At 43.8% G+C, this 67116-nt stretch overlaps 1 protein-coding gene and 1 long non-coding RNA gene across 2 annotated transcripts; both read left to right on the top strand.

Moving 5' to 3' along the window:
* The first annotated feature begins 7268 nt into the window (after nt 1–7268).
* On the top strand, nt 7269–42055 carry LOC308583315 (calpain-14-like). The gene is made up of 21 exons (XM_081187127.1): nt 7269–8215; nt 8783–8852; nt 9652–9773; nt 10334–10470; nt 11243–11450; nt 14133–14198; nt 16369–16454; nt 17667–17741; nt 20423–20586; nt 20698–20861; nt 21896–21907; nt 25330–25532; nt 26894–26930; nt 27635–27691; nt 28203–28260; nt 32406–32470; nt 34606–34674; nt 36163–36241; nt 38971–39087; nt 39536–39591; nt 40553–42055. Exons 1-21 carry the CDS (start codon nt 7970–7972, stop codon nt 40577–40579), a joined length of 2118 nt encoding a protein of 705 aa, XP_081043253.1. The 5' UTR covers nt 7269–7969; the 3' UTR covers nt 40580–42055.
* A 12446-nt stretch (nt 42056–54501) lies between these two features.
* LOC308582944 lies at nt 54502–62727 on the top strand. The gene is made up of 3 exons (XR_014005960.1): nt 54502–54689; nt 61556–61791; nt 62130–62727. It is a non-coding gene; the product is annotated as an uncharacterized lncRNA (long non-coding RNA).
* Nucleotides 62728–67116: the final 4389 nt, after the last annotated feature.

Raw genomic sequence — 67116 nt, 5'->3', positions numbered from 1 at the left:
GCAGTTCAGAAGGACGTAACACAAAAAGTAAAAACCCTTGGATGGTTCAAATAGAGACTTAATATCGTTTTATTTTAATGATATGAACAGTTTTAGTATCATAATTTATTCAATTTATTTTAAGCTTCCTGCTGCAAACGGAATCTTACGTAAACAAACAGATCATGACAAAATATCAAACAGATACAAATACTCTAAGGGCTGACTTTTAAGGCAGCATACTTTACAGAAATACAAGATATTATTTTCTTGAACATTATAAAAGAAAATATTTGTGAAAGATAGTTCTTGGAGCACCCCACAATTGCCTAACCTTGACTCCCATAGGTTCAGGTCAGGGGTCACAAACGAGAGACTTCAGCCAGGTGATAACAGGCAAAACAGCGGCCTGTAGGCCTGATCTTTATTGTTGCAACAAGACTTTCCACTACCACAAAGACGAAGCAGCCAGAAGCCCTGATCAATCCTTACATCAGGTTTTTAAAAGTTTAGCCAATTCTTCCCATAATGCATTTCCAGAAGCATCTTCAAGATATCATAGATATGTCACAGAACAGGTGTGGTCTCAGGTAGAACCTCCCCAATTAAAATTCTTTTCTTGTTATGAGCCCTTTTCATTTTGACCGAAAGCTGGTGTAGAAATCTTTTAAAAATGCATTTATTCGACAACACCATAAATCTGGCTGTTCTATCAAACAAAAGCAAGTCCAAGAGAAAGCTTTATCCTGAGGCCTAGGGGTGCAAGAGGCAACTGAGTACTCTAATAATGTTATTTTTTTGTTTGTAGCGTATTCCCTTAACACCCAGACCTGGCTATTGTCAAGAGACAAGAATGCTGGGTGAAATGGCGCTACTGGCCTGACCATTTAAGGTTATCCTGCCTTTTGGTTTCTGGCTTCCGGGGAAGCTGCTATTGTGCCACAACAATAAATTTAGCTCATTGACAACAGCAATAAATCTGTCCCAAATTGTTTGACTTGCTTAATCAGTAGCCCAGTTTCATGAAGCTACGGTGCTGTCACACAATGTTGTATATTTGATGCAGAGTTGCCTCCCAAATAGTCAGTATTTCATTATATCCTGTGAGGCATTTTTACAGTCTGACGTCTAACTTGTTTTCATTCTATGTCACAATAAATCATGGCTCCTTGGGATTCTCTCATCTGCCACACTTCTCAACCCTCCCACTACATGGATATTTGCCCAACAGAGACATACAGTACAGCTAACATACAGTTAAAACTCTCTGTTCTCAAAAAGAAAGAAAGATTGTTTGTCACAATAATTTATTTATTTTTAAAGGAACAAGTCTTTTTATTATTTGTATTTTGTCATGTGCAAGTAACACAAAATGTTCTCATCTCACTTATCTACCTGGCTGGCTTTTATTTATTTCATTAATAATAATAATAATAATAATAATAATAATAATAATAATAATAATAATAATAATAATACTGTTATTATTTATATGCCGCCCATCTGACTGGGTTGCCCTAGCCACTCTGGGTGGCTCCCACCAAAATATTAAAAACACAAAAAACATCAACATCAATTTATACATTGTTTTTAAGATATGTCCAAGGCATTTGGATTTTAAAGCTAGAAGATAAAAATCAAATCAAATCCAGAAAACAGATTTTTAGCTGTTACAGGCAGCCCTGTATTGGGACATTTTTAATGTTTGATATTTTATTATGTTTTTCTGTGTATTGGAAGCTGCCCAGAGTGGCTGGGGCAACCCAGTCAGATGGGTGAGGTTTAAATAAAAATTATTAGAGGGATGGGAAACCCGTGACCCTCCAACTCCCATCAGTCCCAGCCAGCATGGCCAATGATCAAAGATGATGGAAGTTGTAATCCATCAATATCTGAAGGACCACGTCCCTGGGTTAAATAGTGTAATCTTATGCATATCTACAACGGACACGGGTGGTGCTGTGGGTTAAACCACAGACCCTAGGGCTTGCTGATCAGAAGGTCAGTGGTTCGAATCCCCACAACGGGGTGAGCTCCCGTTGCTCGGTCCCTGCTCCTGCCAACGTAGCAGTTCGAAAGCACGACATGCAAGTAGATAAATAGGTACCACTCCAGCGGGAAGGTAAACGGCATTTCCGTGCGTTGCTCTGGTTTGCCAGAAGCGGCTTAATCATGCTGACCACATGACCTGGAAGCTGTACGCCGGCTCCCTCGGCCAATAAAGCGAGATGAGCGCCGCAATCCCAGAGTCGGTCACGACTGGACCTAATGGTCAGGGGTCCCTTTACGTTTATGCATATCTACGCATAAGCAAGAGCTGCTGAATTCAGTTAAGCAGGTGCATGATCACAGCCAAAGTCTGAAAGTCTCCCTGGAAGAAGGACCAGGACAAAGAACCTTGCATGGCATTATTTGGATCCAGTCAAGTAATAATAATAATAATAATATGCTGCCCATCTGACTGGGTTGCTCCAGCTACTCTGGGTGACTTCCAGCAGCACAGCAAAACATCCAATATTAAAAATATCTATAGTTTTTAATGAACATCTATAGTTAGTTTCATTCTGGGCCTACAGATATGGGTTCATTAGAATGGACCAGTTTTTGTTCCCACATACAACTTGGCTTGTTTGATTAGAGATTGGCTTTGTCCCTCATTCCACATTTCAACTAGGAAATATGTGGGAACTAGGAAACCATTTTCTGGGTTAGTGGCACGGGATATGATGGCATAGTTGCTGTCACTTACCGGGCTGGGCTTGGCCAGCTTCCTTGAATCATCCTCACTGACTCCTCTATGGTTTACATTCAGTGCAGCACATTCGCAGTGTGGCACAGATGTGGCTTCCCTGAAGTTGCTCCAGTGACATTTGAATAACAGATTGCTTTTAGAATCCTATGAGCCATAATTTAATAATAATAATAATAATAATAATAATAATAATAATAATAATAATAAGGCTCAGCACTAGGTTTTGGGAAACCCTTTGTCATGTTATTGGATTGTCTTCTGCTAAAGCGGACATGGAGAACCCCAGAGTTCTTCACAGGCCACACCCCTCCTCATCGGCTCCGCTTCAAATCCTTGGCCGAAATGCATCCTTGAACTCTGGTGACTCTTGCTTGTCTGAATGGATGAGAGAGGGAGCTGTGCGAGAAATTTTGCAAAGGTAAAACATTATATTCATAACTTCAACCCTTTTTGCCTCTGGCCCCATCTACCACTGTCATGTGATCTCCAGAAGGCCCTTGGTGGCTCATACCCAACACATGTAGGCAGAGGTTCTTACGTCGAAGTAAAAAAGGGATCTTTATTCAGAGGGTGACAGTGGATAGGTTGGGCAGTGGACTCAAGAGTCACAATTCAGGAGCTCAGGGATCAGGCAAGATGTTTAGGACAGGACAGAAGCCACTAAGGTTCCTCAATAATTTTCACACCTTGCCCACCAAGCATTTAAAAACGAGGCATGAGGTAATTAACTTGTGAGATTCACTTGCTTTGCGAGAATGTTGGGATTTCAGGGCAGGTAGATTCAAAGGTGTAACAAGGTCAGGTGGTATCTGGTGCGAACTTTTTTTGTCACCCCCCCACACACATTGTAATTTTTGGGAACGTTGCCCAGAGTTTTTAAGGGAGGGTACCTAGCATCCCCGGCAGGCAGATTTTCGCGATTGGTGCAGTCGTCGTTATGACACCCGGGGCGGACCACACACCCCTTGTGATGCCCCTGGGTAGATCTGCTCCCACCTATGGAGAGCAATGTCTAGTTCTAGGAAACAAATTTGCCCCTCTCCTGAGACCAGGCCCCCCAACTGTCTCAATTTGATCAGGACATCCCACAATTACAGAAGCCATCCCGGCTCCTGATTGGATCTCAGAATGTCCCACTTTTGGGTCTGCCGTGAGTCAGCTGATTGGCTGCCGCGAGAGCTCAGGACCAAAAAAGAAGCAACCCAATTATGACCAGCAGGATGTTGGAGGGTATGTGAGACTCTGTTAGAAGGTGGTGATGGGGGTGATGGCATCCCTGCTCCCCGTTCTGAAGTGGCTGAAGTCGAGGCACACTGCAGAGAGCCTCCCTCCTCTCACCCCAGTTCCCACTGATATTTGGCATCAATGTGAAAGAGATGTGCATGTGTCCAGATGTACATGCCTGTTCAGATGTATGTGGCCCCTTTACCTTGATGCCCAATATTTAGACAACAGGGGGAAATGTAGGGGCATGTGGTCCTGTTTCCTGCGCCCATGTTCATGAATTCATACAGTCTGCATCTGTATTGGAATTGTTTTGGGATGGTTTAATTGCTTGTGTGTTTGCCACCTTGGTCTCCTTTGGGAGAAAGGGTGCGATATAAAATTTAATAGTAAGAATAGTGAGATACACTGCCCTCTGGAAGTTATTTTAAGTTGCCCATAGAATGTGAACCATTACAGGACTTTAACCCAGCCAGTGTGGTGTAGTGGTTAAGAGCGGTGGACTCGTAATCTGGTGAACCGGGTTCGCTTCCCTGCTCCTCCACATGCAGCTGCTGGATGACCTTGGGCTAGTCACACCTCTCTGAAGTCTCTCAGCCCCACTCACCTCACAGAGTGTTTGTTGTGGGGGAGGAAGGGAAAGGAGATTGTTAGCTGCTTTGAGACTCCTTCGAGTAGTGATAAAGCGGGATATCAAATCCAAACTCCTTCTTCCTTCTCTGGTCCAAGGCCAATATATTTTCTACATACCTCCTAAGTATTAAAAGGGTGATATTTACTATTAATCATAACCTTCTGTACATAATTACAGTGCCCAATAACTATCATGTATGTGACAGTTTTACAGATGCGCAAAGGGACACACTGTGATGATTATGATCAAGTCCAAACAAGAAGCACTTCTTTTTAATGAGGACTGGGTTCTTTCCAAGTGTTGTAAAATGATATACTCACCCATTAAATTTATTAGAAACATCCATTAAAAAATGGTTTTAGTCTTGATAATTTCTGGCAAAAGCCAGACTCTTCAGGTCAAAAATGAAATGGCACATAACATGACCTCTACATGTACAGCTGCTGTTAGTAATGCAAAAATCTATTTATAATGCATTTGGGGAGGGGGAAAATAATAACAATAATAATGTAGATTTCTTACCTACCCTTCACTGCTGTGGTCCCAGGCTGGGTTACAACAATTAAAATCCTTGGGATTACAACAGGATTCATAGAATCATAGAGTTGGAAGTGACCATGAGAGTCATCTAGTCCAATCTTTTTGCTCAACATGGGGCTCAAACCCACAACCCTAAGATTCTGAGTCTCGTGCTCTACCAGCTGAGCTATCCCAGGAACTGATACTTGGGATTAACATAGTCAAGAGTTTGGGGACGCCGGTGGGAGTTTGGAACTAAGTATTATAACATCCAGCAGCTAAAGTAAAAGCACCGGTCTTCTTCACTTTGCTTTTCCTTAAAAAGATTCAACTTCTTGGCTATATTTTATGGAAAAGTTAAATCTTTTTAAGGATTAGCAGTCACTTTCTATTTATTTATGATTTACAGAACTGTAATTTTTGTGGGGATGTTCTTGATTTGTGTGCAAGTTTTTGCTTGCTGTACAGATGCCCTTTACTCAGTAACAGCCACACTCCCTCCCCAAACTGACCTCTATAGGCTCCTGCCAGTTTAGGGCCGTTAGCTTGTTCTGCTCACTGCAATATAATTGTGGGGTGGGTTGGGAACTGGGCTAGTAATACCTATGATTTAACCAAACGTGATCTCAGCAGCACCTGCCAGCCAGCAGTTTAAAAGTACTCCTTGTAAAGCCTAGAATATTCTTCAGGATATCCTTATTTTATTAATGTTCAACATCATTGGAGGTACTTATTTCCCTGGCAGGGCATGGGCGGGTAATTTATCCTTACAGCAACCCAGCAGGGTAGGCGATGGTGACAGGCCCAAGATCATGCTGTGGGCTGAGTAAGAACTTGAACTGAGGTCTCCCCCCTGTCCTAGGCTGGATCTAGACACATCAAAGAAGCGTTTCGGTTAAATGTGCTGTAAACTCATACAGGGAAATCCGGTTGGGAAAGACGGGACTCCACAGTGCCATCTGGTGTCACGGTGTTATATCGCATGTAAAAAGGTAGAGAGACCCCTGACCATTAGGTCCAGTCGTGGATGTCTCTGGGGTTGCGTCACTCATCTCGCTTTATTGGCTGAGGGAGCCGGCGTACAGCTTCTGGGTCATGTGGCCAGCAGGACTAAGCCGCTTCTGGCGAACCAGAGCAGTGCACAGAAACGCCGTCTTAAAAAGGTAAAGGGTTAAAAAGGGTTAAAAAGGGTTGCGGCGCTCATCTCGCTTTATTGGCTGAGGGAGCCGGCCTTTGTCCGCAAACAGGTTCCAGGTCATGTGGCCAGCATAACTAAGCTGCTTCTGGCGAACCAGAACCGTTTACCTTCCCGCTGGAGTGGTACCTATTTATCTACTTGCACTTTGACGTGCTCTCGAACTGTTAGGTTGGCAGGAGCTGGGACTGAGCAACAGGAGCTCACCCCGTCGCAGGGATTCGAACCGCCGACCTTCTGATCGGCAAGTCATATACAATGCATATAAAACACTTTTTCTTTACCAATCTACCTGAGTCCCTAGTCCAACACTCTTAACTACTATGCTGCACTGCTTTGTTCTCTGGAAAGTAAATATACCTCTTGCTTTTTAAATTTCGCACCTAGGTTGTGATAGTTGGAAAGAGACAGTTTGCAGTTCAGACCATGATGGCTCTGCTCTGCCTCCACGGTCAGAGGCAGTAATGCTTCTGAATGCCAGTTGTTAGAAGCCTAAGGAGGGGAGAATCAGGTCCTACCTGCAGGTTTCGCACAGGCATCTGGTTGGCCACTATGAGAAAACGATGCTAGACTAGATGAGCCATTGAGATGTCTGATTTGCCCACAGTGACACAGTTACATCCCATGTGTATTACTGCAACGTACTCTACGTGGAACCGCTTTTGAAAAGTGCTCAGAAACGTTCACTGGCTCAAAGAGCAGCAGCCAGATTGTTGACCGGGGCTGGTTAGAGTGAGCTTGTTACAACAGCTATGCTAGCTAGTTTCCGGGCACAAGCCAAAGTGTTGTTTATAACCTTTTATGTCCAAGCGATCTGAAAACCCATAGTTCCAGTTACAGATAGGTAGCCGTGTTGGTATCTGAAGAAGTGTGCATGCACACGAAAGCTCATACCAAGAACTAACTTAGTTAGTTTTTAGTTGGTCTTTAAGGTGCTACTGGAAGGAATTTTTTTATTTTGAAAACCCATATTCACTCATATGAAACTCTCTGTGTTTTGAGATCTTCACGGGGGGGCCCTTCTCTCAGACCCGCCACCCTCACAGGTGAGGACATGGGAGAGGGCCTTCTCGGTGGCGGCTCCCACAATTTGGAACTCCCTCCCTTGAGAAGATAGACTGGTTCCCTCCTTGCTGTTGTTCTGCTGGCAAGGCAAAGACTTTCTTATAGCAACAGGCTTTGGAGAACTGACTGGTTTTAATGAAAGGGCTGGTGCTGTGCTATTTTTATTATAATTATCTGTATGTTTTTTAGCAGATGAGAGAGAGTGAGTTAATTCTATCAGTGTTTAATTGTTTTTTAATGGTTGCTTCCCGACCCCAGCAGTGTTTTTAGCTGTTCTTATTTTTAATCTTAATATTCTTATGATTATTCCTATGAGGATCGCTTACACTGCTAAACCACTCACTGGTTCTGTATACTTATGAATTAAGTTCATCTTTCTGCAAATCCAGCTAGCTTCTAAGACGTATCATTGAAAAATAACTTAGTTTAATCATTAATGTGCTATCCTGTACATTTTTAATTCACTTGCTGACCTTTTACATTATTTCCAATAGGTTCACATTGCATTGAGGAAGACTTTCGTCTTCAGGAGGAAGCTAGAACGAAATATCCCAGTCCTGGTAAGGACAAATCCTGTCAGGTTCCCCTGTCCACCTCTGCCATGGCTCTTTTGCCTTTCCTGCACCCATGGAGGAAGAAGAGTCGTCGTCAGTGGCCTACGTGCGAAATTGGAGCCGCTCAGAAGCCCAGCAGTCTTAGCCAGCAGAATTACCAAACTTTGCTGGAGGAATGCTTGAAGAAAGGATGCCTGTTTGAGGACGAGTTCTTTCCAGCCGATATTAGGTCCATTGGAAAGGGATCGTTGCTCCAGAAACTACCTCAGAGGTTGCTGTGGAAAAGACCACTGGTAAGTGATGGAAATTTCCGAAAAGGGTTGGTTTGGAGAGCTGCATGCCACATTCTCAGAGGGATTGGATGGATGGCCTGTGGCTCATGGGTAGAACATATGCTTTGTGCATAGAAAGCGTGAATCAGGCTGCATTTGACAACACCTAAGACACACAGGGATGGGTAAGCAAACAATAGCAATTTCTGCTCTTGTTTCTGTTGGAATTCTCTGACATCCCTACTTTGCACACAAAGGGAGCACTTTGTACAAAACTGCCATTAGGCCACAGGGTGTTATTCTCACAGTGGTTTCACAGGCCTTGTTTTCCATTGAATGGCATACCGCTGTTCAAAATTGGGATGCTCGGTTTTTGGTCCTGAGCTCTCATGGAAGGCAACTGACTCATGCAAGGGCACTGGACAAAAAATATGGGACATTTTGGCATCCAATCAGAAGCCAGGATGGCTTCTGTAATTCTGGGACAACCAGCTCAAATTGGGAAGGTTGAGGGGTATGGCATGAATGTATGAAAGCTTCTGGCTTGGCATTTCCTTATAAGACTGCTATTTTATTTTAACCTTTCAGGAACTGCATAGGACCCCAGTGTTTTACGCTTCGAACAAAAAAAGGCTTGCTCTGTGCCAAGGAGTGATAGGTAAGGACCTTTGCGTGTCACTTTGGTGCACAAGTATCTCCTGGAATCCTAAATCCTCTTACACGAAAAGATCTGCTTCCAAACAAATATGCACTGGATTACTTCTCGGGTTTTCTGCTGTATTTTGTACAATATTGCCCCATTCTCAGGCAGACCCCTCCCCCAGCCCTCCTACCTGAGACACCAGATTGAACATCAGACCTTGATCCATAAGCAGCTAGACAGAACCAGCAGAGCTAATCCAACAATACAATTTCTACATTTGTTGTTTTTTGTTTATATTTTACGCATGATGGAATAAAATGAATTTAAGGAAAAAACCCTTCACTCATGCCCTGTTGGGTTCCAGGCCAAACATTTCAACACGGATATTTGCATGGATGGAAATTGTGCGACGGCAGAATAAAATTTTAGGTACTGGCACATAATTCCAAAGTGCTCTGTTTCATGGAAGGTTTGCTCCCTAATCTAATTTTAAGTTCAATAAAGAAGTGGCAAAATCACCCTTGAATGTGAAATCAGGTCTACATAATAAGGCAGGCACCAAAACAAGCCTGTTCTAAATTATCCAGTTACATGCTAACGATATAGTTAATAAGTATTCAAACTTACATTGCTTAAGTCCTCTGAAATAGGTTTGTATTTTATTCTGGTTTTATACTTGCTTTTAATGTTTGCATAGCTATGTAAGTTGCTTTGGGTCACTCCTTATGAAATTAAAAAAGATGAATAAATGCTAATAATGATGTTAATAATGCTGTTTACATGCAGTTATTTTATGTTGTCGTGTTTTGAATAGAGGACTGCTGGTTTCTGGCTGCCGTGGAAGCGTTATCATTTCACCCAGATATCTTGTCTCGGGTCGTGCCCATGAACCAAAGCTTTGAGAGGAAGAAGTATGCTGGGATATTCCATTTCAAGGTAAGCATCACCCTCAGCAAAGCTGATACGGCAAAGGTCTCCTAAGGTGCTTTCAGGTTTCGCTGTTTTCAAGCAGGATCCAACCCATGCTGTCCAATTCGGGTTGTGTAATCACTTTCATAGGTATTCTGAGCATTCAAAGGCAAAAACCACCTTTGTGAGATGCAGCGCCTTGTGTTTGAATTTGACTATCCATTGTCATTCGATGTCATTCGATGAAGTTCAGTGCTCCTGTTTGAAGCTGATGCCCTTGCCGCGTTTCCAAACCCACACCCTCGTGGCACAGCTGGGGCTTGTATGATCCAAACTCTTCTGCTCTTGGTTTGCTCTTTTTGTCTCTGGTCTACTTCTCTCAGTCATCCATCTATCACGCTGAAGCAGTAAGTCAGAAAAATCTCCTCATGTTTTCCTAAAGCACCAGCTGATGGGTCGATGATGACTAAGCGTGAAGGCATGTCAGGGCTATAGCTGAGTCATGGCTTCAGTCCTCTCTTTAAGAATGGTCTCTTAGAAACGTGATCACCTGCTGAAGAAGATTCATGCCCTCTTTTCTTTCCCAGTTCTGGCATTTTGGCGAATGGGTTGATGTGGTAGTCGATGACCGACTGCCAGTGAACGAAGCCGGACAGCTTGTTTTTCTCAGTTCCGTTTATAAGAACCTGTACTGGGGAGCTCTTCTGGAAAAGGCTTATGCCAAGTAAGTGGGCCTTCCTGTATTCCACATTGAATCTCGCTATGAAATGGGGTCCATATACAGTGGTACCTCTGGATGCGAACAGGATCCGTTCCGGAGTCCCTTTGCATCCTGAAGCGAACGCAACCTGTGCTGGTTGCGATTCACTGCTTTCACGCATGCATGTGACGTCATTTTGAGCGTCTGCGCATGCGCGAGCGGCAAAACTCAGAAGTAATGCACTCCGTTATTTCTGGGTCACTGCGGAGCACAACCTGAAAACGCTCAACCCGTAGAACATTAACCTGTGAGGTATGACCCCCCTCTCTCTCTCTCTCTCTGTGTGTGTGTGTGTATATATATATATATAAAACCTGTTCATCCTTGTCTCATCCCTTCGTAACTTGATTGTAGGGATGGGCAACCTTTTCGAACTCGAGGACTGCATTCCTCTCTAGGCAACCTCCCAAGGGCCACAGGCATAAAGGTGGGCGGGGCCAGCATGAAAAGTGGGCAGAACAAGTAATGCGAATTTTACCTTTGTACAGTAGGCTAGTTTCCACATCCACCCATCCACCCACCCACCCACCCTCTCTATCTTCCATCCAGATAAGCAGCAAGCATGGTCAGAGTTCAAGGATGCATTCCATCCAGGCATAAACGCTCAAGGAGGGCCGCATAGGGGGCGTGGAGGGCCATACTTGGCCCCTGGGTCTAAGGTTCCCCATCTCTGCCCTATTGCAATAATCAATAGAGTGTCATATATCTATAAGGCTTGGCATATTTTTATTGACAGGCTGTGTGGCTCTTATGAAGACCTGCAGATTGGGCAAGTGTCAGAAGCTCTGGTGGACTTCACAGGTGGAGTTACTATGACGATCAAGCTGTCTGAAGCTCCGCCTGACCTCTGGGATATCATGACAAGAGCAAACTACAGCAGATCTCTGATGGGTTGCCAGACACAGCCAGCCAGGAGAGTGGCAGATAAGGAATGCAGCGTCCAGGTCAGTTTATGTGGGGAGAGGTGTTTCTGAGGTGCTGGAGCCACATAAGGCTTTTATAAATCAAAACCATTACTCTGAATTGGGCCCAGAAACTATGTGGTGGTTAATACAGTTACACCAAGATCGGTATTAAAGGTTCAGACCATCTTGCCCCAGGCAGCAACTGAGCTGCTGATATTTTCACCGGCTGCAGTTTCTGAAGTACAGTGGTACCTCAGGTTAAGTACTTACCGTATTTTTCGCCCTATAGGACGCACCGTCCCATAAGGTGCACCTAGTTTTTTTTTGGGGGGGGGGAAATAAAGGGAAAAAAATTATTTCCCCCCCAGGCGCAGGGCTGGGGCGGGGGAGGCCCGAGCTTCCCTTGACCCCAGCCCCCAAACAGGCAGCTCTCTGCAAGCCGTGGGAGCCCAGCACTGGCTCCCGCTGCTTGCGGAGAGGTCCGCGAAGCCTGGACGCGCTGATCTCAGGGCGCGCAGGCTTCGGGATGCAGGCAACTCTCCACAAGCAGCGGGAGCGCTCCCGCTGCTTGCGGAGAGGTCCATGAAGCCTGGAGAGCGAGAGGGGTCGGTGCGCACCGACCCCTCTCGCTCTCCAGGCTTCAGCGAAAGCCTGCATTCGCCCCATAGGACGCACACACATTTCCCCTTCATTTTTAGAGGGGAAAAAGTGCGTCCTATAGGGTGAAAAATATGGTAATTTTTTTCCAGAGGTCCGTACTTAACCTGAAACTGTTCTTAACCTGAAGCACCACTTTAGCTAATGGGGCCTCCTGCTGCCGCCATGCCGCCGGAGCATGATTTCTGTTCTCATCCTGAAGCAAAGTTCTTAACCTGAAGCACTATTTCAGGGTTAGTGGAGTCTGTAACCTGAAGCGTATGTAACCTGAAGCGTATGTAACCTGAAGCGTATGTAACTCGAGGTACCACTGTATCTTCAAAGGCAGCCGCATGTATAACACATTATATTAATCCAACCTAGCGTTTACCCAGTGAGCTTCTATGCCAAGCAGGGATACGAACCCATCTGTCCTGGGCCAAAATCAATGTACTACGCTGGGTTTTGTGTTGTTGATATCAAAATGGGAAACAGATTTGGCCCTTTCCCAGAAATAATTCCCTCCTATACACATTACTACTGTGATTTTCCTTGTATAAGACACCCCCATGTATAAGACACCCCCTCTTTTGGGGACTCTAAATAGAGAAAATGGGGGGAGATTGCCCAGACTTGTTGGGCTTTTGGGGGGGTTGCCAAAAATAACTCTCCTGCAGGAACGCAACAGCCAATCGAACGCACATCGGCGAAGCCACCAATCGCTTGCCAAAAGCAAGCACCGATCGCCCGCCCAATTGCCGCAGCAGCCAATAGCCAGTGGACCTTGCAGCACCCACCAATCACCCGCAAAAACGCCACGAACAATATCCTGCTTGCGGCAGCCACCAATCCCCCATCCCACCTCTCCACTATCCGTGTATAAGACGACCCCAAGTTTTTAGCACAATATTTTAATAAAATAACCTAGTCTTATACATGGAAAAATACGGTAAATCCCCCCTAATATAGAAAATGGCTCTACCGAATCTTAATTGCTATTGTTCTAATATAGTATACACAAACTCTCTTTTGCAACCATTTTTTTGTACGCCTTCTCTTAACCCAATTCAATTAGTCAGTTCTATCATATGATCAGTTCCATCATACAAGCCATATGTCACGCCATACTTAGCAGCAAATCAATGGAAGGTGGAGAAGGGCATTTCTGATTCTGGTGTATCATCAGTTTCACTGCTGTTAACGGATGGATTGCCATTTAGTATACTGAAGGTACTCCAATATCACTACTGGTCTCTGGAAATATTTTGATGAGTCTACAAAAACAGACTCCCTGAAAGCTTTCAGCACTGGGCAGTCCCACATAAGATGATAGATATTTGCTTTCGGGAATATGTCTTGCAGAAGCACCTAAAGCTATTTCACTTAAATATGCAGCTTCCCCTTTGACCCTGAGTTTTTCATGTTGGCAAAAGGAAGCGTCTCTCCATAGCAAGCACCATCTTGTAAACCTCTATTTCTGTGCCTCAACTCGATAATCTGTAGTTTTTCTTTCCTGAATACTTTTCTTTATATGGAAGGTGAGTCACCCCCTAATGTCAAAATAGATAAAGCAGGAAGTTTGCTGAGGTGTTTAGTGCAAACTGTGAGTGGCATTTACAGTAAACCCAATGGAAACTACTCCTGTTTACTCACTTTAGTTTTCTGCTCTCTCTCTCTCACCATATATTGAGTAGCATAAAAATGGTCACCAATAATGGTCACCATAATACAGTGGTACCTCGGGTTACATACGCTTCAGGTTACATACACTTCAGGTTACAGTCTCCGCTAACCCAGGAATAGTACCTTGGGTTAAGAACTTTGCTTCAGGATGAGAACAGAAATCATGCTCCGGCGGTGTGGCAGCAGCGGGAGGCCCCATTAGCTAAAGTGGTGCTTCAGGTTAAGAACAGTTTCAGGTTAAGAACGGACCTCCGGAATGAATTAAGTACTTAACCCGAGGTACCACTGTATCAGAGACTAGAGATGTGATCAAATTTCTGCAGTGTTTTGCAAATGGGCCCAACAGGGTTGGTGCTTCCTGGTTTACAGCATAGCTAAATGTTTTTATGCCCTTCGCTCCAGGAAAGAAGAGTCCTGTCAAATGGATTAGTGTCTGGCCATGCCTACACTGTGACTGGCATTCGAAAAGTAAGTTCCACCTTTTTTTGTAGTTTCAGCTATGGTTTTATAATCTTCATCATCATCATCATCATCATCAACAGCAACAACAACAACATTATTTTAGGTTGAAGCCTATTCTCCCACTGCTTCATGCCAAGGCAATGCCCATAACCAGTCCTTTTTTTCCTGGGGGTACGCATACCCCTAAACATTTTGTGAATTGAAGTTTGGCCTCATCGAGGGGCAGTATTTTAATATGAGTAGGAACATGAAAGTACTCCTAAACATATATTTTTTAGAAAACAAGCACTGCCTGTAACATTTTGCAGCCGTAGGTGAAATTGAACAATGGCACCCTGGATGGATCTGGAAACCCCTGAGTCTTGTGGCATCCTCTGATAGTCCTTCAAACTGGGCACTTTAAAGTAGGACACAGGGCCACCCTAACCACAAGGGTGGTTCTCGGTCCTCAGGAGTAGCAGGTATATGGCAGAGGTGACAGCTCAGGGTGTGTGGGGGCGGGGAGAAAGTCTGAATGGTGCAGCTGCTCTGTCTGAACATGAATGCCACTGATCTTAGATCAGCCTTCCCCAGCCAGCCCTCCAGACGATTTGGCCTCCAGCTCTCAACATCTGGAGGGCCCCAGTTGGGGCAGGCTGATCCACAGTCTCATAGTACCTTGGACAAAAGCAGGGCTGTAGGGTACATTTGACATACACTTCTGCCCTTGCATTAAATATTATCAGGCCTCATTGAAGATGATGAGCGCATCAGAATGGCTTCTTTCTCCACGAGCTGTGCTTCCTTTTAATGGCATGAATAAAACATAGAGGATAATAGCTGGGCCCATGTGTAAATCAAAGGCTGTAATTGATTCATGAGGCTCTGCTGACAGAGAGGCTCACATGTGCATGCTAAGCGGAGCCGGGTTTAAAGCTGAAAGCAGGTCTGTGGAAAGGGGAAGGTTGAGGAGCTCGGTGTTTTCTTCCATAAAATGCATCAGAAGGTGACCTGTCTCTGGTCTACGCACCTTTTAACTCTTGCCACTTGTGTGTTTAACCCCAGTTGGGGAAATGCTGATAAAATCCCCTGCTTTTAATTATCAATCATGTACAAACCAATGTTCTTTTTACGGCAGGGGTGGGGAACTTGTGGCCCCCATGCGCTGTTGAACTGTAATGCCCATCATCCCTAACCATTGTTAAATACTCCCCCCCCCCCATTAAGCAAGCCACCCCAGAGGAATAAGTCTGGCTGTGTGCATTAGCAATCATTCTGTTGCGTAGCATTGAGTTTTGTGTTGTTTTGTTGCACAGTGTCGATTTTTCACTCCACGTTGGTAGTTTGAAATGTCCAGCGTATATTGTTTCACCTTGGGCGTGCTGTTTGAGCTCTTTCGGGAGAGGGGCAGAGGGAGTAAGACCATCTTTTTATTACTCAATCTCTCAGCAGCTTTTGATAGCCTTGGCTATGGTACCCTCCTGGATTCCCTGTATGGAATAGGCATTGGAGGCACTGTATTGCAGTGGTACCTTTACTACCTGCATGGCCCAGTCCAGAAAGTAGTATTAGGGGAGTTCTCTTTGACTCCCTGGCAATTGTTCTATTTTCTCTCCAGTGCACCTCCACTGAGAACGGTCACTGGGATTTTTTGAGCAAGGCATCTCCCTATGTTCCTTTTGTCAGTGTGATTCTGACCAAAGGTCAGAAGAATACAGTAGTCCTCGCAAGATGAAATTAATCCGTTCCGCGAGTCTCTTCGTCTAGCGTGTTTTTCGTCTTGCGAAGCAACCCTATTAGCGGCTTAGCGGATTAGCACTATTAGTGGTTTAGCGGCTATTAAAGGCTTAGCGGCTAAAAGGCTATTAGCGGCTTAGAAAAAGGGGGGGGGTGAAAAAAATCGCAAGACTCGCAAGACTTTTTCGTTTTGCGAAGGAAGCCCATAGGAAAATTTGTCTTGCGAAGCGCATCGAAAAACGGAAAACCCTTTCGTCTAGCGGGTTTTTCGTCTTGCGAGGCATTCGTTTTGCGGGGCACCACTGCAGGCACTGTCTTGGAGGGACCAGGTTGCTGAGCACCTCATAGGCCAAAATTGGCTCCTTAAATTGTACCTGCAATGTTTTTATGTGTCACCAGAGCAGCTGGGAAAGGAGGTTGTAACCCCAGTTAAGGCAATCTGTTTTTTGTTTCTGTACAGGTGACTTGCAAACATGGACCCGAGAATTTAGTGAGACTGAGAAATCCCTGGGGAAAAGTTGAATGGAAAGGAGATTGGAGTGACAGGTGCGTTTCTGAGCAAAAAAAAAAAAAAAAAAAAAAGAGGTTATGGTTTATAGAGATGAACCCACAGTGCCACCTGCAGGCAGATACTGATCCCAACAACTGCATGAGATGTGAATATGGTGCTGTCACACTGAGAAGGGCAAGCCAAGTGGACAGAGTTGAGCTTCTTTATTTTATTTCGACAGTTTATTTACCACTTAATTACAGTTGCCTGTAAGACTTGTACAGGAGGCTCAATTCAATAAAATAAAAAATGAGTTAAAACTATACAAAAAAAATCCTGACTATTGAAGGGAAGCACCATAGCTTGGTAGTAGGGTGCCCGCTTTGCATGCAGAAGGTCAAAGGTTCAAATTTCGGCATCTACAGGTAGGACTGGAAATGTTCCTTGCCTGAAATCCTGGGGAACCACTGCCCTAGATGGGTAAGGTAAGGTAAACTGAGCTAGATAGACCAAGGACCTGACGCCGTATAAGACATCTTCCCACATTCTCTAGCATCATTATTTTTGGGGGTGGCGGTCACAGTTTGCACCCCCTCTCCTGCAAGAAGGGTGCCAAGTCCAGGGCATTCTGGAGGCTGCAAAATGGTTGCTGATGTTGATGATTGCGCGTCAGCAAAATAAAACTGAAAAAACGCAGGGGAGAAGAAAGCGTTGTGCAGAGGCGGAGCAAGTGGATTGGGCGCCTGGGGTGGCACGCGTGCCCTGCGCCCAGGGGCGGGGCCACCTGCCAGCGGGGTGGGGTGAGCTGGGGCAGGGCGCTTTGTGGGGCCTCTGAAGAGTCTGCCTGCCTCCTCACACTCAACCGCCCTATGGCTGGGGGGGGGGGGAGGCGGTGGGCGGACTGTTTGTGGCAGCATGGAGCCTGCGGGTACCCAAGCCACTGAGTCACTCCCAGGAGAGACGCGTGGCTCGGGCGCACTGCAGACCCCATGCTGAGTTCCACCAGGCATTTTGTCACCCCTCTCAGGGCGGACCACCCACACCACACACCCCTTCCTCTGATGGTGAGGTCCATCCCTGACCAATGGCCGGATAATTTCTTCTCCCCACTGCAGAAATTTGGTCACATCTCTAGTCCCTGATATTGGTGACCGTAATATTAAATAAATGCCCATGAAGAGCAGGCAAGGCAGAACACTGGCCTATTCTGCAACAAAGCCGAGTGGGTTCCTGTTTTAAACAAAGCTCTTTTCTTCCTGTCCCTTTAGCTCTGGGAAATGGGAGCAGCTCAGCCCAAAGGAGAAGATTTTGCTGCGGAAGAATGATGATGATGGAGAATTCTGGTACTTTAATGAAATTACCTCGTTGCTTCTCTCCCTTCTGCTCCCAGTGCAGGGTTTCTCAAATGCCTATAGAATGACTGCTCAGCAAATTGTCCCATGACCAGTGCTTTTTTTCCTGGGGGTATGCAGGGATATGCATATCCCTAAACATTTTGTGAATCAAACGGGAGAAGAAATAATTTTTTTAAAAAAACAATTAGTTTCTTCTCTAGCACAGTGAATCGTCAGTTCTGTTGCTACCCCCGATGGCAGCCTTTTGTCCATTTACTGTATTTATTTTTCCCAATTTGAACTATAAAATGGTGATTTTCTTGAGTCAAAATGAGAATACCCCTAAACATTTTTAATAGAAAAAAGCACTGCCCATGACCCTCCCTGCCTCTCCCCTGTTAGCAGGTCAGATATCCATATGGCATAGTTTTAAGCTTAAAGAGACCACTGTGGATATCTATGAGATTTTCTTCTCTGTCGTGTATTTAGGACTGGAAAAAAATACTTCTTAAAAACCTTAATTTCTGCTCGCTGAGGGAAAAAAGAGATGGCATGCCACATTCACACCAGTTTCTGGGAATTGCAGGTGGGTTGAGTTCCGCTTGTGAGATTCCCAATGGCATCTGGGAAGATGCTGGAGTAGGCGGGCCTTTGAACTGATCCAACAGGACTTTTCTCAAGTTCTTATGTTCACTGCCAGCGCATTCACTCCTTTGCGGCTAAAACACTTGCCTTTGAAAAGGGAAGCATTCTTTCCCCCCGGAATTGGCCAGTTAGTTGCTGCTCACAAGCACAACTTCTAATGATGATGTCCGCCCTGCATCATTTATCACCAGCACCTTAATATTGGAGCTATGCCCTAATCCCTTCAAACATAGACACTCCATCTGGCTATATGGCATTGTCTCTAATGAGTCCAGTTTGCTGTGATATTTTAAATAGGTATACCTCTAGTGAGCGGCTTTTTGTAATACAAGTCAGGCCTGCAACACAATGTTGCAGCATAGAGTGCTCCCTCTTCAGGATTCTCTCCCCTCTCTGATATTCTTCTTTTTATATCCTAGCAGTTATTCAGCATTTCCTGGACCCTGAACACTCTTGGTCCTCACTGCGTTTTCTTTTCTGGGGACCGGGGTTCTTAAGCTCCCAAGTTCTGCCAATATACTTAGGTGTTTTGGCTACATAAGCAATGACAATCACATCCTGTGCAACTGAAATAGAGGGAGGGAACGACAATAACAAAGGGTGTGTTTGTGTGTGAGTGAGTGCAGTGCTACTGTTTTATTCGAAACGTACACATTTTTGCATGCCGTTTTCCCTAACGTAACACATTTTTGTATGTTATTTTCACCAATATCATCATTCTTTAATGCACACTTCCCCCCTGATATGTATACATTATTGTAAACATTGGTTGCAGAAGTACGTCACAAAATTCAGATAAGTGGAAGTTTTGAGGGATAGCAGTGTTTCGCTTCACATATTGTTTCGGAAAGTGTGAATTTGATCATTCCACCTGGGACTGCAAATTGAAATTAATTTCTTCTCCAACCCTGCCTGGTATAGAATGCAGTTGGACTTGTGTTGCTTCAACCTATTCCGATTTTAAAACTCCCTCAAAAGTGAGATTAAGCTTTGTTTAAAAGGCTGCATTGTGAAGTCTGAAAATCCACATTTTCCCAAATGAGCACATGTGCACACCCACAACCGCACATCAAAGGAGGATACAAGTGATCCAGTTTCTCATGTTACACCATTTTGCCACTAGGTGACAGTGTTAACACACAGTGCCATTCCTCCTCTTTTTGGGCTCCCAAAAAACCTCTCTGCTAAGAATTATTTGCGGTTGTCTTGTCTGCTTCTCATCCTCATAGTGCTGCTGCTTATTGGTAATTACTAAACGTAAGCCAAGGCAAAACATGTATCCTCTGCAAGCGCTCTTGTCCTATAATGTGTTGTCAGCAGTCACACGCTTCGGCAAATCCAGTGTGAGAAATGGGAACCTGCGGACCTGTATACGCATGATGAGAAATGGGTGCACGTCAGAGGCAAAATGCATCCGTTCTACGGTCAGGGATATAATTTTGAAAGCAGCACTGGAGAGCCTTTCTGAGATAAAGGGCTACATTCCCTTCTGGGTCACATGCTGAGGGTGGGTGGAGCCAAAGGAAAAAGTGGGTGGAGCAGTGAGCGTGTGTTTTACAGTCGGCTGCTTTCTATATATGCTCACACACACCCTCTCCACCCAGACAAGCAGGAGGCACTATCAGAGTTCAAGGACACAGGTTAGGCCAAACGGGAAGGACAAGCGGAGCTAGTGAGTGGTGAGGTCTTGAGGAGAAGGGGTGTGGCTTGTGAAGAGTCCAGAGGGCCAGATAGACCTCAGGGGCCACATTTGGTCTCTTGTACTGAGTTTTGCCACCTCTATTCTGAAGAACAGGAGCTAGGAAACAAGGAAGCTGCCTGATACTGTGTCAGATCATGTGCCATCTAGCTCAGAACGACCAATGGCTCTCCAGTATTTTAGACAGGAGCATTATCTGGAGTTGCCAGGGATTCAACTTGGGACAGAAAACCTGACAGCAGCCTTAAGCCTTAAAGAAAAACAGAAGATGCGTTAGCTTCAATGTCAGTCCTAAGCCAGGATGGACATTTGATTCCGTGTCTTTGTTGTTGTTCTTTTCTCACAGGATGTCTCTGCAAGATTTTAAAACCCATTTTGTGGGCCTGATGATCTGTAAACTGACTCCTGATCTCCTGAGTAAGGAATTAGGGAAGAAGTGGACGTGCTCGACGCAGGTCGGCAAATGGGTCAAAGGAAGCACAGCGGGGGGCAGGATGAAGGCGCACAATGGTGAGGTGCCCCTTGGGGAACTCTACTTTTGAAAATAATTTGCTGGCATAATGAGCTAAGCACCTGCTCTTCTGAGCTAGAGGCTCACATGTTTGCATCTCTCACCTCCAGCTGCATTTTGGAGGAATCCCCAGTACTTGCTGAAAGTTCTGCAAGGCAACGGGAGCAAAACGTCCCGTTACTCCTGCAGCGTGTTGGTGTCTCTGATCCAAAAGCGCAACGACCATCACCGGAATCGGATGCCTCATCTCCACATAGGCCTCTCTGTCTATAAGGTTGGTGGAATCTTGTTGCTTTCCTGCTGAAACTGTTGGGTTAAATTGTTCTAAGCTGGGGCAGCCAATGTATGGTGCCCTCTAGATGTCATTGGACTCCATCTCCCATCACCCCCAGAAAGCACGGCTGACAGTCAGGAAATGATGGGAGTTGTAGTGTAGCAAAATCTGGAGGGCACGGCATTGACTACACCTGCCCTAAGCTGTTTCTCCAAAGCCCCTTGCAAGAAAATAAGAAGTTTCTTCCTAGCAGGTACAGATTTCTTTTGCTTAATGCGAACAGAGAGGGACCCTGACCTACCAAGGGAGGCTGTGAATCAGAAGTAGAAAACAGGGAAAAGAACTGGGCAAGTCAACATCCCATGTAGGCGCAAATGATGCCCTCCATCCTAGTTCTGAGCAAGGCTCACTTCTGCTTCAAGACTCCCCTGTGAGGAACCTGTGGCCCTACACATGGTATTGGACTATTACAGGTTCCATCACTCCTGACTGTTGGCCAAGCTGACTGGGTCTGATGGAAGTTGGAGACCAAGCACATCTGGAGAACCACAGGTTCTCCACTCCTCTACCTTCAATAGATAGATGTCTAGAACAGCCTTACTCAACCTTGGGTCCCCAGATGTTGTTGGACTACCACTCCCATCATCCCTAGCTAATCAGGGATGATGGGCATTGTAGTCCACCAACATCTGGGGAACCAATGCTGAGAAAGGCTGGTCTAGGAATATCATCAAGTGTAGCTGCTGAAGCAAGTCAGGATTTCTGCCCCCCACTCCCCTAGGGCTTTTGACATTGTCTCCACCACCACCACCTCTGAACCCCACCAGGAGTCAGAGTTCATTCTGTGGCTGTTCTGGACTTCAGCAACCTTACCTCCCCAATGTGCCTAGTATATGGGATAAGTTTTAAAATAGGGAGTTCAGTGCTTTAGTGTCTGGTGGCCCTTTTGACTGATTCAATCAACTGTAACTTTCAGTTGTAAATTTTACTTGGAATTCTCTGGCTGATACATATTCTTCTTTCTTTTTTCCTAGGTGGGCCAGGAGGTACGTATATAGTCCCGTGTTGCTTATTCCCATTTTGGCTGTGCATTCTTGCATATGCTTCCTTCCTGCACTTTTCCCTGAGACAGAGTAGGTAAAAACAGATGCAACTTCTGTGTGCTTACCATAGCCGAAATTCTGATCTGAGTGCAATCTCAGTTGGGCTGGATTTAAAATCTTTTAAGGTGGAAACAATTGGATATTTGAAATGGTGTTTGTGCCCAAATACTGAAATGTGTTGTTTGCAAGTAGCTGCATCTTCCTCTCTCTCTACACATGTTGAGACACATGCACCCATTGCTAGGAATCATATGTGTGCAGAGAGCCTTTGCATTCAGGTCCTGCTTGGAAGCTTCCCTGGGGCATCTGGATTAAATGGCTCTTTGGCTTGAACGAGCAGGGCTCTTCTTTGTCTGTTCTTATGAGGTGCTATGGGCCTTGCATTGACTTTGTGCAAGTGGGAAATGCCTGCAAGCTGCACAAAGTGTGCAGCCCTGATACATTTCACATTTTGGTGCCTTTGCGCCTTCCACCCTGGCTGGAGGTTCATGTTCAGCCATGCCAGCTTACAAGCATGGGAATCGGATTTGCACCACGATCCTAACCGTCTCTGCTGGGAAGTTACAACTGCCGAAATCCTGTGTTCAGGGTATTGGAAAATCCCAAAACCTTGATGCTTTGTATTCTGCAGAACTTGGAATTTCTGTTCATATGTGAGTGTTTGGACATGGCTTTCCAAACTCCGTTCAAAGCTAGTGTGTCCCATTTTCTTTTCCACCTATTTTAGAGAAGCTTCTTAAGGCATTAAAAAAAAAAGATTGTTAATGCCGTCGCGACTCAATGCATTTCAAGATAATGCATTTTTATGGCTTAATTAAGCATTAATGGTGGTGTGTTCCTGAGCTATGCCCAGAAGCAGTAGACAGGGCTGAGTGAGAAATGGTTTTATTATATTTCCTTTTTAAGCCCCACAAAGTATAAATCCCTAGGGGAATTCACCCACTTTTTTTCTAGCTCATTCTTTGGCATTATTTGCAGATGCCACTAAATCGATGCTATCATTTCTTTTTGTCCATTGCATACAGTTAAATGATGTTCCCAGATATTTTTGTTACACCGCCATCAAATTCAAGTAGATGTTATGTCAGGGAAAGAGCTGCCTATGAAGGCGTTTTTACCAGGACATAAAACCAAGGATTGGCAACACACTGGCTATATGATGCCGTGCACTTGAGCCATGTGATGTGCATGGAAGATGGGAACAAAGCAGTGGCATGATTAACCTGCATGGGGACTAGAGATGGGTTGATGCTGGTATATCCTTTGCTACCTTGGCCTGGGTCCATTTGCATCAAAGTATCAGCTGAGACGCTTCCTCTGATTTTAGCAATGTCAGGACAATAGGACCAGGTCATCAGAGAAACTGTGAATCTGGCCTACGCCAGGGGAAGCTAGCATGGTGTCCTCCTGATGTTTTTGAATTCCAAACTCCCCCATCCGCCCTAGCCAGCATGGTCAATGGTCATGGATGTTGGGAGTTGTAGTCCAACCGTAGCCAGAGGATGCCATGTTAGCTACCTCTGGTCAAAGCTTTTGCCCAGGCCCAGATGGCCCAAACCATGTTGGGTGGGAAAATCCTGCATTGCAGGGGTTGGACAAGATGACTCTCATGGTCACTTCCAACTCTACAGTTCTATGATTCTATGATTTCATGACCCACATATTTGGCTCTGTATGGTCTCAGATATGCTGTGGTTTGAAAGCCCAGCCTGTCTACCTACTGTCATGCTGTGAAACCAGTCTGGCTTCTACCCAAAGGCGCCAGAGGCTCAGGATCAACAGACTGGTTGAGCCTACTTGAATGCAGCAGCAAAGCCAAAGTTGTTTGTCTCTTGTCTGGAGGTTTGGACCAATTGGGAGATAACACTTTTACATCCAGGATCATTGAAGATCAGAGCTGGAGTCTGCTTGGAAGTAAATTCCAGACTTGTATTGAGCACCAAGATTAATATAGTGAAGTACAAAACCAAGAGCAGTTTTAACATTGGAAATACAATGAATCACTGCATTGACTGAGGCATAAAAGCCTTGCATTTAATATATGATGCATTCAAAGGGGCAACCCCACCCTCTTAGGAGATGACAGATTGCTGCATTAGCAGGAGAGAAATACAACCAAAGAGAGAGCAAAAGTCTTTCTGCAACTGCTCTTGTGGGCAGCAAAGTCCGCCAGAGAGCAAAATGTCAGAGCCATTTTGAGGAATGGCCAAATCAGGAAGGCACCAGAGTTCTTAGCCAATGCAGTTATTGACCGTCTCCATGTCCGGGATTCTCTCATTCAGTCGCTAGTAATGGGAGATGCCTATTAACAGTGCAATTTTGCCTTCATCATCATGCCATAATGGGATGATGGGGTTGTCAAAAAGAGACCACGGTTGTAATTCTATTCTAAGCCTACTTGCGGAGAAGTAAGCCCCACTGAAATCAATGGGGCTATTTTTCTGAGCAAAATTGGTTGCTTGCATTCTTGGGTTTTAGGACAACATGCACAAAGGGTATGCACCGATTTAGGAAATATTTGGACCACTCTGATGATTCTGTGTTGCCTGGGTATAATTTTTCTGATAAAGGCATTCTGTAGAATTATCATTGGTTCCCCACTTTTTCCATTCTATGTGCAGGATGTGTGCCCAATAATTTATTTTAGTATGGATTTTAATGGCCTTTGTATGCCACCTCATAATGCAAAGAGCAGCTTACAAGAAAAGTAAAAACTATTTTAGTACCTTGAAATGTGAAATCAAATGCTACATAAATATAACAAAAGAGGCTCACAAAATTGAATGTAGATTGAAAAATGGAGAGATCCTATTTAAAAGGCCTGGAGGAACAGAATAGTCTCTGCCTGGCGTTGAAAAGACCACAAGGATGGCACCAAGAGAGCCCCCCAGGGAAGGGTATTTCATAACCAGGGTGCCACAACTGAAAAGGCCCTCTCCCTGGCAACCACCTGCTTCACTTTATTGGTGGGCACACCCAGAGCAGGGCATGTGAAGTGGGTCTTAAGGAACATGGAACAGGAAGTAGCTTCACAGGATCTGAGTGCTGGGAGGAAAAAAGTATTTGTTGTTGTTATCATGTTTCGGGCAAAATATTAGCATGTAATTTAGACAAATTCAAGCGCCCATTGTTTTCAGGGTTGCCTCTGCACTTTCATTTACTTCTAAGTAACATGGATGTGGTTTCTGATGACACATTTAGCATCACATCCATTTTGTGCCTTCGAAAATGGATGCTACCCCACCCTACTTTTCATATAAATATTAGCTCGTTCCTCTCCATGGAACTCTTTACATGACTTAAAAAAATAATAATCCCCAAACAGTGTAAGCTTTTTGTAAGTTTCTCTCTCTCTTTCTTCTCAGTACCATGACCTTAATAGAAAACTGCCGGCTGCCTTCTTTGTCTGGAACACGCCCCTGAATAGGGTAGTCTTTGTAAATGACCGTGAAGTGACTCAGGATTTCCGGCTCCCACCAGGGGCCTATGTCATTGTCCCAGCCACTTCAGAACCCAACCAGGAATCAAACTTCATCCTGCGGGTCTTCTCCAGGAAGCACAGCCTTCAGTAAGTCCTCCGGTCTTGCTTTGCTACAATCATTAAGGGGCAGGGAGTGTGTAATTTTGCCAGAGGGAAAGGCTGGTGGTGGGTGCTCCCTGGTGGGAGATATGTAGTTTGCCCTACCTTTTCATGGCCATTGGTCAGGGATGATGGGAATCGTAGTCGAGCAACTCCCTGTGGAATCCTGGTCTATACCACTTATGAATCCTGGTCTATACCACTGTGAACTGTGACGACGACAACAACAACAACAACAATTTAATGCTGTATTGTTTTTAAATCAATTGGGAGCCGCTCAGAGTGGTTGGGGAAGCTCAGCCAGATGGGTGGGGTATTATTATTATTATTATTATTATTATTATTATTATTATTATTATTATTACAACAATGTCATAGTATTAGTTGGTCCCTATTTGTGGAATGCTCTCCCCAGGGAGGCTTGCTTGGCACCTTCATTATACACCTTTAGGCGCCAGGCAAAAAACATTCCTCTTCAACCAGGCCTTTGGCTGATGGACCTCCAATGTTGTTGAAAGCCGGGTTCTAGGTTTGTTTTTGTTCCTATTTTTATTAGGAAAAATATGCATTTTGTGTTTTTTATATTGTGATTTTATGTTGCGAACTGTCCTGAGATCTACGAATAAGGGACGGTATACAAATTTATTTAATTAATTAATAATAAAAATAAAAATCCATTATTAATCACTGTTCATTCTTTTATGAATAAGTTACCCACTCTTCACTGCAAGGTCCCAGGGTGGGGTACATACATATTAAATAGCATGAAAGCAGCACCTAAAATCATAATTAAGCGACACAAAGATTACTACAGTGCAGAAATGTGGTGTGGGAGTGGAGGCAGGGGCAGTGGCACATAGCTTAATCTAAAATGACTCATTTGCTCTAAGAAAATCCCATGGCATCTTGTCTTACTGGCAAAAAGAGTTCAAGACCATTGCCAGGGCTTTCATTCCCAGCCACCAGTTGTCTGGCGACACCAGTTGCAATGGACCATCAATGAAGCTCAGAGACCTCTGTGTGCTACATTCTTCAACTTTGGGTCCCTAGAGGTTGTTGGATTACAACTCCCATCATCCCCTTGCTAAGCTGGCTGGACATTATGGGAGTTGTAGTCCAGCAGCAGCTAAGAGCTCAAGGCTGCAGAACAGCTACAGGCCTGTCAACTCTGTAAAAGCAGCTGGCTTCACAGTTGTACCAACACTGGCTGAAGCAGCAATGTCTGTGGGGAGAGCTTGATCCAGAAGAAGCATTGTATGGGACAAAAGAAACATTTCTGCCTTCCCTCCCCCTCTCACCTTGTTGCACTATCTACACCTCTCATTGTACTTGTTAAAATTTGATTTCAGTGAATTGGGTGGTGATTCCAGCTGTGTCCTTTCAAAGGTAGGTTGAAGAACTGCTACACCGCTTGACTTGCTTCTCTCCTCTATTCCTCTGTGCTGATCTGGGATCCTCAGCAGAGCCTCCAGGGTGGGGGAACCAATCAGTTGAGTATGGTGGGCTAAGCTTGCAAATGGACTTTTATTGCTGGCCAGCTTCACTTTGAGGCCTGAATGGCAGGATGTAAATCTGGAAATATATAGGCGATCCCTGCTGTGTGCTTTTAAAAGGGGAGAAGAGGTGTAACTCACTTTGTTTTTTAATGTTCTAACAGCACCACAAAGAGTATGTTGATGTCGTAACTTATGGGAAGTGAATACACTCCCTTTGAATGAACCCCAACAGCTGACATTTATCATATCAAGAGAAAAGACTTAAGAATACATAAGCCAAGTGGATGCTCATTCTCACGGCATCTTGGGAACGGCAGTTACTGAGTGGGGGCTCTGACCTCAAAAGCCAAACTCAAGAGTCTCGTGGCTGCAAGTGTCTGTCCTTTCCCCCGTAAACTCTTGCAAATTGGCATGCAGAATTGGACTGCAGAAAGTCAATTTTTCTAGGATAAGTTTGACTGTCAGCTGTTCTCTTGCCACTAAACCTCTATTGGTCTAGTGGCCTGCTGTTCCACTGCAATCTATTACATAGATCTTGAGCTACCGCCTTTCCATCCTGCTTCTGTTCTGATTTGTTGTTGTTGTTGTCTGCAGGAAATAGTTGATGAACACGAAGATTGGGAAGATTTCTTCACTAAGTACTTTGATCAAGTGAGTCTGCCTATAGGGTCCACCAGAGGAAATAACCAAACTGCCCTGTTCGTGTTAGTTTCTGTGAAAAAAAATTGTAGGAGAGGGAGGGAGGGAGAAACCTACATTCTGGAAAGCATGCTGATGAAAGCCCATCAGACAGTGCCTATAGAACAATCCCGCCACTATGGTTTGACTTGATTTGTATATATTTTCAAACATATATCAGCTCATCACCACTTGAAGGAAGGAAGGAAATTGAGACAAAATAATAAAGCCAGTTGCAAGGTTCACATGCAGGTAGAGATTCCCACGATAAGCTTTTAAGTATGAACATCCCTCTCTGATGACCATAGGCACTGCTGATATCTTATGAAAATGCCTTGACTTTCACAGATGATCTGTGACTGCAGCTTCAAAACTCAGTTTTCTATGTGATACCTCTATTAAAAATTATGGTCTTTTGAATGCGTAGAACTTGAAATATGCAAAGCTTGGGTTTTTCTATAATATCTTGTCTCTCTTGCTTTAGTATCCTGAGATTAATGCAATGCAGCTGCTGAGGATTTTGAACAATGTGGCTTGGACGAGTAAGTATGATCTGGACTGCGGAATGCAGCATCACATATGTACACGGACCCAAGTGCAGAATGGCAGTGAGGGTTTTCATTATGTAGCTCAGTCTCCACAAGTGTTGGGTACATTTCTCATTAGGCTCTGCAGATGGTATCGTGTCAACCTCTATTAATCGTGTTTAAATGATAACATTTTCATACTCTTAATTATAGCAACTCTACCACTTTTACTTTCTGGGGCTCAGTTGCTTGGGAATAAAAGTCAAAGAAGTCTTTGCTCTCATGTTCTGCTCGTGTGCTTCAGTAATAATAATAATAATTTATTATTTCTACCCCGCCCATCTGGCTGGGTTTCCCCAGCCTCTCTGGGTGGCTCCCAACAGAATATTAAAAACACAATAAAACGTCAAACATTTTAAACTTCCCTAAACAGGGCAGCTTTCAGATGTCTTCTAAAAGTCAGATAGTTGTTTATTTCCTTGACATCTGATGGGAGGGCGTTCCACAGGGCGAGTGCCACTACCGAAAAGGCCCTCTACCTCGCTCCCTGTAGCTTCACTTCTCGTGGTGAGGGAACAGCCAGAAGGTCCTCGGAGCTGGGCCTCAGTGTCCAGGTTGAATGATGGGGCTGGAGACGCTCCTTCAGGTATACTGGGCCAAGGCTGTTTAGGGCTTTAAAGGTCACCACCAACACTTGTAGTAATCTGGTGGGCCACCGAAACCCAAGATGTAGCAATGGCTGTCAATGTGGAAGAAGAGTGCTGTGGTGCTCAGGTCCTGTCTGCGGGCTTCTCACAGGAAACTGGTTACCCTCTGTGAGATCAAGATGTTGGATCGTTGCATCGGCGATGTGATCCATCAGGAGCCTAGGACCAGGGGCAGGCTTTTAGGGTTGTGCCCTTAGGTGTACTAAGGGAATTTCCAGAAACAGAATATCACATCTGGCTGAGGATGCAGCAGTGACTGTGGGGGGGGGGGGGAGAAGAAGATGCAACAGAGAAAGTGACTTTCTCCAAGCTAGACCTCACAGAAGAGGTGGCTTTGCAGGGCTGGAAGCCGGATGCTAGTAGCTAGAAGAGAGTGAAACAGACATTAAGAACGCAGCAGTTGCGTATGAGAGAGTTGGAGGGGCATCGCCACCCTCCTGCTGGTGGTGATATGGTTGCTGGGGCGGGCATGGGGCAAGGCACTGGTGAGGTTGTGGTTTTGCCCTGCCAATCCCAATGGACACCAGCCTCCACTCGTTAGAATTATTGTAGTTCCCTTACGGTTGTATCAAAGAACTTTGAAAGCAGGCATATCCTTAGGCAGTGACTTATCATCCTCTCCATTAAGTATGAGTCAGGGTACTGATCATCAGAGCCCTTCATGACACACCCCTGTGACTTTGGTCTTGAGCCTGGGGCACAGCTTGAATTCCCAAGCTGTGAGAGCAGAGAACTATCTTCAGGTGCCACAAATTCTCCATTAACAGAGCTATCCTTCCTTACTATTTAGCCTTTCCTCTTTGATGTCTTCTTGTGTCATAATTCCTCTGGCATTCCTCTTCTCTCATGTTCCCTATGGCAATTTCTCCTTCCATAATCAATTCTTTCTTTTTATTTTACTTATTTATAAGATTCCTTTCCTGCTCTCCATCAAATATGATCTTAGGGTGGGCAGCAAGTTCAAATATAATGAAAATAGAACCACAAAATGCAATTGAAACAAAAACAAACAAACAGACATAGTTCCAGGAAAAAACAAAACTTAGTTGCATTATTTTTATTGAATGCATTTCCAAACTTTGTATATACTAGGCATTGTTAGTTGTTACCATTTCTTTTCACTATTCCCATCTCTGCCCATCTCCTTTCCTCACCCAGTCCTGTTTTCCTGCCATGGGAAGCCTTCTTGACTGACTCCCTCTCAGTTCAAGATAGTGCAAACAAACCAACAAACCGGCCCCTCCTGCCATATTTTATTTAGGAAGGTTTTTGGTTCTGTAGCATATTTAGATTTCTTTATTGTTCACTCTTTCCTGTGAATGTTTGTGCCATTCATATTTTATTAAGCGTACCCTAAAAACATGGGGCAGACGAATCCTAGGGTGGACTGCCAAGGTGTGGAGGGGCACATCCTGCTGCACATCCTTGCTGCTGCAACATCGTGTTTGGGGGACCCCCTGCTGGCTGTTGCCGGTGGGAACACCCCTGCCAAGAGTGTTTCCTCCGTAATAGTGGGGCCTCCGTAACAGTGGAACCCTCTGTTGGTTGAGGTTAGCAGGTAGAGATGTCTGCTGGATCCTAACCCCCACCAACAGCATGAATAGAGGTTGGCGACTGCAGACTTAGGTTAAGAAAAGGTAAAGGACGCCTGACAGTTAAGTCCAGTTGTGAACAACTCTGGGGTTGCGGCGCTCATCTCGCTTTACCGGCTGAAGGAGCCAGTGTTTGTCCACAGACAGTTTTTCCAGGTCATGTGGCCAGCATGACTAAGCCGCTTCTGGCGAAACTAGAGCAGCTCATGGAAACACCGTTTACCTTCCCGTCAGAGCGGTACCTATTTATCTACTTGCACTTTGACGTGCTTTCGAACTGCTAGGTTGGCAGGAGCTGGGACTGAGCAATGAGAGCTCCCCCCATTGTGGGGATTCGAACCACCGACCTTCCATTCAGCAAGCCCTAGGCTCAGTGGTTTAGACCACAGTGCCACCCGCATCCCTTAGACTTAGGTTAGCATCTCATAAAAATAATGAGCACCGTGAATAGCTTAAGGGCAGCCTGATTCCTTATATCCCTAGCCAATCACTGAGCTCTTGGGGGGAGTCTTTGTTGATGGTCCCCTTATGGCTAAGATGCACGTCTCATATCTGCTAGAAATGGTGCATTCAGTGTTGCAGGACCAAACCGGCAGAACTCCACCCCAACTGAGATTAGACTGGCACCCTCCTTGCTGAACATCAGGTGCCTGGCAAATACTTTTTTCTTCCACCAGGCATTTTGTGTTTGATTCCATGATGAATTTTTGTATTGCTTATTCTCTACATGGTTTATTGTGATGTACCCTGCTTAGAAATGCTAACTATTAAGCACTATGTAAATGCCTCTCAATAAGTGAATGGCAGATACGGGTTCCAAGAAATCCCAGTCCTATTTTTCCTGTGGCCTGTTCTACCTCCAGATACTCACAGCTTACAGACTGAGCGTAGCCAATAAACAAGGTAGACGATTCCTAATTTATAAATGGATAAGATCTGAAACTGTTGACGCTAATGAGATAAAAGCTCTTGTGGCACAGGTTCAGAGTAAACAGAAAGCAAAACAGAACCTTTGTCTCTATTCAGGGTTTTGGCTTCTTTTAGGACTGAGGGTGAGATGGCTATTTTATCTGTGCTGGAGTATCTTTCCAAAGTAACCCATCAGGCACCAGGAAATCTATAAGGAAACTAACCAGGCTGTGCTGCTCATCTTTTATTCTTCATAGGCAATCAATTTTAAGGCTTTCATTTCCAAACTTTACAGTGCATGATTCATATTTAATAAACAGGGCTATAATGAGATTAAAACATTGTCGGTTTCTGTAGAGAAGGGATCGGTGAGTTATGAGCCTGTTGCCTGCTCCATGGAAGTCTGCAGGCAATCTATAATCATGATTTGCAACAAGATTAGACTCCCTTTCTGTTCCATTTCTTGTCATTCGCTTATCGCTAACCGAGGCTTGGCTCTGTGTTTTTAACTCAGTCTCCTAAGACAGGCAGAGGACACAAAACTTGTCAGATTTATCCCTGGTTGTCGTCTATTGCTGCTAGTCGAGCTACACAAGGGACAAATCAAGCAGAAAAAGGCAAAGACAGACTTCTCCCAAGGTCAATCAGACACAGCCGCCTGTGCACATTTCCTTGGGATTGCATGTCATTGAAACTGGCGGACTTGAGCCATGCCCAAATACAAAGGCATAGGCTGGTTTCTGTTCTTGCTGACATCTACTGTAACAGTCTGTACCAGAACCTTTGTGTCTATCTCTCCTGTTGAAGGCAGTTGCATGTGAGCATGCTGGTGATGCACTCTGTTCCAAAGAGGGCTACCATTACCCCTTGGGACCCGGATATTATTTTCCTGCTTGTGGATTTGCTTTGTCTCCCTATTTTCATTCAATTATACTTTTTCCCCTCTTTCCAGAGCTTCAGAACCATGGCCTGAGATTTAGCCTGGATGCCTGCCGGGGTATATTGGCCCTCTTAGATGTATCCTGCCTTCTTGGTTTATTTTATTTTATTTTTTCCAGTGTATATCTTTATTGATTTAAAATAAATATATTTATGGGAAAACAGACAAAGAAACAAACAGACATACAGTCAAACAAACAAACAATAGAAAATCAGACAACAACCACAATATTAGAAACAACAAAATTAATATAACTAACATCCTTTATACTCTGGATACTGGAAGCAATTATAAAACTTATAAAGAAAAGAACTAAAAATGACTTCCAATTAATCTCACTGTACTTTATCAATTACCTTATACCGCACAATTACTTATTTCTTATATAGTTTCTTTTACCCTCCCTACGAACTTATATTTATACAATACAAGGATCAGTCGAATTCTGCCAAGATGTTTCCTTTTATACCATAGTTTTTAAAGTATTCTTTAAAGATTCTCCAATCCTTATAGACTTTTTTTTTTGGTTGGCCTCTTATCCTTCTTGTTGTCTTCTTGGTTTAACTGTAGCTGTGCTTTGGTGTTTGCCTGAACACACAAATGTCTGTCTGTGGGTGAGGGGCAGGGGCGGCTGACATGTTCCAGTGCCTGTTGCCCCACCTGCTCAATCCCTGACTCTTCCCATATTGAGCTGTGAATGTCTGCAGGAAGCTTTTACCTGTTTTTAGTTGAACAAGACTGGGGAATCTGACAAAGCAGGGGCGGGGGGAAATCTTGCAAGATGTTCCAGTTCTGTTCAAGCAAAAATGGCCTGCGGACCTTCCATGCTCAACATGGGAAGGTTAGGGACTGAGAAACAGGGTGAATTAAAGGGTGATGTCATGGATAGATAGGGTTTGCATGTCCTATGCTCCTGTTTTTGTCCACAGGTATAACCCACACATGAATACCTGATTCAGTCGGGCAGATAGCCAAATAATTGACCAATGTTTCGGCACTGAAGAAGGGGGTTGCTTTCTTTTGACAGTTTCCAAATATGGAATAGTTAAATATTCAACTCCTTTGAGTTGTAGGGAAGTAGAGAAATGGTAAGGAGAAAGGCAGTGTGTGCAGGCAGAGTCCATAGGACTTTCTGGGAGATCTCCCATCCAGGTGCTGAGCAAACTCAGACCAGCATAGTGTCAGTGAGATTGCTGGATCATGTTTCTCTGGACCAGACCCTGAGAACAGGGAGTGACTGTCTCCTTGCTCCTGAGCAGTAGTGTCTGAGTTTTTGACATTTGTTTTACTCTTCCCACCTTGTCCCTGTTTATTAGAATGTAGGCCTGCAGGTAGGGTGTCTTGTTTTAATTTCATGTAAGCTGCTCTGGGAGCCTTTTTGGCTGAACAGCAAGGTACAAATGCTATAAAAGGAATGAATGAATGAATGAATGAATGAATGGTGGATGGTGAGTTGTTATAGTCTGGGTGGTTTTGCTCACCTGGCTTCCTCACACCATTGCCTGCTATTGCCCCTAAGTCTCATTCCCATTTCCTCCTATTGAACATCCTATTGAACATTCCCATTTCCTCCTATTAAAGCTACAGACCTTGGAAAGATTGGTAGCCTAGGAATGGGGTAAGGAGAGAAGGCAAGACTCCTTCTGAGATCTCCAAAGTATGCCAGGCAACCCGGCTGAGACCTTAGGAAGGATGTCTGGTGGAGGCCAGGATGTCTCTCTTTGTAACCAAGGCTGCGATCCCAACCCTGGGAGTAAGCCCCATTGTACTCAACAGAACTTACTTCTGAATAGACACAGTTAGAATTGTGCTGAAAGTTGCTCTTATAAAGGCTAAATCTGAGTAAACAGTGTATGTGCTTGTTTTAACTCTCATGAATACACAGTCCATAGTTTGCTTTGTGCTGCCTTTGAAGTTAATGAGAAAATGCTCATTGATTTTAGGAAAAGGAAGAGTAGCCCCTGGGGCAAGGTTCAAAGACCTCTTGAAATCAATAGCGTAGCTTTGACTTTGGTTGCATTAGGCGCTAGGTCACATTTTTAGTAGAAGTACAAAAATCGAGAAATTCCCCCGGTGGCTTCTCTACTTTTAATCCAAAGTCATTGACTTTGCTGCTCTCAGGTTGGTCTAATCAGAACTTTTCCAGGTTCACTCATTCTTCCCCAGCAACAAACTTCATTTGAATATTGTACACCTTGACCACACGATTCAGTTTAATAACACCGGCACCTTGAGCATTCAAGAATTCAGATGCCTATGGAAGAAGCTGCTTCAGTACCAGGTAAGAAGTGTGTGTGTGTGTGTGTGTGTGTGTGTGTGCACCAATATGACGATTGAGTGGGTGGAGATTCTATGGATAAGAACCTCATTACTTTCTCACCATTTTTTGAAGCTCCTCTAGTACTGGAGTTGAGAGGGAGGCAATAGGGGCAATTGCCTCCTTCTTCTCCCAGTTCTACTGCTGGTGCTGGCATAGGGAGGAGGGGTGGGGAAAGGGCATGTACCACTGCCCCTCTGAGGAGGCTGAGCCACCCCCTCTTTAAAATACCAGGGTGGCACCAGGTGGAAACCATACTGGGCAGATAGGCATTGCGACCTGCCTCCTCAGCCTCAAAGCTGTGTTTTTTTTGGAGATCCCTGGGGTCCTATAATTGCCAGTGGTGGAAAAAAGAATTTCTGATAGGTGAGCAGGCAAGGATGCTGTGTGTCCCCCCACCAGGCGTCTACTAGGTCACAGGCAACTAATAAAGGTTAAGCTTAACCTGGTGTCAGGTTCTTCCCAACCCAACCACTTTTTTACTGTTTTAAAAATACTGCCTAACGGGGTGTGGACAGAATTCTACCCTGGGTGCCAGAGGTTTTTGTGGCATCCAGAAAAAAGGTTTTTTTAAAAGAGCTGCTGTCAAGCAGGCAAAATGGGGGGGGGGAGAGAGAGAGAAAAGAAAGGAAAGAACCCACTGGTAGCCACCACAGCCAGCTTAAGCACCTTCTCCCCCTGCCCAAATCTTTCATGCAACAGTCCTGCTCACACGCCAGAAAAAAGTAACATAGAACCACCACCCCATTTGCCACCTGCAGATGGGAGTGGCAAAAATAGGAGTGCCATTTTGAAGTTCAAAGCTAGTCCAAATATTTCAACAGGAAACTAAACCCTGCAGCCTACATAAATTAAGCAAACAGGCACAATCTTTCTTGTTGTGCATAATTTATTCTATTGTTTTGCGCTGTTTTATACTGCTTCTTCTAGGCATGGGCAGGAACAGGGCAATGTTTTGGCCTCTGTCCTGCCTTGAAATTGCTCCCTCCCCATTGAGGGATGGGGAGCTAAAGGTGGGCTAGGAACTTGAGCTGCATGAAACCTGAACCAGATGCTCTGTCACTGAGCTATGACCTCTCCCACCTCTCTCTCTCTGTCTCTCTCTGTGTGTGTGTGTGTGTGTGTGTGTGTGTGTGTGTGTGTGTAGTTCTGTTCTTAGCTTGCGTCCAGATGGGCAGAAAGGTAGCCAGACAGACACAGAGAGGCAGATATATTTCCGATGGTCCTATCAATTCTCCATCTGCAGCAAAATGGATAACTCTGTTGTTTTGCTTTTCAGGCTAGGCAGTCTGCCAGCATTGTCTGCTTCCCTCAGGTGGCCTCAGGACCTCTGCACCCTTTGCATTGAATGAAGAAAGGGGTGGCAGTGGTGCAGGTGTAGCCAGCTGAGGGGTGAATGGGTTGGTGTGCCCTGCTTACTTAGTTATCTTCCTCTTTAATTTTTTGTGACAGGCAGTTTTCCAGAAAAATGATATTCAGCAAACAGGAACCTTGGATCAAGTAGAGCTGCAGGCATCTGTGCAAGAATTAGGTGAGGAAAAAGGAAGAGTTTTGTTTTTGTAGCATTCAAGCTTGCAGAAGTCCCCCAGGCATTTGGTTGGCTTCTGTGAGCTGGTCTTGTGTTCTTTGGTCCTTATGGGATCCAGTCTGACTTTCTTCCAGAAAGAGCTGCAGAGATGAGGACCCTGTGACTCTCCAAGTAGAGCTCCCATCAGCTCCAAGCCCATGTGGCCAATGATCAAGGATGAGTTGTAGTCTAGCGACATCTAAGGGCACCACATTGGCCCTTTCCCCTGCTGTAAGATATGCTGGGCATGTGCTGAAACCTCCTGTGCTGGACTGATGCTGTGATATAGATTACATAGTCTTCTTAGGTCAGTGATGGAGAACCTGTGGTCCTCCAGATCTTGTTGGGCTTGCATCTCCCAACAGCCCCAGCCAGCATCCCAATGGCGATGGAAGCTGGAGTCCAACAACATCCTCTAAAGGCAAATTTGAGCAAGAAAACATTTGAGCCAGAAACACAGTTTTCAGCATTGTCCTATCATCAGGTTATCTGTTTGGTTGCAGGTTGCTCTGAGTTGCCTAGGGCAAGATAAAGTGGCTAGCAGATTTAATAAATAATAATTATCCCTGATAAGGGCTTGGAATCCACCTCTTTCTACCAGCTTCACTCATGGGATTCCCATTTATCCATAGAGTGGTGTCCTAATTAATCTGATGTCCCACTACTCACATTTGCTATGTGTCAGTCAAATACAGTGGTACTTCGGGTTAAGTACTTAATTCATTCTGGAGGTCCGTTCTTAACCTGAAACTGTTCTTAACCTGAAACACCACTTTAGCTAATGGGGCCTCCTGCTGCCGCCACACCGCCGGAGCACGATTTCTGTTGTCATCCTGAAGCAAAGTTCTTAACCTGAGGTACTATTTCTGGGTTAGTGGAGTCTGTAACCTGAAGCGTATGTAACCTGAGGTTCCACTGTAGTTAGTATATAACCCAATGCAAGCAGCACAGATCTGTTTTGCCAGATCTCTGAATCGTCACACATTTTAGATCAGACCAGATAAACTGCACGCTCAAAGAACACAGTAGCAGATTCATTAACCTACACTGCTCAGACCTGTTTTTGGAAATGTAAGTTGTTTGTCCCACTAGATTTTTCTCGAAATGAGCTGAATTGAATCTGAGGATTAATTTTCAGCCACAAACTTTTGGCTCTTCAATAATTACGCTTGATTCAAAAATGGCTGTAAGGTAAATGGTGGCAAGGTGCGGGGAAAGCAGCTTTGTTAAATGAGATTAGTACAGTTCACAGTGACACTGGAGCTGGAGCTTAATTAACTTAATTTAGCTTGAAACTAACATATAGAAAGCACTATAAAAGTTACACTTCAAAACTGTATACGAAAAGAAATGAAATTAAAATTCATTACAATTCACTTGCTACACCGTATGACAACAATAAGCCAATCATCACCGGAAGCATAATGCAATTAAAAATACAGCATTTTGAACATCAAATTAACAAACTTTGTGTGATTAAATTAAGAAATGCATTATTAATTGATTTGGTGCGCTTCCGTCGCATATTCCATTGCTCTTCATGTAACAGATGCTTAAATCCCAGTGATTCTCAGCGCTTTACTTTCATGTGCTTCATGGCAGTAATTTCTTAATTGATGGCATGCAAATTTCTGTGTGGTTCTGGTGAAGGGAGGGATGGCTTCCTGAATGAAGCACAGTTGTCTTCCAGCATCATCACTGCCACCATTTCCACTGTCTTCATGTGTAAGGCCAGTGTGGTTAGTGTCAGCCTCTGACCAGCAAGAACCAGGTTAAAATCCCCACTCTGCCACAAGACTTATTGGGTGATTCTGGCCTGTCGCTATATTTTAGCCTCTCCTACCCCACTGAGTTGTTTTAAGGGATTCAATATGGAATAATATCAATGCATTAAATAATATAACTAGGACTAGCCACAATCAAGTCCAACTTTCAGTGCCTGGGTTCTGTCAAGGTGCTGTCAGCGGCTCCCGGCTGGTTGCCCAGGAAAGTATAAAGACAAGGAAAAGTTTCTTACCGTCCATTTTTATTTCACTCTTTACAGAGAGGCTGTAGAACCCAGCCTCTTGGATAATGGCCTTGTCCTGAATAAATCTCCACCCCTCATCTCTCCCACTTCCTCATTCGTCATTCTCATTGTTTCTTCTACGGGTGCTGCTATGTGCCCTCTGTCTTTGGGCTCTTTGCTCTCCTACTTTTAAGGCTTGCTGGGTTCTGGGAGAAGGAGGGTTGGGAACACTTTCTAATAACAATGTGTCAGCTGGGTGTTGTTCCGGCTCTCCCATGATTTCCCAGCTTTCCCCCTCATCTGCCTCTGAGCTGCTATCTCCCTTAAAGGCCTGTTGTAAATCTATATTGTCTTCCTCTTCCTCCTCCGTGGAAGGGTCAGGATGGGGAGAGGCGGTCTCCACCATTCCCCCTCTGCCGAGTCCCTGACAGGTTCACACCCCTCTGATTAAAAGCAGCATGGTGTTTTTGTAGCCGTAAGAATAAATGAGCAGTTTAGCCACAATAGGTGCTAAACGTCCAGCAGCTTTCTCACCAAATGTGACTTAAGTGTCCTTCACTGGGGGGACAGGTGGATAAAATTAAATATATGAAAAGCTGCCCAGAACTGTTTGCACTGTGACTGCATGTGGAAAATCTGAACAGTAAGCCTAAATGTCTTTGGGGGTTTTCTTATCTTACTAAAGGAATCTCCCTCAGCAATGAACTCTGCAAGCTGCTGGCCATGCGATATGGGAACCCTGGTCTGAACATCACCTTTGAGAGCTTTGCCTGCTTCATGCTGCGTGTGGAACTCATGATGGGTGAGGAGGCAGATGACTATTTCTCTCATGCGGGACTCCAAGCAAAATTGGGTTTCAGTCGCAAGTCCTCTGTCTGTAACATAATGACTGTCTTTGGACATTAAGGAGAGAGCAACACTGTGCATTTAAAGCACATTCAACACACTTTCAAAGCACATGACTTTCCCCAAAGAATCCTGGGATCTTTAGTTTCTTAAGGGTGCTGAGAATTGTAGCTTGGTGAAGGGGAAACCACAGTTCCCATTATTATTTGGTGGAAAACATGCACTTTAAATTTGCTTTAAATAGATGGTGTGGATCTGCCCTAAGATAAACAATAGCTTACTAGAATGAGCCCAGATGAGTTATGGGCTCTCACACATCCTCTATTCTTCTCAAGCATGGCTATAAGAAGCATTCATTTCCTGGGAATCATCATATCAGTTTCCTTCATTTCTTCCTTTTGCAGAGGCCTTTCACAATACGAGTAAAGATGGCAAAGGAATATATCTTCAAGAGTCTGAGGTAAGGACACTACCCCAGCTGTAGTACAGCGCCATCTGTTATGGAGAACAAGGTCTTCTGTTTAATATCCCAACCAATGGAGCACCTCATTGGTTGTATAACTCTCAAGTGATTGCAGTGATTGACAGGATAATGAAACCCTTGGGTCAAGAGCTCTTCCAGGAGCTTGACTTCCTGGGTTCATCTGTGGGGATGGAGGGTAATTTTATACAGTCCACATTATAAAGCAAACCAGATTAGTCTGTAGCTCCAGAACTTCCAAGTAAACCAGAAAGCAGTTAATAAGTGGATTGCATACTTCTCTGAATTTTGCAGTGTGCTAAAATGTATCTATTACATGGAAAATGCAAAGCACAACAACAACAACCCCAAACCACCCTTCCTATTTTAGGGGAAAATTTGTACAAAATGCATATTTTAGGTACAATTTAAATGCAGATTTTTTTTGTTTATTTCTTATAAAAATCTGCAATGAATGGAACAAACTTATTTCTGAATATGTACAAAACTGTCAGAACAGAAATAAGTTGATTCATTTGATCTAGAGACAGTTACTGAATGGTTGAGCTCAGAAGGGACTACACTGACTACTCTGAACTACACCAGGCACGCCATATCTGGGAACGATAGCAAAGTCTGGGCCACAAGACCAGAGCTGCTCCTGCCACACAGGTCTTCGTGAAGTTGGCTGGGTTAATGGCAGAATTAGCATAAGAGGAGGCTTTGATGGAGTTGCCCTTCTTCCTTGCTGATGGCAGTGGTGGTTCGGCCTATCTTGGCCTTGATGGACCAATAGATAGATCTGCCCTAGGGGCGCCCACCTCCATGGACCAGGTCCTGTGAAGGAACCAATAGCAATGACTAGGTCAGGTATAACAGGAGACCATTTCATAGGCTAGCCCCTAGCGCAGTAGAGCAGGATAAAACCATTTTTAATGCGTTTCTCCTTGGTATTCGCTAGTGGATGATGATGACTCTCTATTCATGAAGTAAAGCAAAGGAGAAGAGTTGAGCCAAGCTACCTGGCCCCTTCACAAGGACAGAAGTGACTTCCTTTTATCTGTATATGGGGGACATTTTGAGTCCAGCTTTGTGACTCTTGTGGAATTTTGGAAGAGTTTCATTCACTGGGAGCAGCTCCACTGATGTCTCTTGGGATTGCATGTGGGTGCAGCATGGACAATGGCCAGAAATCATAAGGTCATGCTTCTAGCATATTGACTGAGGCTTCTTTAAAAAGCACTTCCCTAAGAAGAAGAAAAAGAAAACCTGAGTTACTGATCAAGCACCTGTGTGACAATGAAGACTATGGTGTTAAGTCATGCGTCATTTCAATTTGTTGAGGAGTATCTGCTGTTAAACCAGGATGGAATAGTTATATGGCTGCAGTGAGGAACAGTGAGCAAGTGAACAAATACGCAGTGGCCTAAAGGGCCTTGCAGCAGCTCATTTCCAAAATGCGCTTGCCTGAGTTGTAAGATTGGCTGTGGAGGCACTGCACGCCATCTCATCGTGGCAGCTCAGACAGGCAGTTACAAGAAACAGGGCCTTTTCAGTAGTGGTCCCAAAACTTTGGAATACCTGGTAGATATCTCCCTGGGCTCTTTATAAGTGTCTTTTTAGGTATCTGTTTCAACAAGCTTTGAATATCTGATTAATCTCACGGGCTGCTACTTTTAAAATGATATGGTTACTGTTGCTAAAACACTGTTTTCGGGTTGTTGTTTTTTAAAATGATTTTTTGTTATATTTATAATTTTGCTTATTCTTGTATTTATTATTTTGTAAGCCATTTTGAGAGCTTGTAATAGAAAAGTTTGGATAAAAATGAAGAACATTTATACTGACAGTCCTTCGGATTGTCTGCAAAGGTTAGGGTTCACATGTCCTTTTAGGTCATTATGGAGTGCCTTCTCCAGGCATCCCACAATGCCTCATCCTCCCTTTGTTTCCAAGCTTGGCTTTGAACATTGGGCAGCACTCCCCAAATTACTTTCTTCTCCATTTGCATTTCCATTTGGGGCTGGAGTAAGTAGCTGGCCTACTTACTCCAGCCCCAGTACAGTGTATTTATTTATTTATTGCTATTTTTAATTACTCATTGTAAGTTTATCGGAAAGGGTAGGATAATGAAAACAGGCATGCAAGAATCTGTGCAGTCCTTTGGGATTTGGCAGAGATGGTCACAAGAACTTTAGTTTGCCCCTTTCTGTTGCTTCCTGACGAGCAAACCACTGCTATCCTATATTTTTCAGCTGAGGTCAGTGATAAAATTGCTATTCAGTTGCAACTGCCTGCACATGTTGCTTTCAGAGCAGAATCAGGGCCTAAACTTTAATAGCCAAGAAAACCCATGACTATGAAAGAGGAAAATCCTTCACAGAAAGTGGCTAAAATGCAGCTCTCAGTGGCTTCATTGGGTTTGGGATTTCACGCTGCAAAACTTTTATCATTATAATAATAATGATAATAAATACAGTTTGTAATGTATTGCACAGGTTATGAAGGAAGCTATGAGATACATGGGTTTGAGCCCCATGTTGGACAAAAGATTCTTGCATTGCAGGGGGTGGACTAGATGACACTCGTGGTCCCTTCCAACTCTACAATTTATATGAGTCTCTGATTCTATGGAAATGGCTATAGCCAAGTACATATGTTCCATTGTGCTCCAATCATTATATGTATCTGATTTTTGTACACGCTTGTGCATTGCCTCCTTTTAACACAACTACGTGTAATTGCAGCATTACTGTGTGACTATTCATGCACCCTGAAGAATCCTCTGCTGATTATTCAATAAAGTTTTTATAACGCTAAGTAGCACTGAGATGTGTGAAAAGAGGTCTTTGTGAACTCATTGTATGCCTTAACTCATACAATGCAAACTCTGTTCTGTGGATCGCAAGGAAAGTGTTCTTGCCATGGTGCTTTCCTTGACATTTTTGAAAATTTTATATATCTAGCAGAGAAACACTTCCAGGATTCTGAAGATGTGACTCCTGTTTTCTGTGTGCATGGTGGGAAACAACACACAATCTATCTTGGGGGGAGGGATGCATTCATTTATATTGAGAGGTACTTCTACACCATCACACTTTTCACTGGGTGCATTAGCAGAAAGAATTACAAGGACATCACTGTGTAGCTGGAGACCTGGATGAGAAGTCTTTCATGGAGACAGAAGAACAATGTAGAAAACAGAGCATACAAAACAATGAATAGAGAAGGTAGGCCGATATGGCAATTAATAATATAAACATGAGGAGTAATTCAAGAATCTAGCACCCAAGTTCTCAGAATACAAAAGAGTTCACCTTGTACGTATAATACAACTGGAGGCATAATAAAATGCATATGGAATTTGGAAGGCTCTTATATCCTTTTGCATGAGGTCGATTTTTCAGCAACTTCAGTGATCCACAACTTTCGGATTTATTTACAGATAGGTAGCCGTGTTGGTCTGCCATAGTCAAAATAAAAAAAATCCTTCCAGTAGCACCTTAAAGACCAACTAAGTTAGTTCTTGGTATGAGCTTTCGTGTGCATGCACACTTCTTCAGATACACATATCTGAAGAAGTGTGCATGCACACGAAAGCTCATGCACACGAAAGCTCATACCAAGAACTAACTTAGTTGGTCTTTAAGGTGCTACTGGAAGGAATTTTTTTATTTGGATTTATTTATTTAGATGTTCTTTGCATGGCCACTATTGGATGAAAGGAATCTAGCAACATCTAGAGGGCCACAGGTCCTAAAGTGCTGGTCTAGGACTTGGGAGACCAGAGTTCTATTCTCCATTCAGCTATGAAGCTCGCAGGTGACATTGGGCCAGGCATTGTCACTCAGCTTAACCTGCCTCACAGAATGGTTGTGTGAAAATGGGGAAGAAGAAAGCCATGCACTTTATGCTCCTTGCTGGAAAGGGGGACGATCAATTAATAATAATAAAATGAATAAATTAAAAGTGGCTTTTTAGAAAACCCAGCTCTTGTCGCTAGTGCTTATTCAGACAAACTTCTGGACTGGGACCTTTCCACAAATAGTGAGGATTGGGCCTGTTACATCTACGTCCCTGAAGCTCAGCACTGGCACTCCACAGGGATGTGTGCTAAGTCCATACCTGTATTCGTTGTATACATATGATTGCATTTCATCTGACCCATCTACTGCAATTATTAAGTTTGCTGATGACACCACCATAATGGGTTTAATTACAGGCAGAGATGAATCTGTGTACAGGGGGAGGTTCAAAAGGTATCCACATGGTGCTCAGAGAACAATCTGAACCTAAACATTGGCAAGACAAAGGAGATGGTGTTGGACTTTCGGAGGAAGAGAGGGGAGCTAGCCCCATTGTATATTGGGGGGGGGGCTGTGTGCAGAGAGTCTCTTCCTTTAAATTCCTGGGAGTCCATCTTAATGAAGACCTTACTTGGAAGGTCAGTACAGCCCAGGTAGTTAGGAAGGCCCAACAGAGACTTCATTTCCTTAGGGTTTTGTGAAAGAACAATGTTAGACAGCAACTGATGATTTCCTTCTATCGGTCCATGATAGAAAGTGTTCTCTCATACTGTTTTACGGTGTGGTACGCTGGTTCGACAGCCATGGACAGAAAGTCCCTACAGAGGGTGGTGAAGACAGCACACAATATCATGGGCTGTCCCCTGAGTCCGCTAGATGTTATTGCAGGAGACCGTTGCCTCAGAAGAGCGAGGAACATTCTCAGGGATGACTCACACCCTGGCCAGCACCTTTTTAATCTCCTGCCCTCGGGCAGGAGATACAGAACCATGATAAGCCACACCAACAGGTTAAAGAATGAATTGATTTTAGAATGTATTTCAATTAACTGATTGTGATTTTATGTAAACTGTGTTATTTTTACTGTTGTTTCCTTTTAAAAAATATTTTATTAAGGATTTACTGTTGTTAGCCACTCTGAGCCCGGCTTTGGCTGGGGAAAGCGGGATATAAATAAAATTTATTATTATTATTATTATTACTAAGAACAGTTTCTACCCATGGGCCGTGATGCTGCTGAATGGAAGACAGCAACATTGCAGCTGACGTTCGGGATTGGTGGTCGTACGACAGCACACAGAGTGTAACCAAGTGGTACAGTGACAATAAAGTATTTCTATTAGAGATATCTGCCCCCACCCTGCCAGATATGCCATGATTAGAGAAAGGCTGATTTTCCTAGTGAGTAGCTTTTTGCAGAATGAGATGCTAGAAAACGACGGGCTTTGGCTTCCTGCTGCGTCTCACACTGGATTGCACCTGAAAAGGAACCTTGCCAAGCTTGAAGTTCAATTTATCAGCACAGTCAAGATTGATTTGTTACACCACCAATGCTGAGGAAATGAATGTCTCCATTCTATTCCCATCCAATCCCAGCAGATCTTTGTTTTCCTCAGGTCACCTGTGTAATGTAAGACGCTGACGTTCCTCAGATAAAGCAGGGAGCGGCGGAGGAGGAGGGCGACTTCTGCAAAATACAAATTAACTGTCTGCATCCAGCAAATACATTACCAAAAATTAATGCTGGTTGGAATGTGAAGCGGAGCCCAGATACAACCTGTGCCTGGCAATGAGGCAACTGCAGCTGCATGATATGGGGTGGGGTGGGGAGCAGAATATGGCAACTACTTTAAAGGGCAGTATTTGAATTAAAGCCAACATGAACAACTACATTTTGGCATTTTGTTCACAAAGGCCTTTGACCCTTGTCATCTGGTTTGTTATCATGAGTCTGTATAAATATGCTCTTAGTTCAGCTGGCTGTTTTCAAAACCAGATTTATTAATATTATTGGTGTTGTCATTTGACTGTTGTTATGTTTTGAGATATCTAACACTGTCGTTAGCTACCCATTTATTTGTTTATTTACTTATTTAGGTGATTTATATACTGCATTTTTTGGCAAAAACCATTAAGCTGTTTGCACAAAGGGCACATTTAGATGTGGAGGAAATTGCATTCATGTTCCTGATTTTAATTCCAGGGCTTTTGCCACATTTTCTACATTTATTTTCACGCTATAATACCTGTTGTGGACTTGCGGCTTTTCAAGCGGTACACCATCGTGTTGCGCTAAATTTCACTTCCACCAGTGAGGGTGTCGTGTGATACAGCAGCACACATTGCACACCATGGCTACCTTCCTCACCTTTTCCACACATCCATGCCTCTCTGTTCCCACACCATTCCCCCATGAAAACAGCAGGAAAGAACTGCATGCTGGTATACGGCCCCAATTCCCATCACTTAACTCCTGCGATTTCCCAGGTTACGGAGGTTGCAAATGGACCCCCCCCCCGAAATCAAATAATATGGAAATGAGTGCTAAATAAGCACTATATTCCACTAGTTTTCCAGAAGTGGCTTTTACATGGTGTAAAAGCCAAAATATATTGTGGAAGTTAGAGAAATGGGGAAATGCAGTAAACTGCTGTGTGAATACAGCTAAAGTATAATAAAGTATTACAAGTCATAATCGAAATACTTTAGGAAGGTCCACCATTCGAAACAGTACAATTAATAACTGAACTTTATCACCCTGAACAAAGAGCAGAAGGTGCAAGGTGGCAGAGCATCAGTCTGAAGCCCTTGAGAGTCACTGCCAATCAATGTAGACAATACTAAGCCAGATAGACCAATGGCCTGACTCAATATAAGGCAGCTTCTTTTGTTGCTATGGGTTTATGCCGGATATTTAAAATATCTAAACATTCTAATGAAGCATACCAGACCTCTTTTTTGTGTGTGGGAGGAAATACTCTAGAGGGTTGGAGAACTCATTTTTCCTGTGATGTTTCTAGATGACAACAGGCAGAGTCTCTTCTGAAGATCACTTCAGCTGATTTGTCCTGTTGTAGGGGACGGGGGTTGCTAGGTGTCTTGGTCCCAAGTGGTTTAGAATTTTATACATCAGCAATAGAACCTTGAACTTGGCTTGGTAGAAATAAGCAGCCAGTGCTGATCTTTAAGCATATAAAGTAAAAATATATATAAATAAATAAAAGGTAAAGGACCCCTGGATGGCGAAGTCCAGTCAAAGGTGACGATGGGGTGCGGTGCTCATCTTGCTTTTTAGGCCAAGGGAGCCAACATTTGTCCACAGACAGGTTTCTGGGTCATGTGGCCAGCATGACTAAACAGCTTCTGGCACAACAAAACACCGTGACAGAAACCAGAGCACATGAAAATGCCGTTTACCTTCCCACCACAGCGGTACCGATTTATCCACTTGCACTGGCATGCTTTCAAACTGCTAGGTTGGCAGGAGTTGGGACAGAGCAACGGGAGCTCACCCCATCATGAGGATTCGAACCGCTAGCCTTCTGATCGGCAAGTCCAAGAGGCTCAGTGGTTCAGACCACAGCACCACGAGCGTTATATGACATATAAAGTTTCATATATTAATGACTAGATGGCACCACTCAGTAGTCTACCTGCAGCATCCTAATTGCAGCTTCCAAACCAAGCACAATTGCAGCCAATGCATGGGTCACAACACCTTTGAGAATATACCTGCTTTTTTTGGGATGGGGGTATGTGTGGCAATATCAAATTTTAGCAGATCCCCATTTTCATCACCCACACTCAAGTTTCATTTACAAACAAACTGGATGCCATAAGGGAAAAACCAAAGGTCTGACATCTTACCTGAAGAAATTGATGTGCATTAGATTCAGGACAAACAGGACACTTCATCCCACAATACAAGCTGGACAAGAAGAGACTGTTGAAGGCACCATCGTGAAAGTGAGGTTGTGGGGGAAGCTGGGACTTCTATGTTCATTTTGGATCCATGTATTTTAGAGTGACAGGAAGGAGCCCCATTTAAGAAGCAACCCAGTTCCAAGGAATTTGAGAGATGTTTGGGATCATTAGTAGAATGGATTATTGTTGTTCATCCAGTGTGGAAGAATCCTTCACAGGAAGTAGCAATACACCTTAGTTCCTATTAGAGGCTCACAGCCTACGGCCAAGTCCATGTACGCAGGGAGGGGAAAAAACAGCATGAATTCTGTACCAACATACCCAAATTCTATTAGAAGGAAATTATGTCAGTATAAAGCATCATGCAGAAGTATTCTTATTTGCAAAATTTACTTGCTTCCAAAACTGAGGGAAAATCTATCCATTCATCCATCCATTTGTAGGATCCTGAAATGCAGGAAGGTAGAAACCTGTCAGGAAGTACAGTGGTGCCTCGCAAGACGAAATTAATTCGTTCCGCAAGTCTCTTCGTCTTGCGGTTTTTTCGTCTTGCGATGCACGGTTTCCCATAGGAATGCATTGAAAATCAATTAATGCGTTCCTAGGGAAACCGCCTTCAGACCAGGTCCGGGGACAGTCTGTCCCCGGACCTCTTCTGAAGGCTGGGGGGGGGGGCAAGGGCTTTTCTTCTCACCCCCAGCATTTTAAAAAACCCTGGGACAGCGGAGGACTTCTCCGCTGTCCGGGGCGATTTAAAAGCCCCTGGGAAGGCAGGCAGGGGGGGACAAAGACTTTCGCCCCCCGCCCGCCTTCAGAAGGTGTTCCCACCCCCCCCGCCCAGCTTCGCAGCAGCGCTACGAAGCCCGGCGGCTGGGGCAGGTGCTCCCGCCCCCCCACCCCGCTTCGGAGCAGCGTTCCGAAGCGGGGTGGCTGGGGCAGGTGTTCCCACCCCCCCGCCCGGCTTCGGAGCACGGGGAGATCGCTTCTCCCCACCGCCCCTTGCTTCAAAAGAGGTCCGGGGGCAGCGGGAAGCGCTCCCGCTGCCCCCGGACCTCTTTTGAAGCAAGCGGCTGCGGAGAGAAGCGATCTCCCCGCAGCCGCTTGCTTCAAAAGAGGTCCGGGGGCAGCGGGAGCGCTTCCCGCTGCCCCCGGACCTCTTTTGAAGCAAGGGGCGGTGGGGAGAAGCGATCTCCCGGCCGCCCCTTGCTTCAAAAGAGAAGACCCGCTGTCCCCGGGGCAAGCTTCGTTTTGCGAAGCAAGCCCATAGGGAAATTCGTCTTGCGAGGCAACTCGAAAACGAAAAAACCTTTCGTTTTGCGAGTTTTTCGTCTCGCGAGGCGTTCGTCTTGCGGGGTACCACTGTACAGTCTTTGCCATGGGAAAAGTACAGAGATCTGTCCAAGGTACTGAAGCCTCTGACCATTAATGCTTGCTCTTTCAATCCTGATCTAGACTCTGAGATGCCAAGAAACAACAGGGGTCCATCTTTTCTCAGTAGTCACAAGAATAGACACGTTAAAGAAAAAAAATTATAAATTATAAAAAGCCAATTTCATAAGCAACAGTGACACGTTATGAATGCTAGCATGAATGTGCAGCCACCATTTTATCAGCTTTTGCTAATTAGGCATTTTCTGAGTGCTCTGAGTAGGCAAGGATGTGAGACCTGACACCCTTTGAACAACTTTGAAATGCTGCTCTGAGTTCAATAAAGCTATTTCGTTTAATGGGAAGGGGTGAGGGGATTTTAAAAAAAGATGGGCAAATGATATAAGTGGTCAAGTAATTGTGCCCCAGTGGGTATTCATATGGCACTACAATTTTTCAGATTACATTTGCTGTAAAATACAGAAAAGCAAGTTACAAGGGCAACAAATGTATGTCTACAAGGGCAACAAAGGTATGTCTCAGGGGTGCTTAACTCTTGCAAGCCTTAGGCAAATGAGAGAAGAGAAGCATTGAATACTGAAAATGAAGGAAAGTGATGGTGGGTGGGGAAAATGTGGTTGCAATCTATGGTTCCTGCAGAGGCATTCTTGGAACCCTACAACAGCGCAGATTTCCCTCGCCAAAGCTGAAAAGAAAACATCTGCATGGAGGCATCCTCCTTGCAGCTGTAGAAACTTCTGCCGGCATCCCTCCTCTGCCATTGATGTTGCAACAGCGCAAAGGACCAATGGGATTTAGCCTGTCCTGTTCCCCTGGGATGTGGTGGATGGGTGGAAATACATCAGCCCTGAAGCTGGCATACTTGTTTCCCCTCTTATTGGGATCAGGGGGGAAATGGTAAAATTCAAGCAAAACCAACAGAGGACCAGTACTAAAGGGAAAACATCCCCTCCTTCTGTCCTGGCAGCATGAGCCCTGCAGTTTTGGATCTGGTAGTTTGTCTGTTTTCAATTTCTCCCTCCCCTTTGTTGGGTTGCTCTTCTGATTTCCATTCTTGGTGACCATGCCACCCAGTTCCATATTTGGGGGTTGTATTGAAAATGATGGCAGGTGCAATGGGTTGTGTTTGTCTTACACTGCTACTATTACTTTCAACAATAGTTGAAAGATAGAGAGCATGGAATCCTACACATGTCTACTTGTGGGAAAGTCCATTTGAGTATACTAGGGCTTGCTTCTAGGTAATTGGGTATAGGATTGCACACCTAATCAAGACTAAGGATCTGGAATGCACATTGAATATTCTGTCACTGGGTTATAATCAGAAAGTACACGGAAAGAGCAACAAATAACCTATACCCACAGAAGTATTGCTATAAAAAAAAGCAAAAAAGACTGTACTGTGAAGAAATTATAATTAATGACTTTCTGAGGCAATGGGAACCATTCATTACCTTCTTGAGCCAATGTGTGTGTTACCAACTAGTTTTTTAATGTTCTTTATTAAGTAATTTATTACACTTCTTTTTTTTTAAGTGTTGATATGAAAATCTAATCATTTCATTTTTCTCTCTCTTCCATAATTGTGATAGCCTATTAGGACTGCTAATAAATCTTAAAATTAAAAGATGAGATCATTGAGATGCTGGACGCTGCATCAGACACATAAAAGATGCAACCTTCACTAAAACCCTTCTGCGATGATTTTGCAGCTCAGCTGTTAAATTCAGCCCTCAGCTTTATGAGAACCTGCTTTTAGAAACTGGCCCTTAAATCTACCCTCCCAAAATATTGAAGTCCCCCACAGTAAAGCAGAACAAGGCCTTCAACACCAGAGTTCCCTTTGCCTCAGTGGGGCTGTGAGGTAAGGAAGAAGATGCTTCCAGCATCTCATTAATTCTAGGACTGATAATAAGCATCTTCCCGAAAAGAACTGTTGGAAAATGAGTTCTATTTCCTTATATGCAGTTTTTGCACTCGTTACCAAGAATTTGCTGTGGCTCTGAGTCTGAAATGTGGCAAAATTTACATGCTTGGTTTATTTTTCTTCTCACGTTGCTTGAAAAATGTAACTGCTTCATCTCTTTGAACTAGATAGCAGGTCATTAGCAAGTCTCTGGAAATTCACTGCCTGTCAGAACAGACAATACTGGGGTAGATGGGCAAAATAATCACTTGGTATAAAGCAGTTGCTGTTAAGTATTCAGTGGTCTGTGTTTGCCTGAGCTAAGGATTCTGAGCCCCTGTGTTCTGCTTCAATACGTGATATCCAGTTGCAGAATATTTCAGGATTTGGGCCTCTGCCATTGGCCCTTAAACTCTGAATTATGATCCACAGCTTGGAAATTTAGACAGCCAATCACGTTGGGAGTGGGAGTGGCCCAGGCCTTCAGAAATGTATATAAGCAGTTGCTTTGCCCCTGTTGTCCAGTTCTGTTAGTTCAATAAAAGTTCTTGCTGTTATCACTGTGTCTTGCCTCGTGGGAACCCAGCTACACCTCAGTTCCTATGAAGGTATTCCGCAAAGGGCAATAAAGGACGGTCAGAATCATGGAATAGAAGCTGAAGGAGCTGGGTTTGTGTACCCTGGAGGAGAGAAGGTTGAGGGAAGGAGACACAGAGGATAGGCAAAGATTTGTTCCTAACAGGCCGGCCTCCATTGGATCTAACACTCTTTGGCCCACCTGTGGTATGTAGCCAGTGAAGGTGGTAAAGGGGCTAGTTTAAACAACAACAACAACAACCAGTTCTAAGCAGGCACAGAACCAGGAAATGGTGCTTATATCCCATTAGACAAGATGGACCACTCTGTTCTACTTTGGGGAATTTAAAAAACATCCTTTGGATAAATTCATTGGAGATCATCTTCTGCAAGAGTGAAGCTACAAGGGAAGTTGGAGAGCTGCAGCTAGCATCAGAAGCACAGAGCTTCTCCAAATGTCCATAATTAGCAATATGCAAATTGCGGAGACAATGGGCCAGTTTTCCCCCCTTTTCCTCCATCCATATACGCACAGCTTAATTAGAAAAAGGCATGCAGAGCACATTGAAGATGCGAGAGGCTGTCTCTGTGCTCTTACATATGGCTCACTTCTAGGTCTTTAGACAAGTCTTAATCTGTTTTTATAAACAAATAACACAGTCATTTACATGAATAGCCCACATTTCTAATGCAAATCATCCTCCCTAGTGCATCTCTGCAGAGAATAATATTCTGTGTAATTACCACACATATTTACCAAATACATTTGCCCAGAGTAGCTCGCAGTCCATAAAAATCTATGGCTAAGCAGGCCTATTAACAGAGCTTCAGGTCCTGTGACATCGCTGGACATGCCTTGGGGATTTATATGCCCTCCAGCAGGTGCTCTCCCTGTGGAACACCCTCCCATCAAATGTCAAGGAGATAAAGAACTACACATCTGAAGGCAGCCTTGTACCAGGAAGGTGTTAATGTTTGATGTTATATTATGTTTTTATGTGTGTTAGAAGCCTCCCAGAGTGGCTGGGGCAACCCAGTCAGATGAGCAGGGTAATCATCATCATCAATATCAACATTATCATCTTAGTTCAACCTACTGCTCAAGGTTGTTGTGAAGATAAAATAGGGAGTGGGAAACCATGTATGTCACCTAGATCTCCTTAGAGGAAAGGTGTGGTATAAATCAAATAAATGAATAATCCTCCAAGACTTTAGGGAGTTGGGATGGACCTAAGCAACGACAAGATGCTCTTGTGACATCCTTGGAGATGATGTCAGGCACTGTCCTTCCATACCTTGTAGTTTGAGCTTCTCCTCTTCCAAATAGCAGCTCCTTTGCTCATAGGAAGGCTATTTAAAACCATTTGTAATTTGGAAATTGCTACGGGAGCTTGAAATCCTTCTAGGTCTTACCATTCCTAATTATGTTCTCATCCATATGCATCACCCACCTGCATGCTCGTTCACTGCGAAGAGATCAGAAGCCCAGCTCCGTGGAGTGGTTTCTTCTGCCGTGCTAGCTTGTAATGAAAACATGCAGGTGAAACTCACCACCTCCCCCTTCTGAACGGGATAATCTTCTTTGGCTGGAATGAACTTCGCTGATTTCTCCCAACACAATTAAGACAAATCCACCTGCTTTCTTGCTCACTCCCTGCCTGGATTGTTCCTAGCCAGAGGATTATTGCTTATTCAGTGGAAATTATTACCATGTCCTAATGGGCACGGCTAGAATCCCGATTGCCTCTTTTTACCTGTTTAGCTGGCATCTGTTGATCCGTCTGGTCTAGAGAAATCACCTGCAGGGGCTAAACAATTTGTACTATTTGGTATACTTCAGTGGAACAAGGTTTGGGGCAATAAATGCCATTTTGTTGATGGGCTTTTAATGTACCCCACTCCATAAAGCCTGATCAAATCAATCCAGTTCACAGGAGCGTATTTCCTTAATTAATAAGAAAAGTAATATTCAGAGCCTCCTCCTCCTTCTTGCTGAATTTTAAGGGGAAACCATTTGAAAAACTGCAAAATGCCCACAAAATCTCATTAATGCTGCCATCTTTACAGTGGAGATTCTTCCAGAAAATGATAAGTTTAATATTCCATATTGGTTAATAAGATCATGACATTATGTTGAGCCTGAGACAGTGTATAACATTTTTGTTTCCAGCTAAGTAAAAATCTTTCTCTTAAAAAAATAATAATTCTCTTTTTAGATTAATATGTAATATTTTGTTTTAGCTTTACTAACCTTATATGCAGCTAATGGGCTGCAATCAATTACCAGCTTTTCTACAACTGCCAAGGATTGGAACTGATTAGATATTGAGAGCTCTTTAAACCCCTGGGTCTCTCTTTTCTTTTTAAACTTTATAACAGAGCAGGCTCTCTCTCTCTCTCTCTCTCTCTCTCTCTCTCTCTCTCTCTCTCTCTCTCTCTCTCTCTATATATATATATATATATGTCAATATATCTCATTTCATTAGTGGACCGGGATGTCAGAATTACCATATCCAGAGACAGTGAACTTGTGAATACCTGATGTATCATCTTCAGGTCCTGTCAATGAGGTGTGCATAACTCAAGAGTAATTTACTACTGGGGATGTGGTATCGTCAATCTGATCAAAATGCTGGGGGAGATCTTGAGATGAAGAATGACATTGAGGAATCATTCCCAGAATGAAATATTGTAGTTATGGGTGACTTCAGCTACCCTCACATAGACTGGCTACATATGTGCTCCAGTTGTGACACAAGAGGTAAAAGAGATACAATAAAGTATTCATTTACTCACTGCATACTTATGGAAGTCATTACTAAAGACAGAGGTGCCAACTTGAATAAAATATGGGGGGGGGGGACACAGGTAAGCCCTGCACTGCATAATCAGTCACACAACATGGTCACACACTCCATGTTTTTTGGGGGGCAGCCGCCTCCAATATTTTATTGGGGACAGCAAAGGGACCTCAGCCCCTAGGAGTTGGCTCCTATGCCTACAGAAGGCAGTTGGCTACCAACTTGATGGCTTTAAGAGAGGATTAGACAGACCCATTGTCAGGGACCATGCTGCGGAGGGCTGCAAATTGGAAGAATGGTGGGAGCCACCCCCTCCCCCTGATCTTGATCCTGAATCTTCCCGGGAGCAGGAGGAGAGTATAGATTTGGAACAGTGGTTTGCAGAGGGGCATAGTTCAGAAGGCAGAAGCTGGGAAATACTGGATGGGGAACAGCTAGCAGAAGAAAACACTGGAAGAGAGAGAGAGTTAGCAGATTCACAGTCTCTAGACAGCATTCACCCCCGTCTCCAAAGTCACGGAGAGCTCAGAAAGTGTTAGAACAGAAAGCGCAGAGGCTACAAGCTCAGATTACAAGACGTAGGAGTGACGTAGATTAATAGGGAAGGAGGGGGGAGTGTCCCTTAATTGGGAGCACCACCATTTCTAGGAGATGTGTTCTTTGTTCTCTTACTGTGGTTACTAAAGATTCTAACTGGTAAGGCGTTTCTTTCATTTGATCTTCTTATCTACTGCCACGGGGGGAGGAAGCCGATTCCCGGAAGCCTGACACCCATGGAGGATTTGGTTATTGAAGACTACTAGCCTTGAGGGCTATGCTCTGTCTCCATGATCAGAGGCAGTCATGCTTCTGAATACCAGTTTCTAGAAACTGCAGCAGAAGAGAGTGCTCTAGTGCTTGGCTTCTGCTTGTGGGCCTCCCACAGGCAATTGGCAGGCTGTTGTGAGAACAGCACGCTGATCTTGATGGGCCATTCGCCTGATCTAGTAGGCTCTTATGTTCGTATGTTAATCAGGCGCAGAGTCAGTTGCCTCTCAGCCCTGCCTTTATGGACCTTCCAGAAGAACTGCTCACTGTTAGAAAAACAGAATGAAATTAATCTTTGGTCTGATGCAGGAGGGTAAGGGCAATGTGGTGCTAACTCCTAAGGGATGCGGGTGGCGCTGTGCTCTAAACCACTGAGCCTCTTGGGCTTGCTGAATGGAAGGTTGGTGCTTCAAATCCCTGGGACAGAGCGAGTTCCCGTTGCTCTGTCCCAGCTCCTGACAACCTAGCAGGTCAAAAGCACGCCAGTGCAAGTAGATAAATAGATACCACTGTGGCGGAGAGGTAAACGGCAGTTCCATGCACTCTGGCTTCTGTCACGGTGTTCTGTTGTACCAGAAGTGGTTTAGTCATGCTGGCCACATGACCCGGAAAGCTGTCTGAGTGCCACAACCCCATAGTCGCCTTTCATTGGACTTAGCAGCCCAGGGGTTCTTTATCATTTTTACCTTGCTAACTCCTAACCACCCCACCAGGGATGATGGCAGCTGGAGTCAAGCAACACCCAGAAGTCAACACATTGGCAGTAAAGTTCCCACCCACCCCTTATGTTATAGAGACTTTTCTATTGCCAGGATGACTTCGAGATGTGCCTTGAGATTAGCAAGGTGGCACAACAGCAAAATGTCAGCACTTGACGTATGGCTGACAAAACTTGGCGGCGGAGCCATGGGGACCCTGCAACGAAAGGTTCCATGTGTAGATGGCATGAACGATTAGATCAAAGAAAGGAAAAACATCTTAAATCATCACGGGTGGGATGGCCTCAACAGTTCAGGAGGCCTTCAGCCCCACTTAAGCTCTTAACGGAGAGCATCAGGAAAGTTTAAATGGTTTGCAGAGGTCTCTCCACAGTAGGGGTTTTGCTACACCAAATCTTTAATTAGTAATATCTTTAATTAGTAATACCTGACCTAGAAGGAATGAAACAAACAAACTTGGGGAACTCTCTGAGAATTCAGTTCATTAACCCTTGAGTGCAGTTGGGTCCTTATCATTATTCGCCAGGGGAATGGCACAGCTCTCCGGTTAATGGAAGCTGTTAAATCAGCTCTTCACCAACTCTCTCCCTCCCTCTCCACCTTTTAAAAACAGTTTCAGCTGTTAATTAACCAGAGACTGTCATCTAGGAAAGTTTGCAAGAGAAAAGGGGGCCAGTGGCTTAATTAAAATAAAATTCCTTGCTGAGGAAATCTGTTCAGAATTCCCTCCTGATCGCTGTGAAGGCGAAAAGCCCACAGGAATCCTCCCGCTTCTCCCTTTGATGATTTTTAACGCTCACGAAAGATGAGCAAAAGGAATGCAGCAGCTCGAGCAGAAAGAGGAAAGTGCTTTCAAACATGCCACATTTTGAATCTCTGATTCTGCCTGTCATCCTGAGCTTCAGATGTGAGGCAGACGGGAGCCCAGTTAGCCTTACAGTGGGGCGTGTGGAGGAATGCATGAAACCAATGTCAAAATATTCTGCTTCGCGAAGGCAAGACTTTGTGGTGTATTTTTAGAATCATAATCTTTCTCTGTTAGAAGCCTCATCTAAAGGAGTTTTGAAAAGATTTCCTGGTTGTAATGAGCAAAAGGCAAGGAGAGGAAATCTAGCCTCAGAATATCTTACATTATACGACAATATTGTGGAAGATACCTACAAAATACATCACATCATCAGGTATAGCCATCTTCAAGTTCCCTGAGGCAAAGATACAGGAATTAATCAAAAATCTAGGAGGGGGGAAATCACTTGTCAGCTTTGAACTGTGTACTTTTGTGTGTGTAAGGCTGCAGTCCTAACCTCGCTTACCTGAGAGTAAGGCCCACTGAATTCAAAAGGACTTGCTTCTGATTAGACATGATTTCAGTCACATTGTGAGTTGCCTAGGGACTGTTTGTATGAAGTGCCAAATAAGTCTAAATAATAAATTTGGTTCTGTACAGGTCTGGTCAGCTCACCTCTCAAAGGATATCGTGGAGCTGGAAAAGTTTCAGAAAAGAGCAACCGAAATGATCAAGGGGCTGGGAAAATGGTCCTATGACCATTTAGTTTGTAGAAAAGGTGACTAAGAGGGGGCATGATAGAAGTGGATAAAAGGTGTGAAGAAAGCAGAGAGAGAAAACTTTGTCTCCCTCTCTCACAATACTAGAATTTAGAGACATGTTAGCAGAGTCAGGGCAGATAAAATAAGGTAATTCTTTGCACAATGCACAGTCAGCTCATGGAATTTACTCTCACAAGGGGCAGTGATGGGCACAACTTGAATGGCTTTAAAAGAGGATTCTATCCTGGAAATATTAGTAGCTTTTGAGCGCCCGCACACATGGAGTCCAGCCTGCAAGGGCTCATTTAGTGGGAGGCCAAGGCTTAGCAAACCTACCAAGACATTTCTGTGAAGAAATCTGCTTCTTGGAGTGCCCTTCTCTCCTCCCAAGTTATCGTGCAGACTGCCCATCTTCTGTGATGCTTAGAAGATCCCATGGGTTACTGTGGACAAAAACTGATGGGAGTAAAATTCAGTCCTTCACACATAGAATCTCCTGTACTCCATCTGGGAGAGTTTAATGGTGTTTTCATTACTGAGGCAGAGGGAAAAACTGGTCTCCAACTACAGGCAATTCCAGTGTTGTAGGGAAACTGCACCCCTTACTCATTGTGGCACTCATTGGTGCCACAAATCACTGGGTCTTTACCCCCTGCTGTGAAGTCAGCAGAAGTCATTCACTTTTATGGGGGAATGTAACACAACCTCTCCTATTGAACTTGGAGCTGCCAAGCCAGCCTTAGATAATTTTGAGAATAATAATTTGAAAAATCTTGAATGTTCTCGTTCCATATAAATCCACCTTGGACTGCTTTTGTAATTTATACAGGAGGGCAGTTAGGCAAATAACTGACACTCAAAACATTTTTGGTCAAGTTTTTCTTTTTTAATCAAATCATTTTTGATAAAATTCTCAACAGATGAGCAAGTACTATTACTTGTGACAATATATTTCAATCTTTTCTGACTGAAGTATAACTCTATATAACTGTATATAAATGCTCATGATTGTATTTGTATCGATAAGTTATAAGACTGCTGTCGTTGGTTACACATTATTTGGGGATTATTTGTTTTACGTGCTGGTCAAAAGTTCTTGAATACCTTTAGCATTTATATTTATTATATTTGGTTTTCACTAGAGCTTGATTTTTTTTTTTAAAGGACTTTAGCAAAAATGAGTCAGGGAAGGCAGGGTGAGGGATTAATAAGAAGTCCTGCCAATGCTGTAAGGGGGAAAAGAAAAACCTAGAATGAATTATTTAACAGCTCTGAAACCTTTGTGATTTATAATAAGAACCTGACATTTGGCAAGGGATTCTCTCGGGATCCATGCACTCCTTGGTGCTATTCCTATGAAAATATATAGATTTTGTCAACTAAATTTTTTCAAGGGAGCTATCCATTTTTGTCTCTGTGTGAAAAATGCCAGTGCTGGTAGAGGGAAAAGGCAAGTTCATTTGAAATCAGGGAACCCTCTGATTTCACTAAGCTTCTTTAAACACATACTCACTTTATCCTAATAATTATATTCAATATACATCAGCACTTAGGAAAGGATAGGATGGATGAGCCATTCTATTTGCTAAGCTAGCTTTGAATTGAAGGATCCAGTTTTGAATTCAAGCCAGAATGGATGGAGTCGGAATCATTTCTCAAGAGAGAGTTCTACCGAGATGGGGCAACCAGCAAAAATGCCCTGTCTCTAATGTCCACCAATATGACTTCGTTTATTTATTTTTAAAAACTGTGCTGGGCTATTATGAATCCTGGAGCACTTCGATTCTTTCTGGTTCTTCTCTGATATTTGCAGTAGTTTGGCACAAATTGAAAACACCTCTCCCACTGCCAGCCCCTCACCATCTGCTAGTGTGTGTGTATTTTCTACAATGGTTCCATATCTTTTTTTTTTAAAAAAATTATTTTTATTAACCGGCCAATCAAATCAAATCAAATCAAATCACATCACATAAATTCTGAATTACAAAGCCGAAATTTAAATTTTGTTGAGGGGACCCATATTTCAAGATCCGAAGGGGGATTCTGATCATCTTCTTGCTACTGCGTTAATGTCCAAATCAGTCCAAACAAAGTTCATAATTCTATCCAGTCTTATCTTGCTGTTTCCACATCACATCTTGTTCATATATTTTCTCTTTTTTCTTTATGATCTCTTCTGATAGTCTCCTTAAGCCGATAAGCACCAATAATAATCCTGTGTGAATTTTTCCGTTCTTTCAATCCTCAAATTGAGATGGTTTCCATATATCATCGCCTTCATAGATAACAGCGCTCTTTCCATCATTAATTACAGAACTGTCGTTCTTAAGTCCCACTGAGGAGTTTCACCCACAATATAAAAACAGCTCTATATCTCTATTTCTCCTCTCAGACTTAAGTCCTCCGACAGAACTTCCCAATATGGCTACGGTATTTTTAACTGCGTCATTCCAAAGCCCTTATACATTCCACGCTCTTCTTAAAACATGCTTTGGTTCAAAAGTTTATCTCCACACAGCCTTAAATCCACATCTTAAGTCCTTAAAACGACATTTCTGACTTGTGGGGGGGGGGATTCTTGTTTAATCACATAAAAGAAAGAAAGGAAAGTGTTTTTCCCCCTCCCCCATCAGTCCCTTTGCCATACCGAGTCTTGGCATATCTTCTCATGATTTATACTTATTCCTCTGACTCGTCTTGTTTTATCAGAGATATCCAAATTTTTTCTTTTGAAGTTCTTGCAGCTAGTGGCGTGGATCAGAGACGGCGTCCAGGAGTGCCGAAATCCCACAAGAGGGCATTGTGCCTAGTGCCCCATCCCCACAAATTCGGGGGTGGTATAGGGCACAGCAAGCAAGGGCAGTCCCCCCCACAATCCTGGGGGGGGGGTAGGGAGGCTATTTACTCCCATCACAGCCTCCAAATTACCTCGTGTGGGTCGGAGAGATGTTATTGTCAGCCATCTTCTGATGCGCCCCTAGTGGCCCCTCTACAATGGTTCCATATCAGTCCACACCAGCACCCATAACGCTTCCATCCCTGTGGCGAAAAAGGACTGGATTAGTTTGCTGCCATCAAGGGCAATTTGATGCATATTCTGTCCCCTCCCTCCCTTCCTTGAGTGTTCCAGAACTCAGCTATTTTTGCCAGGTCTCGGGACAGTCCAGGAACCCACGGAATAAAATATTTTTCCCAACTTTAGTCATGTCGCTCAGCTGATCTTCATGGGCAGATATTTCCTTTTGTCAAATTACTTTTTAAACCTGTGCTGAGCATTACTGTGTGAGATTACTTCCGGGAAGAGAATATTGGACAGTCAGAGGTGATACGTTGCTTTGTAACGTATTTTCAAATCTGTAATGGAATGTTGCACTCCTTCTATACCAGCTACATTGATACAATCCTGTTTCACATTAGAAATGGGTAGTATAGGGTAGGGTTGTGAAAATCTGTCTGGTTCGGTTTAATCTCTGTTTCTCATTTTTCCAAACTAAATCCAGCTCTTCGCATTTCATATATCTAGCCCTCATGAAAGTTCACTGGCATTTTAGTGTTGAATTTCATTTTCAAGTGCAATTTTGCCTAATGTACATGTTTTTGTGAATCCATTTTCTTCAATACGACGAACTTTTGGGTGTTATTTTCACCAATACAGTCGCACCTTGGTTGCTGAATGGAATCCGTTCTGGAAGTCCATACGACCTCCGAAAACGTTCAACAACCAAGGCATGGCTTCCGATTGGTTGCAGGAGCTTCCTGCAGTCAATTGGAAGCCACAGAAGTCACATCGGTCATTTGGCTTCCAAATAACATTTGCAAACTGGAACACTCACTTCTGGCTTTGTGGCATTTGGGAGCCAAAACGTTCGAGTTGCAAGGTGTTTGGGATCTAAGGGACGACTGTATATGGATTTTCCTCCACTCCATGCATTTTTGCACGTGTTACTTGGCTGAAGAACTAGATTTGCAAAAACTGGAGTCGTGGTGTGAATTTTGAAGGATGGTTGTGCTTTGGTGTGCAGGGAGGGTTGCTTTAAAGGCAAACCAAACTGGATTTCTCCACCACCCCTAGTTTAGAGACAGCAGCCTCCATTATTGCTCTTTATAGCAAATCACTGCCTCTTTTGGTTTGGCATAAGTGCTGCCTGTGATGCAGGGGCTACCCAGTATGAATGGAGCCTATTGATTCTAAAATTCCTTGTACAGTCTACACATTCCGAAAAATATAGTAAAACTTGGCTGGGATTGTACCACTTTAGAATGTAGATGGGGGGGTGCTTTCCCATGTTAAGCAAATACCTGCCCAGACAACCACATGGAGGAAAGCTAGGCTAAAGCATTTGTCCTTCAATATCTGAAACTACTTCAAATAAAGTGTTGTTGTTTTTTAGGGGAGGGAGCATTTAAGCATTCAACATCTCCACCCCCCTATTGGAAGTGGTATGTTCCCCAAAAATCTATTTTTAACATTTTTTTCTGACTGCTTAGGTCAATGTGATGGAGTAAAGCAGAAGCAAAGGGAAGCTGCAAAAGGAAATAACAACAACAGCAACAACCACCACCACCCATGTCTCTTAAGCATCTCACAATGCATATTACATGCAAATGCACTTGAAGGCAGCTAATCACACCCAGTAAATGTGTAAATGGTCCTTCTCAATGAAGCAAGGAAAGAGAACTGAAGCCTTTCCTCACCTGCCACTTCTCAGTTCCAAACCATCCAGGTCAGCTCCTCTCCTCAACAATCTTTTTAATAATTGTCATCAGCATTTTTTTATATAAAAAAAATCTAATATGCACATTTCTGTATGCAAATTTGTCCCATATGCATATGTTTGGAAAGCCATATATCTTAATAGAATGCAATTGTGTATGTTGTTTTCACTAATATTTTTATGCATTATTTTCTTCTTTAAAAAATTACTTGGTTGGAGAAGTACATTGCAAAATTCAGAGAAGAGCGAATTCTGAAGGATCACTGTGCATTTACTTATTTTGGGGAAAGTGCAAATTTGGTGTGTTTTGTCTTTAAAGAGGAACTGGTTTTAATTCTCTCCCACAGGTACCATCGGCTCCAGAATTTAAATAAGCCAAGTTGTAACCAAATGTAATGGTGTCTGAACTCAGCATTTGCCAACTGAAGTGCTTTCAGGCTGGTGACAATGGACCAAATTCTCTCCAGCTTTATTGAAGCAAATAGCTCTCTTTCGGTGGGGTTCTACTGAAGTGGCTGAAGGGAATTTGATCACCGTGTTCACATTATTCCATCTGCCTTGCTCGAAATATAATTAGCTCTCTGGCAAGTTAATGGGTTTTCCTCCTTCTTTTCCTATCTCTAAAGCTTACATGACCATTCCCCAAATATACTTGTGGGCTGCTTGTCTCTGTTGTTGTTGTTGTTGTTATTCAGTCATTTAGTCATGTCTGACTCTTTGTGACCCCATGGACCAAAGCACGCCAGGCACTCCCGTCTTCCACTGCCTCCCACATGGATCACTGTCTTGCCTTGGCGAAGGGGCTTGAAGAACTCAGAGAAGCTATGAGCTATGCCGTGCAGGGCCACCCAAGACGGACAGGTCATAGTGGAGAGTTTTGACTAAACGTGATCCACCTGGAGCAGGAACCGGCAAGCCACTCCAGTATCCCTGCCAAGAAAACCCCATGGACAAAAACAACAGGCTTGTCTCTATTTGTTGTTTAGTTGTTTAGTTGTGTCCGACTCTTCGTGACCCCATGGACCAGAGCACACCAGGCACTCCTGTCTTCCACTGCCTCCCGCAGTTTGGTCAAACTCATGTTGGTAGCTTCGAGAACACTGTCCAACCATCTCGTCCTCTTTCGTCCCCTTCTCCTTGTGCCCTCCATCTTTCCCAACATCAGGGTCTTTTCCAGGGAGTCTTCTCTTCTCATGAGGTGGCCAAAGTATTGGAGCCTCAGCTTCAGGATCTGTCCTTCCAGTGAGCACTCAGGGCTGATTTCCTTCAGAATGGATAGGTTTGATCTTCTTTCAGTCCATGGGACTCTCAAGAGTCTCCTCCAGTACCATAATTCAAAAGCATCAATTCTTCGGCGATCAGCCTTTTTTATGGTCCAGCTTTTACTTCTATACATCACTACTGGGAAAACCATAACTTTAACTATACGGACCTTTGTCGGCAAGGTGATGTCTCTGCTTGTCTCTATATAAAGTGCTAAAAAACAACCCACAATGGTGGCTCCTCTCACTTTATAGAATTATAGTCTAATGCTTTCATCCCTACAGAAATGGAAGGGAAGAGAAGCTTCCTGTTTTGTTTGTCCCCCCCTTTAAAAATATTATTGGATTTTACAATTTAATATTCAACCAAATAACACGATGTAACATTTGTCATATAAATGAAAAAGAACCCACCCACCCCCCTGCTCATTTTTCTGGCAGGACTCACTTGAGCAAAAAGAATAAATTCTACAGGAGATGCTTTCTCTGTCCCTGTGTTTGTGTGCAGGAACCTTGAGAGGAGCATGTAAGTATCTGTCTCTTTCCCCTGAGGCTAAGCTCCAGGGCCACATCTACCATTAAACAGTGAGGCAGCTGCCTCAGGTGGCAGATATTGGGTGGTGGGTTTGTTATTCTCCATCAGTTGGAACAGAAGGTTTTTCCCTAGGATGAAGCTGCAGGGCATTTGTGACTGTCCTGTCTGTTGCTGCATGTAGTGCTGGCCTATACCAGAAGCTCCAGCATTCTGGGTGTGTGGAAGTGTGGAGAATGGTGAGAAGGGTTGTTGATGACAGAACTGGAAAGACTGCAAAACGAATCTAAACAAATATGGTCCTCCCATGTCTTTCATGTACCACTGTGTAAACCGGGGTTGCCATATGCCCTCTTTTCCCAGGACACACCCTCTTTCTTAATGGGTATAGTTGTCATAGCGATCCATAGTTAAAAGCAGAAGTTGGCAAACGTGTCCTCTTTTTTTGCTCTTCAACAGGAAGAACATTCGTTTAAAGAAGATTGGAAAATGTTTATTGAATATATGAAGGGAAATTGTGTACACTTGGCAGCGTTAAGATAAATTCAACAGTGTAAGTAGGTTTTGATGGAAGTAATAATGGAATATTGAATGGTTTAGTTTATATAAAATATGCAGGGATTTATGTTATGCAAAATGAAGCATGGGAAGAGAAGAAGGGAAGTCATTGATATTTTAAGGTTGTCTAAATAAATATTCTAAATTGTAAAGCAGAAAATTTAATAAAAATTACATAGATATAATATAGATGATATAGATATAGTAGAAATTGGCAAATGTGTCCTTTTCTTTTCTTTCTTTCTTTTTTCTTTTTGCTCTTCAAGATATAGCTACCCTAGAGGAATGGGCCCTGTCTGCATATTCTTCTTTCAGCCCTGTGGAATATACCATCCCAAAGAGGGGCAAATTCACCTGAGGGAGGTGAAAGAGCAGGAGAAATTTCAACAGCCTCGTCTGAAATGCTTTTGGACTTTCCCCCCTGTTTTGCGTGAGGAACCTGAAAATTAATTTGAAATATCTATTTATAGGCGACATTTTCTTCAGCAATGCCACTTGCAGCACATGAAGGGAATGGCACTTGTCTAGATGTTACAGAAAAGGGAACATTGCAAAACAAAAAGAAAACCCCATCACAACTATGTTGGATTATTTTTCTCCCTCATTTTGCTCTCAGGAGAACCATACAGAACAGGCTCCCTTTCCCCCCATCTCTCTGCTTCTCATTACAACATCCCTCCTTCCACCAAATCAGGATTCTGAACATGCACAAGCAATAGGGATCTCGTTCAGTTTTACGCAGACGTAAATGGCCATATATAAAAAATACACATATACATACAAACCAGAGGTGGATATAAGCCCATTCCTGATGATGAGAAATAAATCACTGGATATTTATTGGAATTGCCGGGACATTGCCAATATCTCTTTTTCTCAGCAGAGGGAGTTGTTTCTCAAAGTAGCAAGGCAGCATCCTTTGATTGCATTTTTGTCAGACAAGCTGTATTTATTACCTTACTTGTAATTTAATTTCTACCGTATTCACCTTGCTGTTTTCTGGTGTGTGCCCCCCCACCCCCGTTTTATAACTTCCAATGAAGGTTTATCTGAAAAAGGGAACAAGACTTTAATCCAACCTTGAGCTGCAATAAAACAAGTTAGGGGGGAAAACATGTCTGAAAAAACTTTCTTACCAGTAGGTTCTACAGCTTGATTCTGTGCATGTTTACTTGCATGTGAGTAGTGCCAGCCCACCTATGAGGCGAAGTGAGGAAGTCACCTCAGGTGGCAGATCCAGCTTCCCAGGAGCTCACTGCTTTTCATCCGCCACCCCATTCTCCTCCCTAGCCTCCTTTTACTTCCCTGCCCCCTTCAGCAGTGGTGGTGGTGGGGATGCAGAAATGGGGAGAACAGCATTTTCTGTTTTGCCTCAGGTGGCAAAATGTCCTGGGCAGGCCCTGCAAGAAGGGATGGGCGAAGCCATCAATTTTAGTTTCTCATTTCTCCAATCTTAAATTCAGTTCCCTACATTAAAAAGTCCTCGTGAATATTCATCAGCATCTTAGGGTGAATTTCTCCTCATATACGTGTAATTTTGCATTTTTTAAAAGCAAAGTTTTCTAATACAATGCAGTTTTGTATGTTACTTTCGCTAACGTATGCATTTTAATGCACATTTTACCTTGGTATATATATTGCTGTACGCATGACTTTGCTGGGGAACTGCAGGGCAAAATCCAGAGAATTTTGATGGACAGGGTTGTGTTTCAGTTTGTGAATTGGTTGAAGAAGTGTGAATTGGGTAGATTTCCCTTCAAAGGTGAACTGAATCAAATGGGGTCTTTTTTTCTCCCCAAAACATGTATAGTATTAAAGCCTAAATGAATTCAGTGTGACTTAAAACCAAGTAAAGCACAGGAGCAGGGTTGTAGTCTTCTAAGCGGAGACTGAATTGGGAAAAATTGTGAACACAATACATTAAGTAAATCAAAGCGTTGTGGGTTTAATTGGGCACAGCAAGCTCCTATTTGGTACAACTTCACCTTTTACCTTTGTGAGACAAAGTACCACAAATATAATACTTTTAGCCTTAAAACAACAATAATACCACTCAGAGAAGCAACAGTAGTAGATTTCCTGCGTCGGTAGGAAGCTGGACTATCTGGCTCTTTAAGGTCCCTGACAACTCCGCTACCCTCCCTGTCCCTCTTTCCTTTTGTGTCGTGTATTTTAGATAGCACATCTGTGGGCTTGTTTTATAAGCTGCTCTGGGAGTCTTTTCAGGTTGAAGAATGGGGTACAAATGCTCTAAATAAATAATAATAAATAAGCTGCAGTATTTTTTCTTTCTTTCTTAGCAAAATACTTTCTCATGGGGCTTAGTTTAACTGGAAATGCTTCTGCACACGGCTTAAAAATCCCCCACGGGTGCTTTACAATGGAGTAAATGCAGCATACGTACGGCTCTGGTATACGGAAAGCAGGATTTGGGCTGTTTTTTATCTCCAAAATAAAGTACTGTCTGATTCAAAGATGGATAGATTACCTCAGGGCAAAAGCATCTGAATGCTGTGCAATGAGGTAAATGGCTGCTCTTGCAAGACAGATATGGGCAAACAGCACAGCGCACACGCTGACAGTGACAGATCCCCACAGCATATTAACTTCCTTCCCGACTGATCCACAGGATCTAAATGAAAATGAGCAAAGGGGAGCAAGTGGGGGCAGGGTGCGGGCATAGGCTTGCTATCTTTCCACCTTGATTAAGGACCCTGCCCTGTTAACAGCTGCACAGCAAGGAAGTGAATAGCTTTGTCTATACTTGCTGAAGGTCTGACAGGGAGCTTTTTATTATTATTATTTTAAAGGCATAGAGCCCTCCCAGGGAAGATGTTGGCAAAGTAGACTCAAGCTGGCTGAACTGCTAGAACGAAGGTTTTAGTAAGATTTTAAACAAATGAGCTAAGCCAGGTTAGGAGGAGTCTAAGCCATCTCCCTATCCATTCTGAAGGAAATCAGCCCTGAGTGCTCACTGGAAGG

Source organism: Podarcis bocagei (genome assembly GCF_964188305.1).
Source record: "Podarcis bocagei genome assembly, chromosome: 3".
NCBI lineage: Eukaryota > Metazoa > Chordata > Lepidosauria > Squamata > Lacertidae > Podarcis > Podarcis bocagei.
This window is presented reverse-complemented; position numbering and strand designations above follow the sequence as displayed.

Coding starts and splice junctions, on each gene's coding strand:
- LOC308583315 (XM_081187127.1), top strand. CDS start 7,970: ATGGCTCTTTTGCCTTTCCTGCACCCATGGAGGAAGAAGAGTCGTCGT. Junction 11,451..14,132: donor ATAAGGAATGCAGCGTCCAG/GTCAGTTTATGT, acceptor CCTTCGCTCCAG/GAAAGAAGAGTCCTGTCAAA. Junction 20,587..20,697: donor CAGGATGAAGGCGCACAATG/GTGAGGTGCCCC, acceptor TCTCACCTCCAG/CTGCATTTTGGAGGAATCCC.